The 72,089-nt window shown below is 41.4% G+C and overlaps 1 protein-coding gene and 1 non-coding gene across 2 annotated transcripts; both read left to right on the top strand.

Annotated features, from left to right (window-relative positions):
• The first annotated feature begins 19,927 nt into the window (after nt 1–19,927).
• Nucleotides 19,928–57,250, top strand: LOC148027728 (uncharacterized). The gene is made up of 3 exons (XM_087689424.1): nt 19,928–20,257; nt 20,368–22,836; nt 55,739–57,250. Exons 1-3 carry the CDS (start codon nt 20,156–20,158, stop codon nt 56,948–56,950), a joined length of 3,783 nt encoding a protein of 1,260 aa, XP_087545550.1. The 5' UTR covers nt 19,928–20,155; the 3' UTR covers nt 56,951–57,250.
• A 4,179-nt stretch (nt 57,251–61,429) lies between these two features.
• On the top strand, nt 61,430–61,502 carry TRNAV-UAC (transfer RNA valine (anticodon UAC)). The gene has a single exon. It is a non-coding gene; the product is annotated as a tRNA-Val (tRNA).
• Nucleotides 61,503–72,089: the final 10,587 nt, after the last annotated feature.

The raw sequence follows: 72,089 nt of genomic DNA, 5'->3' as shown, positions 1-72,089 counted from the left end.
AAGATTGTGTTTATGAGTCCAAGTCTCAATCTTGGAACCTAATTCACTTGTGTAACAAACAGTGTCCATTCCATCATGAGTCTACACTTCTCCTTCCATCCTCCATAGCTTCCGGTTATGTCATGATCTAGATCCCGCATTTCTAACACTTCGCCCACTGGACTAGCCACTACTACTTCCAATCAGGGATCACAGTAGTCACAGCCCTTGGCCTTGACAATGCCCCTTGCGGAACGTGTCCTTAGTAGTTTACCTGTGGAGGAGGCATCGCAACCAACTTCCTTGACAACTCCAGTGCTTCCAAAGTGCCTAAAGCCTAGGCTGGAGGAGTTAAACACAAGGGAATTGGTTGAAGAGCTAGACTCTCCGAAAAGGGAGGCAGTTGTACCCTCACAACCTAGCAAGGCTATTCAGCAGGCCTCGGCTATATCCCATGAGGACACACTAGAGAAAGAGAATGCTAAGGCCCAACCAAGCACACCAACGGTTGACTTAGTCCAAGGTCCTGAGTTGTTGAGAGATGCACCTTCACTAACCAAGAAAAAGAGGAGAAAACAGTGAAAACAACAACAGTTACAGGTGGTTGTGAACCCCAAGAACATTGACACCAAGAGCACTGGAGAGCTGAGGAATAAAGCATGGAGTCCATCCACCAATAACCCCATTGATGCCTCTCCTAATAGCAGTGAAACCTCAGATACATCCGTGTGCTCTGAAAAATCAAAGCAATTGTTACCATCAACGGCTGCTTGCAACACTCTATCCACCGACAATAGAACTCGCATTAACCAATCAAGAGTGGATACAACACTGTCACAACAGGGTGACAAATTCATACCAGACACATCCAAGGAGAACCATGACGCAATAACGAAGCCTCAGGAGAAACATGGAAACCCCAAGAGCATAAGAAATCCTAGCGTTGGCCAAACTTGCTCGTCTAGGCCTGAGCCCCCAACTATGCTGAAGCCCAGGCAAACTCCTAGAACCTTGCATGAGATAGCAACCGAGCAAGCCCTCATTGAACATAGAAGTGTCACAAAATGCTTAACCGAGTTGGATGCTAAGCTCAAAGTGTTCACACGTGTCTATGTCCTGGCAGACATGGGCGCATTCCCTAAGAGTAGCTTGAAGAATACTTGCCATTTCCCTTATCCTAGGAAGAGCAAGAACATCTTGACGAGCACTATAATAGGCTCCTGTATGAATGCATGCAACTCATCTTTGACGAGGAAGCCGACAAACTACGCTTAACTGTCACATTCAATGATGTGCTCTGCCAACCAAATCTCTTAGAGATAGAGCAACTAAAGTCAGAGGGCCGAAGTCAATTTGAACAACGTTGGTGTGAAAACCACGTTGCAATGGCCGAACTAGGAGCCCAGATCATGACAGTCTCAGAGGAGCGATTGGCCAAATGGCGGTCTCAAAGAGACCCAACCTATGTGGCACCAACTTCCTTTCAAGTGCTGACTACCATTCGGGGTATGGACTTAGCTGAAACTAGTCAAGAGAACTCTCTGTATGGTAAGGTTCTCACTGAGGAGGAGTTACATGTTGCCAGTAGACTCGGACAAGGTTCCATGCTACTCGATGTTGCAAAATATCTACCGGTATTGAGTAAGCTGCCACGAGTACTAGATGCATGTGCCACGCTCTAGTATAATCCAGAGTTCTACAATTGGCTTTTATCCTCGTGAAGTGACATGGATTCGTAGATATGTATATAAATAAACAATGACTTTTGTGGCCCTATATAGACAATGTCAACACACATAAGCAATGATAGTCAAGCGCAGGGAGAAGAGTTGGGTTCAACAGGCTAAGCTCCTCAGGTCCTCCTCTCACCACACATTTAGAAGTTTTGTGATCATTCCCACCTCCAGGTGAAGGGCATGCAACCCTCATCACCACCATAGGAAGCTCTGACCAACATCTCTGAGGGTGCAGACAGGGTACCGTCCCTTCCTATACACCTTTCCCCTTTTACGATCTATCCTTCCGAGTATGTGCCCTAACCCGCTCCCTGACAACCAGCCCACGCAACTTAGCATAAGCCAAGATCTGTTAATAGCTGGAGGCCAAACGAACATTATCATAGGGGCCATCCCTCTACTACAACCACTGCCTGCCTCACCTCTCCCTTCCTTGTCATATGTGCTTGATAACCCACTGTGTAATCCCTTCCATACAAATGGTTTTATCCTGTCTCAAGGCCTAATCCTTGGTTTGCATTTTGTAGGTCCCCCTACATAGCAGGCATGGAACGCCCAGTGTAGCTGGCTTGCAAAGACGCTCTCTACCGTCGAAGGGAGCATGCAGCACAAGCTCCTCGGCCGGAATGCTACATGCCTAGTCTCAAAAGGTATGCAAAGAAACGAGGCCCCAAGCGACACCGCCCCGAACGTAGGCCGAAGAATCCCCAGGCTAGGGGAATAGAAGCTCAAAGAAGCACACAAGGTGTGGCAACACCGATTGTGCGAGCCCCCAACAGACGCTCGGGCACTAGGTGCTCAAAGGCAGAAAGGGCAGCTCGAGACAAGGAAGAATTCGATGCATTGTTCAAAAGCATCTTGCAGACGGTTGCAGCCAGGGACTACACCATTCAGGTCCCTACCGACATCTTCCTTGCCCAACCTCATAGGAGCCCCTCACCAGCAGCAGAGTCTCAGTCACCTAACCACCCAGACTCACCCCGCCTCATGCAAATTGAGTAGCCCCTATGATATATAAGCAACTTAACAAAGGCCATCCTGCCATAACTTTTTGTCTTTAAATGGTTAAAGGGACAGGTTCCCCACTTGTACACACTTCCCTTACTTATCACTAATATATGCCACGTCTTTAACAAGCACCGGAATAGGCATCGCAATCAGCATCATAGGATTTTGAAAAATTAATATCTTGACATGATTGCATTTGTTCGTTGTACTTGATGCATGCGACTTGCATATACTCTTATGAAGTGACAAGTGGATGCAGGATGACACAGGTCTTCGTGCAAACGTGTTCAATGTCCAAGTCATCACAAGACCACCAACCTCACAAAGCACCGCGACAAAACCACGCTGCCGAATGCAAAGAATCACCCTTACGAGTGTCCACATCACATGATCCAAAGCATAGTCATGGGCTACGCTCTCTTTCTGGGTCAAGCTCTATAGTTGGCTCACGACAGTTGTTACCTCAATTATACCGACATCGCGTGTCGCAAAGAGGTTTGCAATATCTCAAGTGTATCTCCCCATCTCAACAACTGCTTCTCTAACAATGAGGCTAGGGCACAGTCATCACTGTAATATCCATTTCCTAAGCCTTCGAAGCTTGACATTTCCCAACCCATTTAAAGGCTGATAGACTCAACATATTGCAATGGTTATACTCAGGCAAAAAAAAAAAGAGAAGAGAAATCAGAAAAGGAAAAGAAAAAAGAAAAGAACGAAAAGATAAGAAGCACCCACGATCACAGCACAGCACCTAGGGGTCCTCAAATTAGGTGCGTCCAGTGATCTTGGTCGGCTGGCTCTGCCCCTAATCCCCTAGCCCCTTAACATCACCCACAATTGTTCAGGGCACATCAAGGGCAGGATATACCTAAAGAGCTCATCTCATCTATGGTTAGACCTATCACCCTGACCCATTCACACGATTCCTTCTTGCACTCTGCGTTAATACCATTGCAATCCATAATGGTAAGCACTGCACGAATAGCCATGAAAAGTACACTATCCTCATCATGCAGGTCCAATAGCTACCAGCTACCGATAGTGCAGTGTCCCTATGTTCAATTATGTTATATCGTGCAATCACAATGCAAAGGATGTCGCATACACCTTCATGTGTACTTCTTCTCAACATGGACAACTTTGCTTCATCGCCACATTGTTATGAGAAACCAGCCCGCGGTCTTCTAACTATGTAATATCTAAGTATGCACGAGCACTCATATAATATCTGCACCAAAATATATACACAGTTTGGGTCCTCAAGTGCAAGACAATACTCTCAGCTCGTCCTATCTCCCAAACTAATTAAACTATGTCTTGTGCACGATAGAGAAGACTAGCACTACCCCTAGGGAGAGACCACCTATGAGAGGTTTTCAATTGCAGGTATTGAAGACTCCAACGAAGGTGTCATTCGCTCTTCATCGACACTCAACTCTGAATTCCTATCCTTTATCATCCTGCAAGCCCGCCAAGAATCGTCATGTGCAAAATCCCAACAAACCACCACTTGTACTCCATCAGTGCAATCCCCATAAAGAATAGCCCTACCATCAACTCCAATAGCCCTACCACCAGCCACCTAAACCACCAACGTGCCCCCAACGACCTTCCTCCCCACCACTACCAACACTCCTCCATGGCAACCACATGCGTCCTTGCCACCCACGTCTTCGGTGCATGCTAAAGCCTGCTATCTACGATGGTGAGTGCCATGGGACTGGCACTCGTTTAGGAGGGGGGTTATGTTAACCCTCAAACGAACGAAGGTGGAAAATTCGGAAAAGCTAAAGCAGAAGACAAAGGCCAAGGCAAAGTGAAACGGAAGACAAAGACGCACAAGGAGAAAATTCCTAAATAAGGGAGAAAGGCGCACAAGAAAAAGCGCAAGTCAATACTTTTGTAAAAGAGCGCAAGCGCATCATGGTTTAATTCAAGGAGCGCCGGGCTCTCACCCGTGCAATTTGTAATGTAGAAGGGCAGTGGAAAGGAAGCTAGGAAGATAGAAAGACAATGGGAAAAAGGGCCTAGGCCACAACTGGCCATGTAAAAAAGGGGATAAGGGGATGACCGCCCAAAAGGGATTTAGGATTTTGTATATAAAGTTGAAAAGTGAATGAGAAGCTCATTCTTGTGTGTGGCCAAAAGTGGCTCTCCTCTTCTTCTTCTTCTTATTGTTCTTGCTTGCTTGAAGCTTGTGCTTGAGAGAGGGAGTGTGAGAGTGTGAGAGAGTGAGCGTGTGAGAGTGTGAGAGAGTGAGTGTGTGAGGGTAAGGGACCGGGGAGGAGAAGCTCTCCATCTTCTCCTCTCTTCTTCTCTTCTCTTCTCTTCTCTTCTCTTCTCTTCTCTTCTCTTGCTCACGGCAATGGAGCTTGGAGCGTGGAGCTTGAGGATGGAGCTTGCTTGAAGCTTGCACTTGGATCGTGGAGCTACCGGAGTGTGCAGGAGAGGAGGTAACTCGATCAACATGGAGGTAAGCTCACTACACCCGTAGATATGGATGGTGCGTCGGCTATGTGAGAGGTAGCCATTAGTGCTCGGCTTGGAACGCTTGAACAATAAGCAGTCCGTGGGTCTTGGCGGTTGAGCGAGAGCTCCACATCCATAAACCAGTCAAGCATAAGTGTGGCTTCCTCAATCCGTACCAAGAGAAAAGCCCAAACACGATGGGTAGCATGATCCACGAAGGTCATAAAGTACGATGCTCCACCAAGTGACTAGGAAGGCATAGGTCCATACATTGCACAATGGACAAGATCTAGAGGATCATGCCTCTCACGATCGCCATGAGCCAAAGGGGCTCTACAAGGACCTAATTACAATTAGGGCAAGCATCAAGATCTACATGTGACAAAGGAGGCAGCATGAAGTCTGAACGAGACAAGATCTCCACCTCTTTGTGGTGCATATGGCCTAGGTGATAATGCCATAACAATGCATGTGGTATCCGAATAACTACAACCATAGAATCTCCCACATGAGAGACATGCACTAGGTAACGAGAACCAAGTCTAGAATCTCTAACCAAAACCAAGCAACCATGGCATATCTTCCATGACCTATCCTAAAGAGAAACAGAGTAACCTACATAATGCAACTAACTAACACAAATCAAGCTCTTACTGAGCATGGGAACATGTAGAATCAATACATCTATCAACCTTCATGTAAGAAGAACCGATGTAATCCTCTACAAAACCTTGCCATCAACCCCAACATCTACCAATATACCCATTTACACTCTTTACCCCCATGACCATGAATATCAACCATTTCTTCTCCAAGTGACCATATCATGACCATCCTAAGCATTCAACATCTACAGTGTACACTACAACATGCTATCTTAGATGATGAGTGCCAAGGGATTGGCACTCATACAGAAGGGGGGGTGAATGTTAACCTTAAGAAGCAGTGAAGTATACAAAGTCAAAATGCCAAATATTATTTTTGAAAATAGATGCCATTTTTGGATTTCATTCTATTAATTTAAGCACCACTTGTTTATAAGGTGTATTCATAATCTAATCCCACCTATCACTTATGGATGAGAGAACATTATATATTTGTAAACATTTAGTGAGAACTTAGGTCACTACCATAAAATTTTAATATAATTTGTAGTAACATTTAGAATACTCGCAATGGATGAGAAGGTTATCAATAATATCCATTAATATTTACAAATCGTGTCCACAAAGCCAAAGTGCTTGTAAAAGGGAAGAGGACTCATCATAAGCTTAATGGAAAGAGAGCAATCTAAACACAACCCGTTAACCTCAAAGCTTCTATTATTCTTGCTTCTTGTCTATCCTCTTGTACGCCATTGCTTGAGAGCGAGGGAGAGTGAGAGTAAAAGTGAGAGCTTGAGCTTGCAAGGGACTCAGAGTCAAACTCATCTTCTCTTCTTCCCCTTCAACTTGCATAGCTTGGAGGGTGAGACTAGAGTGAGAGGTTGAGAGTGTGTTAAAGAGAGTAAAGGATTATTAAAGAAACTCTCCTCCTCCTCCTCCTCCTCCTCCTCCTCCTCCTTTGAATTTTGGAGCTATTGTAGATTGGATTAGATTTGAAGGAGTAGACCAATTGAATTGAAAAGCACTACATAGATCACAAGGTTACCATCAAATCTTCAAGGGCTATTGGACTACAATACGGCAAAGATAGTAAGTGAGTCTACTATACCTCTCAAGTTATTTTGTTTTCTTGCTTGCATTAGCATAAAGGTGTGAGAAGAGAACTAGATGGCTTGGTGTTTTGAGGATAAGCCAAGTGGAAGAAAGATAGTTGAGTGTAATCAAGTCTGAGCATTGTTGCCATAGAGTGGAGAGCGGGTTATACTCAGAGCTCCTAAAAATACTCTCTTCTCCTTTGTGGAACCGACACAAGTGGACACCAACATCCTACTGGACACCAACATCCTACTCTACAATCAGTGTCCAATGTGTAGAGCTCAACATACTCACAATAATGAAACACATACCAAATGCACTCAACAATAGAAATAATTCCAAATGTATATTGCTATATGAAATCAATACAATTGTCTTAGCATAGATGAAAGTGATGGTAACACAATACTCAAGGACAATCAGTGAGGGATCACAAAACCTTCATGAACTCAAGACAATCGATTAATACCAAGATGATGGCAATACTACTACCAAACATTGTGACTGAGGACAATAAAAGTAATAGCTTTGCTACTACTAGATAGCACTCAAGATGTTGGACTAGTCAGAGGGGCACACGAAAGATCTAATAGTTACACACAGGAGTCCTTGAACCTTCAAATCCTAATTTCCCTTGGATACTTGATTCCTTCCCCTCCTTCTTTGGTGTGTATATAACCTTCGATCTCCTCCCTCCCTTCCTTATATAGACTAGTGCCTATTGCAGCATTCTCTTTGCCCATGTGTTGTGCTAGATGGTCTTCAATGCTCCTACACCCATTGGCCCATTAATGCACCACTAGTAGCCCTAGCTTTAAAGGCCACTAACTATTTTTGCCTTTAATAGTGGCACGCATGGTGGACTCAGACCCACAAAATTACTCATTGATGTCGCCTTTATCCTTTGTGTTGGGCATATCATCCTGCTAGATCTAGTTGGAGGGTGAAGATGGGGTGACGAGGGTTGGAGGAGGGATCAAAGGTAGTAAGGGGTGAGGTACATTAGGGTTTGGTGGAGGCAAGATGTGGGTTGCTACCACTCCGGGAGGTCGGTGTCAAAGTAAGGGGAGTGGGTTATATTAGAGGTGGTACTACTATAGCCAAATATCTATGTGAGTCCAAAGGAGAGGCTGTAGAACATTGTGGAAGATGAGCTTCACTGCAAGCTTCTCCAAGTAGGTGGCTCCCGAGCCAATCAAAATGAGGTGGGCCTAGACTCCTTCAAGTTTGAGTTTATGCTTGGACTGGGCACTTAGGAGGGTATGGATGACATGCCATCACTTGAAGGAGAGGGCTTTGTAGGTGGGCCCAAAGTTGATTAATATTGGCTAACTTCATGATGTCTATGGAGGTAACAAAGGGGTCTTCAAAGAGTGAATCATTAGGGTTAGGATCTCTGTCTCCTTGATCCTTGCTTGGATCATCAAGATTTGGGAAATCTTTTCCCTGATTTGGGCATGGTTCCTTCTTGATGCTGGCTTTGGGTTGGAGATGGACACTCTGGCAACACTTTGGTGCAGGGCATGGGTCCACTGAATCCTAGCCCAAACAAAAAATACCAAACTTCTTCATATCCCAAGCTACTCTATCCCATTGTTCCTCTGGAATGTGTTGCCAAAGAAGGTTGGATTCCCTATGTTAGTCCCAGTTCAGGGGGTTTAGGTCTAACACCACCTTTTGCAATATCTGGATTCTCTACTTTGCTTTGGAGTTCTACAACTTCAATGCTTGGTAATGCACTACCATGATCTACCACTTTGGATTTGGTGCCAATTGAGAAGTCAATAAAAGTCCAAAGCCAAGGGGTTGTGAAGATGCATCCTCCTCTCTCATAGTACTAATGGGATCCTCCATGCCAATTTGCTTGCCTATACCAATGAGTAGGGGGTGCTTAGTTATTGTTGCTTGTTTCCTGGTAGGTTGGTCTGTGAGGATCCGGAGTCCAGTCCATGGCAGGGCCACAAGTTTGAATTTGGTAGTAGAGCCTGATGGAGAGTGGAAGTGAGAGGGAGTGGAGCTGGCAAGGGCACTTTCACCTTGCTACGATGGATTGGGTGGAGTTGTAGTGGACTAAGGGTGGGTAGGGGGAGTGGACTTGGAATTGGGGTCCAGCTCATCTAGTTTGTCGGGCAAAGATAGGAGCTTGGACCAAGAGTTGGTCATGGTGGCCAAGAGTTCTCATTTGAGCTTTTTCGATCCAGTTGAGTAAGGACATGCCACCATTGGGAGTATGAGCTAATGAGTGAGATTCATAAATAAATGCCACATGAGCAAGTTAGGGCAACTAGTGGGGAACAAAATCCAAAATTCGATTGCAAAGGAGTGGTAAGGGAATTTGGTTTGGTAGGGAATGGGCGCTGGAAGCCTTCAACATGATAGTGATGCAACCAAAATCTATTTAACAAGCTCTGGCAGCAACTTACTCTGTAAATCAGTCAAATAAGATTAAGTACCAGAATCATGAAAGACCTAAGAAGGACCGCTCCACTGGAATTTGAGTTTTCCCAAAAGCTTGCCCATCTAAGCCTTAAAGACCAGGATGAGTTGGCCCTTTTGAAAAAGTGGCTTCTTGGACAGTCTATCCACTTCCTGCTTTTGCCGAGCTTGGACTTCAAATAAAATGAAGGTGCTAAGGCCGATCTTCTTCCGATTGTGCAATGGCTTCCATCTTAAATGGAAGAGATTCCTCTAAATGAGCCAATCTTGTACCCCGAGCTATAAACTAGGTACTACATGCTCCAATGGTGTAATGGCTTTCAGATCAAATTCTAATTTGTATAGAGTCATGCTAGTAGTGGCCTTGAAGGAAGTTCAAAAGGCTTGTAGTGCTACAGGAAGCTTGGTATCACAATCTTTTTTGTTCTAATCTACTAGCTTGGTTAAAATTTTATACATGCTTATTGGTTGATTTTGCTAAACCGATGGCTTGTGAATAATAAGGAGAGGACTTTTTATATATAATGATAAAAAATGAGGTAAGGTCTTTGATGGCCTTATTTACAAAGTGCATACCTCTATCACTCACCAATTCAATAGGAGTTCCATACCTAGTGAAGATATCCCATAATAAACATTTAGTGATTGATTTGGTGGTGGTTTGGTAGAACCCATGCTTCTACCATTTCATGCAATAATCAGTTGTAGTCAAGATGTAGTTTTTTGTGTAAGTAGGCACTTGAGAGATGAGACCAATAAATTCTAGATCGCATTTCTAGAAGGGCTTCAAAGGTAGGATTGGTTGGAGCAACAAGTAGTCTCTAGCGCCAGGTTGACCTGGCAATGGTAGGAGTCACAATGTTGGATCCACTTACAAACATCGCCATGTATGGTCAACCGCTACAAACCAGCTTACTGGATTTTGGGAATTATTACTTCAGTAGTGAAGTGGCCCCATTGAAAATCCCTTGATGAGCTTCCTCCAGGACATCAAGCTACTCCATTGAAAATACTACTCTTTGTAGCACTCCAGAGAGGGTGTAGTAGTACAGATTGCCCATAATGGCCTCAAAAATCAAGACACTGGCTCCGAAGAGCTAATCATTTTTGTTGATTCTTCTAGAGATGGAGTGAAGGAACTTTAGTCTCCAGGAAGACCATCATTTCATCATACCATGCCAATAAAGGATTTGGTGGCATCCATTGCTGCTACAAATAATTGTGCATTCAAGAATACATATTCGACACCAGTTGGAAGTTCTCCTGAATAAAGATGAGATAGAAAGTCTGCATTGGCATGCTAGGTTCTAGGGCAATGTATTACTATGTGCTCAAACTCTTGTAGTAGAAGAATCCATCTGGCAAGTTGCCCAGTGATATTTTGTTGCTTGACCAAATAAACTAAAGTTAAATGATCCACATGAAGAACGAAAGCATACCCAAGCAAGTAATGCCATAAATTCTTGATGGAGGATGGAATAAATTATTCAAGGGGATAGCCAAGTGTGCCAAAAGTTACAGGTAGCAACCATGCCACTGAATTTGGCCCAAGAATCTGATTACACGAATGGCAAATCCGATACTGTGGCTTGCATGATTGCTGCCACCTTGGTGGTGTCGATAGCAATCCCATCTTAATAAATAATGTGGCCTAGTAAAATGCCTCCTCTAACAGCAAACATACATTTTAGAGGATTTAAACTTAAACTTACCTCATGGCAGTGTGTGAGGCAGGTAGAGCCAAAGCTGCATCAAATGGAGCATGGATTTTCCAAAGATACTAAAATTATCCAAAGATACTCTCATAAAATCAATCAAATAAGGCCCAAAGATCTCCTATATGTCTCTCTGAAAAGAGGCTGAAGCATTCTTGAGGCCAAACTACATCATCGTACAACAACATATACACCCCATGCTATGATGAAAGCTATTTTAGATTGAACTTATGGGGCAAGTAGAACTTGGTTGTATCGACTGAAACCATTGAGAAAAGAGTACATCTCGTGGCCAACCACTTCATCCAAGATAGTTTCCAAATAGGGAATGGAAAATCAATCCAAAATTGTGGTTGCGTTAAGCTTTCACATTAATGAGACACTAAGGCTATAAATCTACATTAGCCTTCAAGAATTCCTCTTCCTCATCATCACTTAAGTCTTCTACCATATTGACTGTTTCGGAAATAGCTAGTTTGCATTGTGGTGTTGGTGGGATAACATTAATCAAGAAAACAATCACTTTATGTTGATTCCTACGGATTGTAAGTTTGTCTTTGGTTGGCTCTCACTTGGCATAGCCAAGGTCTTCCCAACAATAGATGGTAATCTTCACTAGCATGCTTCATATTTAACACGACCAAAGAAACCAAGAATTGAATTGTAGCAATTTTCAAAAGGACATAGCATATGATACCAAGAGTTCTTACTCATTTATGATTGCCCATTCTTACTAGGGATGGGGCTAGTTCCCAATCCATCAATCTCAACTCTTGACAAGTTGCCAATGTGATGACATAGACATCGGATCCACTATCGAGCAAGACATCCTAGATGATTTGGGCCTTGTATAACAAGAATGACCAGAATAGTCAAATTAGACAGGGGGCCTACTGGCACTAGCTCTTGCTAGATTTTACGAAGTGTTGCCTTCAAAGCATTAGCAATCATAGCTGCTACTTCTAGTTTTGGTAATACTTGGTGCTTTGGCTGAATCATCTTTAATAGGTGATCCTTGAAAGTTGATACAAGATATTCATGGGTCTCCATCTGATTGGTACTTCAATTGTTTGAGGGTTTCTACTTGGATTCTTAACTCCATTGGGTTGCAGATCCTCTCTCGCAACTTACTTATTTTTCTCCTATTCTAGGGTTGTTGCTTCCTATGCAAAATCTTGTTGTGGTTTTGACTTCGCAGACTTCAAGCCTATGGCCAATTCGGGATTCAAGTGACTCCATCTTGGGTGTGGTTGTATCTTCACATCTTATTGCATTCCATGAGTTGGTGGGTTATGGGCATGAAACTATAGATTTTCCCATCGCTAAGTTACCATACCAATTTTTGGGTTTAACCTCTAGACTAGAGCTCGAGGCTGAATATTTCATCATTGCTGACTCTCTTGCTAACCATCCTACCACCTAATGGTGGACTTTCTCTTGTGCTATCCACGAAGTTCTTAAGTGTCATAATGCAGCTTCTTTGCATGTTTTGCCTACCCAAGTTATCACATGAACATCTAGTTCTGTCAATTCCTTAAATTTCATGGTGTTAGCTCCAGGGCTATGTGCCAAACCTTGTCCTTGCCATTTCTAAGCATCATATGCTTGAGCCTCCGGAAACTCCAATCTCCAATGTCCTTCCTACATGCAGAGAATGGCCAAAATTTTCCTCAACCTCTTCCTCCTCTACCATGTATACCATAGCCACCGCCAGGTTACTAGTACTAATTTATGTAAGAAATAGCTAGTGTAGAAGCTTGATTGGCTGGAATGGTGGTCCTATGGCTAGAGGGGGATAATCTAGTACTTTGTCCTCCTGTTGGATAGGCCATCTGGTACTTGCCATTGTACTAGCAATACTCGATGTTATAAGTAGCCATATTGCAAATACTACACCACCTTTGATTTAGGTGCTGAAAGTGTCCAGGATTATTGCATTGCATGCACTAGAGATTTTTGAAATCATTTTTCTTAGTGTTTTCCAATGTTTTCTTGCCCTTATTGTGCTTCTTCTTACTCTTGGTGGGATTTTTCTCCTCCTCTTTGGAGTCAAATTCCTCACTACTAGATTCTGCCTCTAGATCAGAGTCAAAATCAGAATCACTACTATCATCATTGTGATGCTTCTAAGTTGATTTATTGTATTTTTTTCCTTTTTTGACTTTTTTTTAAATAGAAATTGCTCTAATAAAGGGGTTTTCTTCTAGAATGGGTCTATGTTATTACTCGACAAGTCATCAGAAGCAAATGCTTTTTGGATAGGTTTATTGAAACCTTGAACATACAATGTATTCAACATCTCATCTTTTGGTTGAGAATTTGGGTAAATTCTACTATTGAGAGTAGTGAACTTGGTGATATATGCTTGGACTGATCAATCCCCTTACTTAAGGTTACAAAGCCTTTCAAGCTTCTACGCATCTGTTCTATTGAGTTGGAATCAAATATGGAATGTAGTGAGTGCATCATTCCATGTTGGCCAACCATGCTCTATTGCTAGCCAGCAGGCCATGGCCTTTTTCCACATTAAAGATTTGAATATGGCAACCTTATGAGGCTCATTGACTTGACCAAGGAAGTTGACCATGTATGCCATATTAGACTGATGGATAAAGGTATCTAGATCCTTGTTGAAACATCTAGAGAAGTTTGAAAATGAGATACTAGGTGGGTGGGCCATTGGAATCGAAAGTGAGGGTGGAGTTGGGAGAATTGAGAGGATAGTAATTGATTTAATAGAAGCCAAGAAACAACTCATTAGGTTTAGCGGAGTATTGGGAGCAATTGGGGGAAGGGTAGATTCACTACCAATCAAGGGAGGGGACTGCAAACAATACCTTCTCAATTGTGGAGAAGATCGTTGTGCTCATGATACATCATCGTTAAGAATAGAAGAAGCCTCGAGAGATGGTATCATTGGCACTTCTCAAACCTGCACCTTCATGCTTGGCCTAGAGTGGGAGGTGGACCTTGTGAATGTGTATGCATTCAGTTTAGTGTGCAAAGGAATGATGATCGTGATCGCCATGTGTAATTTGGCCCGAGCTACTATTGCCACAAAGTGGAGTGTGGTTATACTCAAAGCCAACATAGGTGGACATCGACATTCTACTCTACAGTCAGCATCTAGTGTGCGGAGCTTAACATAGTCGCAACCATGAGAATAGATGCCAAATGTACTCAACAACAAAAACAATCATGAATGTGTATTGTTATATGAAATCAATACAATTTTCTCAACAAAGACAAAAGTGATGGCAATACAATACTCGAGAACAATCAACAAGGGATCACAGAACCTTCATGAAATCAAGACAACTGATGAATACAAAGACGATCGTACTACTACCACCAAATATTATGATTGAGAACAATACAAGTGTAGCTCTCCTACTAGATAGCACTCAAGATTCCAATCAAAGGAGTGGTCGAAGGGACGCATAAAAGATCTAACAATTGAGCATGAAAGCCCTTGAACCTTCAAATCCTAATTTCCCTTGGATACTTGATCCTTTTCTATTTTTCTTTGATGTGTATGTAACCCTTTATCCTCCCTCCCTCCCTTATATAGCCTTTTGCCTACTGCAACATTCTCTCCACCCATGTGCTATCCTAGATGGTCTTCATTACTCCTACACCCATCAACTCATTAATGTGCTATTGGCGGCCCTATCTTTAAAGGCTGTTGATTGCTGCCACCCATAACATGGAGTTATGAGTGGGTCAATCTCTTGAAAGAATAAGAATCTCCATCCAATGTTGGGCCATTAAGCTTGCATGGAGGACAATGTGTAGGAACACTAGAGTAGAGGATTATAGGGCAAGCTGGGGCAAGAGGAAGTTATGGAGACTAGGCCTCCACAACCTTTGGTGTTAGAGATGCTAGGTAGAGAAGTAAGCAAAATGAAGGCCACAACTCATGACAAACCAAACTCCACCCATGTGTTGGCCACTATTGACTTGGAGGTAGCCAATAGTGTTGAGATACCTCTTCACCATGCTTTATCAAGCCAAAAACCATAAATTTAGAAAACAAACATAGGCACTTCATCAAGTGCCAAGACCTTAGCAATAGACTCCTGGTCTAGTCATCCCCAACCCCTCAACCACAAGTCACACTCCCTAGTGATTAGCCCATGGATATGGCATGCTAGATGGCAACTTATTTGTTGGTGGGGTTCTAGACATAGGCATGGGCTCTATTTTGACTTTGAGTTCACAACTAGTTGGGGCATAGAGGGAATATAATAAACTTAGGTCTACTTAGCGTGGGAAGAGGTAGCTCAGATTGCAGTTGGTGATGATAGAGTTCAAAGTGGGAGTGTATAGAGTAGGTGGTCTAGCCTTATATTGATTTTGCCATGTAGGTGCAAGATGAGTTTGCTCAAATAGACGTGGGAGTTCTCTTAACCCACCAACTTTTGTCTTATCATGTAATGGACAAAGAGGACTTGCTGATGGTTAATACGGCCTACTTGGAAGACCTTGAGGAGTCCCTTGTCTAGGAGCTCCAAATGTTGTGGGAGGAGCAAGTCTGGTGGTTCTACACATAATGACAAGTTTGTGCCACCAAACCAACTACCGTTTCCCTCCCTAACCAAGATCTTAATGCAAAAGTTGAGTCTAAGCATCAATGCATGGCCTATCTTTGACTAATCTATTGACATCTAGTCTTGGCAAAGGAGCAAGTCTAGTTCCTCCTAAGACTACATTAATAAATTTGACCCTTGCTCACTCAGCATTTAAAATTACACATATCTATCTGCATTGCTACCCCAACTATGTTGAAAATTAAGGATCTCCATATTCCTCTAGAGGACAAGTTAATAAACAAAAGACTTGCAAAAGAGGAGTTTAAACACAATGAGAATCCAAACCCATAAAAAATTGCAAATGGATGGTCTCTTTGCAGATCGGTTAGGATGCTCCTCAACCAACTTGGCCATGGAGTTTGTTAACTGATAATTCGCAAATGTTAATTGCATAATCGGTAGACAATGGGAATGAAAAATAATACTTGAAGGCCCATAAATTTTTGCAAACAATTTACCATGTCATAAGGAGAGCTGGGCTCCATCACGTGCAAATTGTATTCATGGTTAAAAGACACCAAAAATGCCAAGCATGTGCATCATTATTTGTAATTAACTAGCCTAAGTGCATACAAGAGAAATGACTAGTTAAAATGCCAAAAAAGGGGCTAGATAATCAAGGGGGACAGGGAAACCCAAACCCTACAAAAATGTATTCAAAGGATGAGTTTGAATAGAACAAGTAATTCATGTATGTGCGAACTTCTTATTCTTGCCTTCTTGTTTCTGCCATTGAGAGAGAGAGAGAGAGAGAGGGAGGACCAAGTGGTGAATTCTCCTTTCTTCTCTCTAGTGCTTTCTTGTGCTTATGCCCATGTTCATGTCTTGCATGTGAAGGCCAATAAAGGTTCAAGAACTAAGGGAGTGCATTGTGGACCATGGAGTTTACAATGTGCATCTTTCTCGTGCTTATGCCCATGTTCATGTCTTGCATGTGAATGCCATAAAAGGTTCGAGAATCGAGGGGGTGCATTGTGGATCATGGAGTTTGCAATGTGCATCTTTCGTGCTTGAACGAAAGTTGTGCATGCTCACTACAAATGGATCATAGTATTTGTGATGTGTGAGGGGCTAGGTGAGAGATGGCTATCGTGCTATGTGATTGAAGCTCATGAAACAATACAAGTGTATCTGATGTCCCATTGTTGAGCATGTGGCAGATAGCATTTTGGTTTTGTTGTTGAGACCAAGGGTACATTGGTCATGAAGTTGCTCATGAGTTGTGCATTGCGAAATAGGAGGGTTGCTTGTGCGCATCGACTTTGAAATGTACATGTAAATAGTTAGTTTGGTTCCTTGATTATCATTGATGCCTAGAGTTCATTTCGAGAATAAAAAAGTATTTTTAATGGAGTGTGGCACTCAAAATTATGATGAATAGGAATAGAAGAGCCAATTTGAATGTTATTGCTAGTATGTGGGGATTGGAAGATACGTTATTGATTATATATTGCAATTTTTTACATTGTGTTGAGGGCCATGGAGTTGGTCAAGCAGCATGCTAAGGCCCTTGAATAGCAAAATGTGGAGCTCAAGGAGTGACTTAAAGTCATGGAGAAAGATTTGCTGGACCACCATAAGGAGGCTGATGCAGAGTTTTAGTCCCTCCTCAAGTAGATTCCAAAGGTGGGCTAGAAGCACATGGATAAGAAGTAGGGTGCTGTAGTACCAAGATGGGTGAGGTACACATAGAAACTAGCCACATGTTATATGGAGGTGTATATTGCATCCAAAATGGAAGTTGAGTTGGTCATGCAATGCACATAGGTAGATACTGAGTGTTCTAGAGGCCAAAAGCACAACTTCCGAAGTCATAGGCCATGAGTCATGCTAGTTGTGTTGTTTTGAATCTATGCCACATTGGCTATCCAATGATGATGTACCTTGCAAACAATACTATTTTGAATATAACTACCATGTTGTAATGAGCAAGGTTTGTTATGTACTATGTGTTTTATCTTTTATACTTTGTTTTTGAAGTTTGTTCATGGATTCATCATCTACTATTCTTTTTTGTTTTGAGTGATAATTGACCAAGCGAAATGAAGTTGAATTTGTTTTGCACATTGTGTGGGATCTAAAAGTATGGATATTCATGTGTATACCTAATTATAACTTGGAAAATAGTAATGGAGTGTTGTTGCCCAAAATAGACCTCATATGGAGTCATCCTAGGCATAACAATTGTAGGGGATCAATTTTAGATATGGACTACAACAGCAACAACTCTACATGACAAGCTCTAAGGGGTTAGCAACCAGGTGGGAAACCTACGTGGGAAAAGGCTCATGATATTGTTTCCACAAACACAACCAAGATAAACTAATGGAGACTACAAACAGAAGTTTGGAAACCCTTGTGGCTAGCTTGCCAAGAGAGTCAAAATTAGGTGACCATAATAGACATGCTTGTTTGAATGGATGATTTACTAGTCTCAATGTTGCACACAAGCATGCATCCAAATGAGTATTGCCCACCCAAATAACTCACAAGGAGTGCAAGGATTATTGCACAAATTGAGAGTAGAGATCTATATCATAGGGAGCATAGAGATTCTAGGTAAAACATTACATGCTCATGCTACTAGAGACTAAAATAATAGGGAGCGCAAAGATTAAGATTATAGGGAGCCAAAATGCAAGTGAATGACAATGTGGAGCATTTGGAAACACAAACCACTTGCAAACATTAAACTTTCTAAGCAGGCACATGCATGCATGCGCACGCGCGCGCGCGCACACACACACACACAGTAGAGTAGTGTAGTTTATTATCGTCCACGGAAGGCCAAATTATGACCCATGGGACCTTTCCACATATACAATGATTCTCCTCCCTTGTAGTAGGAAAGGGTAGTTACGGTGAAAGAACGATCTATGCAACGTGGTTCTCTCGAAAGTGTAACATGTGGGTGATGAGAGCCTCTAACTTCAATATAGGAGTAGTGGTCAAAAACTAGTGAAGTGGCCCCTGTAAAGGGATATCAAAGTCAGCCTGTATGTGTGCATATGTTGGGCATGTCATAATCATGTGCTCCTCTAATTCTACACTCTGTAGTCCACACAGCTTGCATAACCTCGTCTCTCTTGCCTGTCCACTCTATGCAGATGTCTTGATCAATAAAGTGTGTAATTGAGTTCGAAGTTGTGCAATACTTCGTCTAAATACCACTGAGAGCGGATTGGCTATGTATGGCTGCATGAGAGAGAGAGAGAGAGAGAGAGAGAGAGAGAGAGAGAGAGAGAGAGAGAGAGAGAGAGAGAGAGAGAGAGAGAGAGAGAGAGAGAGAGAGAGAGAGAGAGAGAGAATGTGCATTGCATTGCTCTACAAAAATGGAGTCCTTGCCCATGCAAGGGAGACCAAGCTAGCAACATTGGCACTCTTAGGAGCTATATTAGGACATGGAGTTTTGGTTGAGAAACAGGGCCTAGGGTATTCCTAGAGGAAACATGGATTATTGATGAAAATAAAAAATCGGTCCATGTGACTTGGAATGGTTCCTAGTTTTCACCAAAAACCCCTTGAAAACCCCCATGGGAATATCTTAGTCTCCAAATCTCACATGCACATGTGATGCAATTTGGGTGACCTTTAAAAGGCCAAGATTAGAAGCTATCTTTATGAACTAATATAAAATGTTTAGGATATGGGTCCCAATTGGAGCCCAAAGTTATTATGTCAAGGACATGCATAGTGGGCCCAATATATCACATGTAACACATGTAGCCCCACAACTCTTAAAACTACGGGCTAGTTACGTGTCACATGACTAGACTCCTTACCTGACCCTAAATGGAATGCCAATAACCGGGTTATGCTACCCTAAGAAGAGAGTGGCTATTGCCAAGGGGGTTCTCGCAAACTGGATCGTGTGTGGGTTGAGTTCAACGGGTGCATGCATTCAATCCCTACATCCTCGCATCCATGGAGGCACAAATCTTGTTGCATTGAAAGAGAGTGGCTATGTGGGCACTAATGTTCTATGTGGTTGTCCGGAAATTTTGGTGAGACTCAATGAATATCTTACGATATTTTACTTGAATATTTTAAGCATTTGCGTTTACACATACATACATATATTGTGTATATGTATATATGCATGATATATATATGTAGATATACATATACACACACACACACATATATGTGTGTGTACATACATACATACATACATACATACATACATACATACATACATATATATATATATATATATGTATGAATATATCTATGTATGTATGTATATATATCCGTGTATATATGTGCGTTTAAAAGGCCGAAAACAAATGGCTTTATTGCAATGTATGGAAAGTGTAGGTAGGCCTATGTGACACAGAAGACGACGCTGAGACAGAAAGGATTCGCCATATCCAGACCTTCCTCTCCGTCGCTGCCACCTCTCCCGATGCCGCTGTCTTGCACGCCTCTGACGCCTTCATGGTCCCGTCCCTTCTGCTCTCTCGCGACGGTTTTGGTCCACGAGCCCGGTCATTGAGCTGGAGCAGTTTTCTCCCTGCATGGACTACTCCGCCACGTTGAGGGATTCTGCAGGATCGCCTCCGCAGCTTCGGAAGGGCAGCACGGCCGAGACTCCTTGCAGAGACCATGGCCGTGAGCAGGTTCAGTCTTTCTGCATGTTCCTAATGCTTTATCACGCATTTTCTCTCATCGTTTGTCCTTGAACAAATGCCTTACGGCATGTCCTTGTCCCGAACATTTTATTGTGCAGGAAGGAGTAGCGGGAGCCCTAGGTCCTAGTTCTGGGAAGCCCCCTGTGAAGATGAATAAGGTTCCCTTCACAAGCGATGCAGACAGGAAACTTGATGGTGCTCGATACCGACTGGGGGATATGGTTTGGGCCAAGGTTAAATCTCATCCTTGGTGGCCAGGTCAGATATATGATCCATCCCTTGCTTCATCACTCGCACGAAAGTCCAAGCGTGAAGCTTGTGTGCTTGTTGCATTCTTTGGAGACAGTACTTTTGGATGGTTTCCAGAGTCGGAGCTTATTCCATTCGAGTCCAATTTCGCCCAGAAGTCTAAACAGACTACTGCACACAGCTTTGTCGATGCAGTCGAAGATGCATTGGATGAAATCCGGAGAAGAGTTGAGCTAGCTTTGTCTTGTCCCTGCCACATTTTCTCAAAGATGGATGAAAGGAGGAAGAAAAGGAGAGGTTTACTTCTTGACAGACAAATTTGTGAGGCCAAAAAGGCATTTGCACCGGCAAAGACGCTTTCCTTTGTTAAAAATCTGGCATGCTCACCTTTTTCCTCGTCTCAGACTCTGCTTTGGAGTGCAATTGCAGGAACTCAGGCGTACATGTTTCGAGCTTCTGCTTTTGCTCCCCACAACAGTCAGTATGAAGAGTGTTTTAGGGTGCTTCTGCGAGGCGATGATTGCACCCAATCCAGTCTGGCAGGCTTGCAGGATTTGAATGATCTTGGGTCAACTGGGAATTTATCAGAAGACAAGCTTGGCATGGAAGGTTCAAAGGTATGGGCGTTTGATGGTCCTAAAGAGAAGAAAACTAAAGTTTACAGGCCTTGTTTAGAAAAGTCCTCAGCAAAGTTCCAGAAGGATCAGCTTAGTGTGGAAGCTTCTAAGGGATCAGCTGGTGAGGGTGTGGTGGAGATGGAGCCTAAGTCTCACAAGTCTGCTTCAGAAAAACATACAATGAAGAGTTTGCATTCAGAGGACTCGTGTTCTAAACCAGAGGTCTCAACCAAACATGTCTCATCCAAAGCGAAGGAAAAATTATCAAAACAGCGACAAATGTTAATTTCCCTTGTGCACGGGTCAGGTAAATTAAAAAAATCTGGCACAAAAAAGAAATTCGAGGACTCACTGCCTGGTCTTGAGGGTAAAGTTGGCATGAAGGAATCCAAGTCAAATCATAAGGAAAGCAAACAAGTTGCCAAGGGGCATCTCAGTTCTGACCCAGCCTTGAAGCATAAGGGAGTAATAGAATTAGTTGAGAAGAGTGCAGCTGATTTTGGGGATCATCAAGCAGTTCTGATGCAGCAGCAACAGGCTGAAATTTCTCAAAGTAAGGTGGTCGATTCTGGTCGATCCAAAGTGAAATTATCGCAAAAACGAAAGGGATGTGAAATGGTCGAAAGCAGGATGGCTGGACAACAACCTATGTCAACACAGAAAAAACAGAACTGTGAAGTTGATGAGGACGAATTAGCCGATTCACAGCAGTCCCAAGCTTTGTCAATACCAAAGCTTTCTCTAAAAGATAATGTAGATAGTGTAGAGTCTGGACAATCAGAACTTGCTGTGGCAACAGACCTTGCTATGGCAATTTCTGATGCTGACATTCCCAACTCACAGTCATCCAAGCCTAAAAATTTTGACAAGCAGCCAATGGCATCAAAGATAGTGGCAAAAAAGACAAAAATGATGAGTATGGATACAAGGCCTTTTATAAATGGTGAGTGGGGTGCTGATGAAAAATTAAAGGACATTTTGAGCAATCCAGATGTCTGCAGCATTAAAAAATCAGGTGGAAAGAAAAGGGATCGAAAATCATGGGAACAGTCTGAACAACATTCTGATATAGATGCTCAGAAGGTGAAGGATAAGCCTACAGGTCCACCTGTGAAACACCTGTCAAGCTCTAAGCCTTCGACACTGAAACTGGCAGGAACATCTTCCACAAATAGAAATGTTAAACAGGCTACTATTAAAGAACAACAGCAAAAACCACGAGCGGCAGCTTCAGTCGGGCCACCAATTGAAAGCCTGGCAGAAGACCCAAGTCAGATGCTAGAGGGCACTTCAGTAGCAATTTCTGATGGGAAAGACGAGGTTTTTGAGAAGTACATTGCAAATCAAGCTAGGTTCGTGTTGCAAGAGGAGTCTGCCCAAGAGGATATTGAGCTCACATTTGAGGATCCTGCAGTAACTAGGAACTTATCTAGCGAAGTTTGCATGCAAGAAACATCTCAGCAGCAGTTTGCTATCAAGGGCACCCATGAAAAACAGGTTGACAGTGTGGAGAGAGAATCTAGCAAGGCTCTGGAGCTATCATCCAAGCAACTGCCTGCTTTGGAGGGCAGTGATGAAAGACAGGTGAATAGGACGGAAACGGAATCTAGTAAGGGTCCAGAAGAAAAAGAGGGGAAATTGTCTCCTTCTGCTGAGCATAGCTTGGTATCTGCTGAAGACGACGGCATGGTAATAAAGGAGGTCAGTTTTTCTGCCCTTATGGATCACTCCATATCTGATGTTATATGTTGCTTGGAGGTGGGGTTTAGATTAAGCTTTGTCATAACGATTAGTTGCATGAAAGTAAAGGAGGTGAGCACTCTTGGTGTTGCTAAGGCTAGCTCTAGAAGGTGGGATGTCCTCAAACGCCACCTAGAAGATGGAATGGAATTAATCGGTCTCATCCAAATAAGCTTATCTTCTTAAGCTCTATACAAGTATACCAATCAAAGCATAAAATGAAGTGTGAAAATTTGAAAGGAGTTACATTGCAACAGTGACTATTTCAGAGTAGTTTCAAAAGTGAGTAAAGGACAAGGGTTTGAAGCCTTCACATCTCATCTCATTATATTCGAGTTACATCTTTTGTGAACATTGTCAACCTATAGAAGACAATATGGATCTAGTCTGACTAATTTCATCCCACCTTTTTGGGCTGGCAGCTGCCTGTATGCATTGTGAATTGGAGTAGGAGGTCTTGTGTCCTTTATGTTGTCCATGCTAAGGATTCATGGATGTCTTTTGTATGAGGCGAAGAATTTGACTTTTGGGATCTTCTTTTTCTTGCTTAGATCTTCTCTAGGAGACGTAACTTCTTTATCTCCATGCACCATAATCACAAGATATAGCATTTTGCTTACCGAGCATTTTTAGTTAAAAACTTCTTAGTTTTGGTTGTTGTTGTAGTGTTCTAGTAGTATTGAGCTGTACATGGTCTTTTGTTTGCTTGCTTGTAAATATCCAGTAACTAATTTTCAATCGCACAAAGATGCCTGTTCATATAAAAAACTATTTAATTTTAATATTTAGTCCACTGACAAATAAATGGATGACAATCCTGACTGTAGCGATAATGCAGCCTAAGCACTTGTACTTCGAGGAGAAAGTTAACTTTCATTTAAAGAGCCTAAAGGAACTACAGAGAAAGTGAACTTTCATTCAAAGAACTATTGGTGATAACAAAAACCAATAGGATTTAAAGTCTACCTCAGGAAATGTGCCCATTACTCGGAGGCCCAATAGTCAGAGTGGCAGCTGCAATTGAAGAAATTACTGCTGGTCTGAAGGGATTGTGCATCCACATTCGTATTGATCCACATACAAGTTTTCTAGATTCAGTTTGTGCCAGAATCATAGAGCAAATTGGATCCTGATTCTGCTAGACGTTGGTGACAGCCCAAAGCTTTGAAATTTCTAGAGAGATCAGGCTACATCTCAGTGCACTAAATGTTCAAAGCAATACAAATTAAAGAGAGACTGCAAAGGGCTGATGTCATCCACGGGTGCAACAAACTTGCATTTTCTGCTCAGTTGCATAGAGTGACCTGTTCTTTGCCACTTTTCAGCTGCATTCGGTGCAAGGACTGCCTCGACCAGCCTGTATTTTGTACAGGCCACTCCTTGCTGTGTGTTTGGACAGCTGGCTGCTGTAGCAGCCAGGCAATTACATACTCCTGCTGGGTGGAACCTTATAGGTATTGATGTCATCAATCAGCGTGTGCTGACATATGCGTTTTCAGCAAGCAGCATATTTCTCAGGCTACTTGTGCAATTTGCAATGTGTCACAGGCTGCATTTATTGCTGACCTTCGCACAAGATCAGTCACCATGGTCTGAAGATACCACCAATGGCACCGTTTATGGCGGTGCATGTGCTTCCTTCTTTGCCCAAGGAGGATCTCTTGGATGGTTCCAATTATTCTTTGTGGTCATGTAAGGTGGGGTGTATTCTCATTACTTTTGACCTTTGGGAGTTTGTTTCTCATCTTGTACCTTGTCCTGTGGAGGATCCCGCTATTGAATCAATGATGGATAGTGCTGCCTTATGGGATCAACTCAACTCTCGAGCTAGATTTTCTCTTTTTATGAGCTTATAGGATTTCTTTCTCTCCTCTATTGATCAAATAGTCCCTTGCTGTCATAATAGCAAGCTAATCGGGCAAATTGCCCCTTGATCTTCACCCAAGCCTTTGTACAAATTGGACCACAAACTAGCCAAATGCAGCCCCAAATCAAATGGGATGGGTTGGCATATGAAATCCTTGGCAATTCCTAGAATTCTAGTTGTTGATTTGGATATACAATGCCTCTATATGTTGGCACGACTCCCAAGGTGGTTGCTAAACCCTCATTTCTGCTGAGAATTAGGGTTTACATGAAAAATGTTATTGCTTCCCACTAAATCCGACCGATAAACTCTTCAAACGGCTTAGAAATGCTGAGATAACTTAGAGGATAGGTTGGGAAGGTGAGAGAATACTGAGAAGATAGAGAAATCAGAGTTTCCATGCAGGAAAACCCTCCAAACTGCCTGCTGCCTGCTTTGATATGCAATAAATGCAGTTGTTCGTTGCTTGGAGCCCAAATGATGCAGTCACAAGCTTTTTGATGCTCTTGCCACCCCCTGGGAAGCATAATCCTGCTGTTGCATGATCCCCACTAAAGGGTCCTGGTTGCTATGCATGCAGCAAATGACTGATTTATGCTCTAGAAACTGATCAACAACACCTTCTCTCTCTCTCCCCCCGGGAAAAAAAAGGGCTGAATGCACTGAATTGAGTCTCTCTTAGCGCCAAATAGCCTTCTCTCCCATTGCATGGGTATTTTTGCAAGTGGCAGCCTTCTAATCCCATTTTTCAGCAATTTTCAGCCAATCAATTAATTTCCAGGTCAATTAATTCTAGAAATTAATTTCAGCCCTTTTGAACCTGCTCAAAATTAGATGTGCCCATCCACAATTTAATTGGCTAGGCCTTTTGTAATTCCAAGTGGTCTTCAATCTTAATTGACCCTTGGACATGCACAAATTAATTAATTAGTGCCTAGTCTCTAGTGTCACCACTGACTCCTATTGGTCAATTAATTGTCCTAGAGCCAAATTGACACCAACTGACATCAACTTGCATAACTTGTTACAACTTCTGTCTTTGACACCCATTGCTTCCTGGGGGTCATTGGCCTATTACCATGTGCATCATATGTGCCTTACAACTTTGCACATTTGATTATTAAATTAATCAAATGTTACTAGCAAGAGCAAAGCATCTAAAAAAATTCATGTCCTCGTGACAGCTACCATCAATGGAAGTGAATCTAAAACAAGGCTCTAAACGAGTAGACACGGGCTTGCAGTCGTTGAATTGAAAGTGCTAAAGAAGCTGTCCAGTATACTTTGACAGTGTCATGACGATGCCCTCGTCAATGGTGGCAAATTGGATACCCAAGTAATAGTGAAGTAGACCAAGATTTGTCATGGCAAAGGTCTATTAAATGCTGCAATTTGAGTAGCATCGGTTCTAGTGACTTGCAAGCCATCAACATAAAGCACTAGAATAATAAAATCAGATCTTTGATGTCATATGTAAAGAGTAGCCTCAGTATGACTGTTTTGGAAGCCAAGATGCAATAGATGAGAAAGAATGCAGGCATGCCAAGCCCGTGGGGCCTGCTTTAAACCACACAGAGTCTTCTTTTGTCGACAAACTTTGTGCTCAGAACCTTGGACCTCAAATCTTGGAGGTTGTGAAACATAGACCTCTTTAGTGAGATAGCCATGGAGACATAGACTGCTGAAGTTCAGCCGAGGTTGCTCATGTGACAAGGTATTGGGATGTTATTGTGGCTGTAATGTACTTGTATATGGTCGAAATGAAGGTTGAGTAGAAGGATCAACCATGGAACCATTATGGAAAAGTAGCAATAGGCTGTCAAAGATGTTTAAATCATCAATCATAGGCTGTTTTTGACAGTCCAACAAATGATGAGAAGTATTTTCAGCAAAGCTAACATCTCGGCTGATAATAATCTTGTTGATAGAAGGTTAATAAAGCCGGTATCCTTTGGTTTCAGCACTATAGCCAATAAATATGCAGTGAACACTGAATAGCCTTATCATCCAACTTGTGTCTGTTGTGAGAAGGCTGTCAAAAGATGACGTTCCAGCGCGAGACAGTAGGGTTGGCGGGGAGGAACACGGAGTGAACTCGGCAAACATGGAGAAGAGAAGAGAAGAGAGAAGAAACTCTGATGAATGGAATGATGAAGGTCTGAATCATGGAGTGAATGTGATACAAGGGAACAAGGGTGCTAAAGCACAAGGAAGATGATGAAGACAGCCATGAACCACGAACCGCAATGTCCTCCTGAAGGGGAGTGAGGGTAGTTGAGAGGCTGGAGAGAAGAGGTGACGGACTGAATGAATTAGCTGTAAGGAATGAATGAGAGAGTGGCCTATAAATAGACATAGTCAGTCTAGGATGGCGCCCCTTTTTGGGGCTGCAAACCCTAAATGCAAAACGCAGAAATGAAAAAACACAAATTGGGGGTGAAGGGTTTCCGAACACCCCCTCTCAGGCCCAAAAAGGGAAACAAGAGAAAAGTGAGGTGGAGATGCAATGCTACATGTTGAAGAATGCTCATGCGGCAGGTGCCACTTGGACAGTGTCCCTCGTGGTTAAATTGTTTACTTGCCCAAGCGCCCTAGTACAAAGATGATGAAAACATGCAATGCATAGGAGGTATGTCGGACTTTGTGCCGAGAACCATAAGGATATGCCCGTACTCGATCTCGGGAGGTGGCCCCATGTTGACCAAGGGACGAAGGCAAGAAGAAGAGGAGGAAGAAGATGTAGAGGATCCCTAAGATCCAAGATTTCCACCGGAAAGGGAACCCGCAGTAAAGACCAGTAGACAGAGTAAACTGGAGAACCCGAAACTCAACCTTGGGAGAGAAGCCATTAGCTCTGTGCATCCATGCTGGAAGGAATATGAAGGCCTCGTCACCAAGTCGCGGCTGAACCTCGGAGGTCCCGATCTAGGTGGTACCTGAAGATCCTGGGTATTAGTAGAAGAGACGACTGGTCGAAGATAGCCACCCCAAGAAAGTAGAGGATGGGTGAAGAACTTTATGTGGAGTAGGTTCCACCTCTCAGGTGGGAGGTGGAGGGGCCCCCGCTAAAGTCAAAGAAGAAGTAGTTGCCCCCTCTAAGGGCAAAGAAATAACATCCCCCTTTGAATCCCCCTTTGAAGTAGATAGGGAATCCAAAAACTCATGGATCACGGACTCCGAAATGTTTGATGACGAAGGAAGTGCCACCGGTCGTGCCGAAGAGCTCCCAGACGTAGCCTCTCGAACCTGAGTAGTCGAGGGGAAGGGTGGGGCTCAGAATGAGCAAGAAGTGGACAACAATCGCCGTCTCTCAGAGGAGCGGACTGGGTAGCCGAAGAAGAGGAAGGAGTTGAGCAGCCATTGTCTCTCGAAGGAGCAGACTGACGAGGAGACGGTATCAAAACAATCACTGTCCCTCGATGGAGCGGACTGCAGAGCCGTAGGTTATGGAAGCCATTGTACTTGAAAATAAGTGGGAGAAGACTGCTGTTGGCATTGTGACAATCTCCAGGAGGTCGTAGCGCCAATCAATCCTCCACGTGCTCGAAAGGACTAAGTGCGGATCGGATGTATCTTATTGCCTTGAGCATAGTACTCTGATAGCCGATGCAGAACAATCTCTGTGGCCCAGAAAGGAGAGGTGGCACAAGGAGTGCCTAGTGGAAGACGCATAATCCGGGAGGGGGGGGGTGGGGAGCAAGGGTCGAAGTCGGCAAGCATCGGTGGTGTGTCCGGTGATGCCACAATAGGAGCACCCAGTAGTCTAGTCATCTATTGGTAAAGAAGCCATGGATACCAGTGTGCCTTGCTGAAGAAGGAAGAGGTCAACCACCATGAACTACGAACTGCAATGTTCGCCTCAAGGGGTGTGAGGGCAGTGTGAAGCATGAATCGCAATGTCCACGTCAAGGGGTGGGAGGGCAATGGAAGGGCTGGAAGTGAGCTGTCAGTGGGAGGAGAGAGAAAGACTAAAAACGCAGGCAAGACAGCTTGCAGGAGAGAGAAAGACTAAAAACGTAGGCAACAGGTGAGAAAGACTAAAAACGCAGGCATGACAGCCTGCAAGAGAGAGAAAGACTAAAAACGTAGACAGCAGGATTGTGATGACGTGGCAGGCTGTACGGCAACAGGTCTGCATAGGAACAGCAGTCGCCTAACTAAAATCAGCTCCAAACTGCGTGAAGAGGGCTGGAAATCAGGTGCCAACTGATGGAGACCGCAATGGACAGCTTCGACTGAGATATCCTCCGCGAACGGGGTGTGGGCAGCAAGCTGAAATACCTGAAATCTGCAAAAACGAGATTGTTTTTTGAATGGAGAGTGATCAGCAACAGTTGCTTTGTTGTAAACAGTTGCAAACTGTGGGTGGAAGGTTGGAAACAGGTGCCAGACTGTAGATGACAGCAAAGGACAGCTGAGACTGCGATGTCCTCCGCGAAAGGGGTGTGGGCAACAAGCTGAAAACACTTGAAACCTGCAAAAACGAGATTTTGATGCAGCGGAAGAAGAAGATAAGTGGATGCCAAACCTGCCACCGGTCTTTGCCTTCACTAGAGTGGAGGATCTTTGCCGCTGTTTGAGCAGATCCGGCTCTGATACCATGTCAAAAGATGACGTACTAGCGAGACAGTAGGGTTGGTGGGGAGGAACACGGAGTGAACTTGGCAAACATGCAGAAGAGAAGAGAAGAGAAAATAAACTCTGATGAATGGAATGATGAAGTTCTGAATCATGGAGTGAATGTGATACAAGGGAACAAGGGTGCCGTAGCACAAGGAAGATGATGAAGATGGCCATGAACCACGATTTGTGATGTTCTCTTGAAGGGGTGTGAGGGTAGTGGAGAGGCTGGAGAGAAGAGGTGACGAATTGAATGAATCAGTCGCAAGGAATGAATAAGAGAGTGGCCTATAAATAGGCATAGTCAGTCTAGGATGGCGCCCCTTTTTGGGTCAGTAAACCCTAAACGCAAACCCTAAATGCAAAACGCAGAAACGAAAAAACGCGGACTGCGGATGAAGGGTTTCTCAACAAAGGCACATGAGCATATGCCCATGGCTTGGAGCCAATCCATGCCTCATAAGGAGTGATGGTGCGCAAAGCTCATGTGGGACATTTGCTCAAACATAAGCTGCACAAAGAATAGTATCAAATCAAAAAGATTTTGATAGATTCTTACTCTTTATATGCATCTTGCTATCTCCACAAGCAATCTATTCTTCTGTTCCACTACTGCATTTTGTTGTTGAGAGTAAGGGATGGTACATTGATGATGAATATCTCGAGATGCAAGATACTTTGAAAACTGTTTCGATAGATATGCACTGCGCTTGTTGGTGTGAAGTGTCCTTATTGTGAGAAATGGCACCAGCTATGAACGAGAGAGAATCGAGACAGCCAGTGTATAAGTTGAAGCAAGACAGTAGAGTGTACTTGTTGAACTGTAAAGATAGAGTGAAAGTGCAACCAATGTTTAGGTCAAGGGTTAACCTAATCAACCTTCCACCAACTAACTAGAGCAAGGCTTATTTGCTTTAGAGCCTAGTGTGACTACTTCAATGTTCTCAAACACTAGGTGCACACACACTACATTGATACTTTAATAAGTGTCCACACCACACAAATTACATTGGCATTGCTCAGAATTGGCAAATTCTAACACCCCTCTACAATGCCAATGTCACCAAGTGGTGATACTTTTTGCAGTTGCTTTCCTTATTTACTTATATAAATATTTTATTTTTCTTTTCTTTAGTTGCTGTTGCTTTTTACCCCCAGAGTTCTCTTGGATTAAGCCGGGATCTTTGCATGGTCAGAAGAGGCAGCCATTGGGACAAATTAGACTAATGGTTTATTTGAGTCTTGGGACCGGTTCCATATTGAATGGGCACTGAAGAATAGAGTGCTAGTGGTTTGGGACTGTGTGCTTAGCCACTGGAGATGGTGCAAGACAATGAGCCTGGCCAAGACAGAAGATGCACATGTGAGAATGCCCATGGAATAAAAGTCATCGTAATTGAGCCACATTACACTTTTTGATGTGGTTGCAATGATAAAAGTTGCTCAAAACAACTTGTGGAATGCAGGGCTCATCATCCCTAAAATTTAGAGAGTTACTATTTTTGGACCCCAAAATCTGTTTACGTGATCATCTTCTTTTTTGTACGAGGATTAATTCTTTGGTTTGTGTCGAGGTTAAATTTTGCACCGATCATGGAGAATTTTAGACCGAAAGGTTTAAAATGGAAAAATTGTTACGTCTATGCCATGTGTCACAATTTGGGCACAAATTTCCAAAAGAGAGAGAGAACATTTAAAAAAAAACGTAATAGGCAGCAAAGGTAAATCTGAGCGTGAAGTTTTCAGGGGTTGAGGGTAGATTGTTGCAAGTACATCAGCTATGGAGAGTACTTCTTTGTCTTTGACTCATGTATGGATGTAGAGCTTGCTCCCCTTGGTCAACTCTCTCTCTATTCTTAGAGGAAATGCTTTGCATGATGGGCTGATTCCATCGAATGTACCGTTCTGTGTTTTTTTTGCTCTTCTGTTGAGGCAAGAGCCTCACTATCCAGGTTCAGGAGTAGTTGATTGCTTCTCCAATGTAGGAACTAAAGAAAGTGATGACCATGCCACACAGGAACAGGGTTTTCAGCTCTAATTTAGTGCTAGTGTGGGATAGTTTTACTGCTGAATGATGCCAGTGTCAAAGGGTTTGTAGTCCAACTGGTATTTGACAGATCTTGAATGGAATAAGGTTGAGAACAGGTAAGGAAACATGTGAAAAATAGTAAATACAGAGTTCTGCAGATTGCAATTCAACACTTGAATTATTGAGTTATGGTCACAGAAAGTGTTTTCCTACTTGGGATATTATTCTGGATATGTTGTATTGTTCTTATGTTGCTGAAATTTACTCAGAAAAGATGAAAGCCAACTGTTCACAGGATTTGTACTTTGGAACATTTCATTTTTTTTTGTAACTTTCCATCTTTTAATTGATAAAGAAATACCGAAAGGGGTGTCGGACTTCGGGGTCAATTTGGTGTTGAGCGAGGGAGAGAGGTCTCTGTTTGTGTGCGTATGTGAAAAGACCAAGTATTAATTGAAGGGACTGCCGCTTTATGTGAGTCATAGACCGGTACAGCCAACATGATGAAACACAAGGATGAGCAATCACCAAAGGATAATAAATTCAAGGACTTTCGAAAAGCCTCAAACTTCTCATGTGGTAACGCTTTAGTGAAAATGTTTGCAACATTATCCCTTGTGGGTATATACATCAAGCTAATCTCTCCTATGTAGCATCTCTCTTTGACATAATGATAATGCACCTCAATGTGTTTTGTGTGAGTAGGAAACACAGGATTTTGCGCCATTGCAATAGTACTTTGATAGTTAGAAAGAATGGGTGTAGAACCCTTTAATGATATATGCAGATTAGCCAACAATCTATGCGCCATATACATTCCATTGTTGCCGTGAAGGCTGTTGTGTACTTAGCCTCACAAGACGAGGTAGCCATTGTAAATTGCCTAGTGTTTCTTACTTAGCCATGAAATACATGAGTGGCCCAGAAACAAACAGTGTCCACTAGTAGATTGCCTAGTGTGTGAATTACGAGCCTAATTTGAATCATTGTAAGCTTGTAGATGCAAATCTTCCCCTAGAAATAATAATGCATGTGATTGAGTACCTCACAAATATTCAAAGATCCGCTCAACAAATTGGCAATGCGGTTTGTGGACTGTGCATAAACCTACTGACCTGAGATACTGCATACTGAATGTTAGGGTGTGTGTTGCAAAGATAAATAAGACAACCAATAGCCTAGTTGTAGATTGCAACATCAGACATCTCTTCATCATCATGCATAGACCACTTTAGACAAGGCTCCATAGGAGTGCACATAGGCTTGTAATCTTGTATGTTAAACCTATGTAAAGCTTGTCCATATATTATGAGTGTGACATGATGATGCCATATTGATTTTGGGTGAATTGGATCCCCAAATAGTATTGTAAACAACCCATATCTAACATAGCAAATGCATGTTTCAATTCAACCTTCAAATTTGCAATTTTATTCTCATTAGGTGGTTGCCACTAGTTTGGGTAACAAAAGCTGGCTCAGTCTCAATGGCTTTGTTCGGCAGTTGGTTGAGGTGTGGTGCTTAATGGCAATGGTTGCGAAGAAGATCACGAGTAATGGCGATGGTGATGAATGTGAATGGCTCTGATATCATTGTTGGCCTAGGTATGAAGTAATTGTGCAATTAATTAATAGAGAATGAAAGAATCAATTGCACAACAATACCTGATCACAAATGAGAAGGGATGTATTAATGAGTGAAAGAGAGGACAACGTTCAAGGTGATCACAATGAGAAATGCCACAATTATGTGCTAATAGCACAGGAAGTGCCTTTTTATAGTAAAATGAAGCCCTAAACGATTGAAGTTAAATGAAGCTCTAAAAGATTGAATTGTTATAGGAAACCCTAACCCTAGTGTCACTTAGTGCCTCATACACTAGGGGCAACACTAGGATCATGGATCAAAAGGGTGTTAATAATGCGTAGTCCATGAGATGATCTATAGTAATCCCCGTTCCTTTCAGAGGAGGATGATATTAGTGATACAATTATGAATTTCTTGGCCCTTTTCAAGGATTGCAATCTTATATGGGTCTTTCCTTCATGATGAAGCCACATCCACTGTCACTTGCATATCCTTTCATGACCATTCGTGTTGCTCTTTCATTGTGCACTCTCACATGGTATCAGAGGCTAAGTGAGGACACAATTTGGAGGTTTCTTGTAGCAGAGCAAATTTTCATTGTTGAGGAGCAGCCCAAATCTTCAAAATGCAGATTTTCAGCTTGTGTTTGCTGCATTCAATTCCTGTTCGGGTGGTCCAGTCCCTGTTTGTCAACCTTTCTGGTGGTTCAAGTGGTCTACCGTGTTCGACCTTTTGGCAGCCAAGCGACTTCCTCAGGAGCTAGATGACAGCATCCAAGCATCATGCGACCCCTATTTTCTTGTGTTTTTCCGAAAATGCAAATTTTCTACAGTAGGCAACAACTTTCAGTGATAGCCTTCTAGTGGTAGGCGACACCTTTTTCGTGACAGACGATGCATCTAGAGTCCATTTAGCCAACCACTTTCTTTCTCTTGCACAGTCTTCATCCAAATGCAGCTTTTTGGGTGATTGCAAAATCAAAGATGTCTGACTAGTTCGCGCGCTTTGATGACTTAGAGAAGGTTGCGATTATTGTCAGTGAGAGGAGTTCCTTGTTAGCCTATCCCTCTTCTATTCATCTATCACAGAAGGTTCCACCTTGATACCCTTGGTGCAGGTGCATGTTTTACCTTCATTACCCAAAGAAGACAAACTTGATGGTTCCAACTATTTGTTGTGGTTGTGTAAGGTGGAGTGCATACTCAACACCTTCGATCTTTGGGCTCTTGTTTCAGATTGTATCCCCCATCCTAAGGAGGATCCAGTAGACGAGACTTCCATAGATTGTGCAACCTTGTGGGATTGGCTCAACTCTTAAGCTCGATCCTTTCTCTTTATGAGTTTGTAGGATTCTGTCCTTGTGCATGTTCACAAGGTTGAAGACTGTGGTGAAAGTGTGGATGAAGCTTGTGTCTTTGAATCAACACAAGACATTTTCTCACAAGATTTTCCTTGAGAAGAAGCTGCGGATGCTCAGGATTGATGATTCCTTCTCTATGAAGGAGCACATGACAAAGATGGAGGACATGAGAGGTGAGCTTGCCTCTCTTGGTCAGATGATATCCTTTGAACACATGGCTATGATTCTTTCAACTCAACTGCCATCTCCTCGGTTCGATGACTTCTACACCAGCCTTGTTATATCAAGGATCCGCAAGCCACTCTTATGAGAGGAGCTTTCACCGCTTGTCTTGGAGCATGACGAGCGACTCAAAGAGGTTGGGGCCAGTGGTTCTTGCTTCATCAAGGCCTTTATTGCAGGTACAGGTGGAGGGAAGAAGAAGGCATAGGTCAATGACAGGAAGCAGAAGGAAAAGAAGGATGAAATAAGTCGAAGTGCTCATATTGTGGGAAGGGCACTCATCTTGAGGAGAAGTGTTGGCAAAAGTATCCCTATGTGAAGCCAAAGGAGAAGGATTCGAATGATACGAAGGTTGTCTTGGAGGAGAATATAACTATTACTTCTTCTGCTCAAGAGAAGCCTTGGCTTGTTGATAGCAAGGCCTCTTCTCATATGACCTACAGATAGGATTGGCTCAGGATCTGAGTGCCAAAGGGGGCACAATCACCATTGGTGACAACTCTACCATTCTCGTTTGAGGAGTGGAGACTATTTCTTTGTTGTGAGATAGAAAATCTTCTTCGACCAAAGTTCACTATGTATTGGATTTAGGTTTTAACCTATTCTCTGTTCATGGTCTTATACGGCCTAGTACATAGGATGTGGTGATGGTGGAGGATGCTTCTATAGGTGCTGTTCTTTGGACAGGATCCCAGAAGGGTGGGCTTTACACTCTCACAGTCTTAGCTGCAAAGTCTTTTCACAAGCTTGGGTTACTTAGGCATGCTCGTTATGGTCATCTAAATTTTGATGTTATACGACATGCTTCTCAAAAGAAGATGGTGGAGGGACTTCTTGATTTCCCCCATATTCACACTTTGTGCTCTAGTTGTTTAAGGGGCAAGCAACATAGATAGTTTCATCCCTAGCCTGCTACTAGGAGGGCTTCTACCTCGCTTAAGATGGCCTCCCTTGGGGAGATCAAGTATTTGATGCTAATTATAGATGACTTCAGTCATTATGTGTGGCTTTATTTTTGGAATACAAGAGTGAGGCGTACTCCTGTTTTTGCGAGTGGAAGGTGTTTGTGGAGACACAGACTACCTTGAAAGTTTGCGGCGCATGAGCAAATCATGGTGAAGAGTTTACTTCTAACCTCTTTTCTCAATTTTGTAGGGATCACAACATTCGGGTGGAGTATACCCATTGGAACACACCTTCGGAGAATGGTATGGTGAAGCATGCAAAAATCGGACCATGCTAGAGATGTCACGATCGATATTGGAGCATCGGGGTCTTTCTCATATCCTTTGGGGTGAGGTGGTGGCTATTGTGGTTCACATCGGCAACCACTCCTTGACTTCTATGTTACAAGACATGACTTCCTATGAGGCTTTCTTTGGTCAAAAGCCCATCGTATCCCACTTTCGTATCTTTGGATGTGATGCATTTGTCCATGTGGACAAGAAGAGGAGGTAGACAAAGCTTGACTCGAAGTCTAGGAAGCTCATCTTTGTGGGCTATAACACTACTACGAAGGGCTATTGCCTTCTACGATCCAACGACACGGAAGCTTGAGGTGAGTAGGGATGTGATGTTCAACGAGGCTTCGGTCTTCGAGGATCCTATTGATGGTTTTATTGTAGATGATTCTTCGTTCTTGACTGACCTCCCTAACCCTCAGTTCCCCTACTTCATCCCAGGTTGCCTTTTAGCACCAATTCTTTGTCTTTGGCTCCTCCCTCTCCTCCACTCTTTACTCCAGCTTCCCTGCCACCTTTGACGGATGTGACTACTGCTTCTTCGTGGCATACTTCCATTCCTTCAGCTTCCTCTTCGGAGTCTTCTAGCTGATCAATCGTCAGAGGGGGAGTCTTCTTCAGATGTGGAGCATTTACCTTCCCTTGGTGAGGGGGAATCCTTACCACAGATAGGTGCATTATAGGTAGTGGAGGCTCCTCTGTCTCCCTTGCAGCAAGATGAGCCTATTCGGATTCCTTGGAATAGTTCACTTTGTGTGAACTATGCTCTTATGTCACATATTCTTCATGCCAGTGAGCCTACTACAATTGAGGAGGCTCTTGTGTAGGATATTTGGTGTTAAGCCATGTAGAAGAAGCTCGATTCCATCGAGCATAATTAGACTTGGGAGTTGGTTCTGCGTCCCCTGAAGTAGAAGGTGATAGGTGTGAAGTGGATCAATAAGACAAAGTGCCTTGCAGGTGGTTCCTTGGACGAGCACAAAGCTAGGCATGTAGCCAAGGGCTTTGGTCAGAGGGTAGGTTTGGACTGTTTCGAGACTTTTGCACCTATAGCTCAGATGTCTACTATTGAGGTTATCTTGGCTCTTGCAGCCCACCACCATTGGCTTGTTTATTAGATGGACTTCAACTTTCAAGTTTGCCTTCTTGAATGGTGTCCTTGAGGAGGAGATTTATGTTTCATAGCCTCCAGGTTTTCTTGTGCAAAGGAAGGAGGACCATGTCTACAGATTACGGAATGTCCTCTATGTCCTGAAGCAGGCTTCTCTTGCTTGGTACAAGAGGATTGATCAATTCTTTTTGCAGCGTGGCTTCCATCGATTAGCTCATGAATAATCTTATCATTACAAGGAGCTCTGCTCAAGATGTTGATCGTACTCCGGAGATTTTGCGACAAGAGTTTGATATGACGGATCTTGGGGTCCTACCTTTCTTCCTTGGTTTGGAGATCTATCAAATGGCACAGGGCATTTTTAGTTCACAACACAGGTACATTTCTGAGCTTCTCTTATTCTGAGCCTATTTTTTGCCCCATGCATTAGGGTCCAAGCTTTTGGTAGCCAGAGCTCCCCTTCTAGATGCCACCCTTTATAGGTGTCTTGTTGGCTCTCTCATCTACCTTATTCACACTTGAACGGATGTTCCTTTTATTGTGGCATTGTTGTCTTTTGCAGTCTCCCACTTAGGAGCATTGGAGAGCGGCCTTGTGCGTTCATTATTTACACAGGACTCCATCGGACCAAGGTAACCGCGAAACATTTCACCCCTGAAATGTTTCACCCTTGAAACATTGTGTTTCACCTAGAAACATTTCACCTTTGGGCAAGTCCCAAGGGAAACACCAAGTGAAACGGTTGAATAATATATACGAGATAGCTTTCTTTATAAATAATCAGTTGCAACTTACATATTTATACGAGATGAATACTTTCATGTCAACAAACGATGTCTACCCTATATGTAGAGTGACTAAAAACTTTCAAAAGAGGAAGGAAAATTGAATTTTTTCCAATTTAAAAATGTAGTTTCAGTCAGCCATTTCACTCGGGCCATTTTGTGTTTCACTTAAATGTTTTAGGCGTTTCAGGTGTTTTGCATTTCAGTGCTAGCGAAATGTGTTTTTTGGTTACCATGCTCCATCCTACGCGATCATGGATGGAGAGGGGGTTACTCTCTCTGGTGAAAGTGATTTTGACTGGGAAGGTAATATGGACTCATGACGGTCCACAACAAGTTATGCCTTCTACCTTGGATTAAGAGTTATCCCGTGAAGCAACAAGAAGTAGCCTATTGTGGCCCTTTCTTCTATAGAGGTAGAGTATTGTGCATTATGTTCTACAGCTATGGAGGTGTTTTGGCTTTGCTGCATGTTGGTGGAGATTGGCTTTTCTCAGCCTTTACCTACAGAGCTGTGTGTGGACAATTGAAGTGCTTTAGCCCTGGCAAAGAACCCTGTGTTTCATGGTCGCATGAAGCACATTGAGGTTCAATATCACTGTTCGCAAGTGGATCGTGGATTTCGAGTTAGCGGTGGCCTATTGTCCCAAAGAGGGCAACACAATTGATCTCTTACGAAGCCTTTGCCCCATGCTTCTATGCTTCATCATATGAGGTTGTTGGGTCTTCAGACACTCCCAGGATTTGAGAGGAGGTGTTGGTGTTTTGGCTATTTATAGCTGCATCCTCCACTTGGCACACACACACACACACACACACACACACACACACACACATGCTCTCTCGTTTTCAGTCTTTCATTTGCAGGTGCACACTTTGACACTCCGACTTTCCATGCTTAGTGTTGCCATCGTCATCAGCTTGATCTAGTGCCCTCACTGATGCTTTGGGCTGTGTCCAGGTATTGATCAGTCCATCCCCATTGTATCGGCATTCTTCTTTAGTCAATGCAATATTCTTCCTTCATCTTTTGCTTCCTCTCTCTCTCTCTCTGTGCTTCTTTGTGTTCATGTTTCTCTTCAGTTACACAATCTCAAAGGTTCTTGTTTTGTTTTGGTAGGTTATGATGTTAAAAATACGTGCAATGATGGAAGTGTAGTAGTTTGCTGTAACTGATTGAACAATAGGCGAGATAATAGAAGGAAACAAAAGAACACTGCAAGGGGAGAACTTAGAGATATGCTCGAGAAATGGAATCCACATATCAAACACGAGACAAAGGTGTACAACAATGAGATATTGGTTGCATGGGCATTGGTACCGACTCCCTCTCTCCAACAATGCTTGCACTTGAATCTGCAAATGATGAATAAGTAGACTGTGGAGGAGGGAGCTTGATTAAATAGGCCAAAGCATGCAATTGGCCAGCATTTAATGGTGATTGACCAGCAATAAATGCCATAAATCTCATAATGACCAATAAAAAATACCTAAAGACCACTACACTGCCTAGCCTATTGAAACACATCCCAAACTCACGCATGAGTTGACTCTATCGCTAACACCCTCTCTTAGATCATGGGCGAGGATGACTCGATGGAGGAGTCTGTATCTTGCTTCTTCTTCTCGTTCTCCTTCTTCTTCCATGAAGTTGCTAGCAATCCTTGCACAAATGCCCCTTCTCACCATAGTGATAATGCTAGGCCTTCAACTTCTTCATGTCACATCTCTCTGAAGTTGCAAATGCCTTATTGGAGTCACCATGTTGATATGATGCTGCCCTTGTAATTGCAAAGATGCCATCTTTTTCTTCTCCTTCTCCTTCTTCTTGTTTCTCTTATCTTCTTCTTCTTCTTCTTCTGTTTCTTTTTCCTTGAAGTCGTTGACTCTTTGCAATCCTTGCACAAATGCCCCTTCTTACCACAATGATGACATTGGGCCTTTGACTTCTTCTTTTTGTCACCCCTCTTTGAAGCTGCAAATGCCTTATTGGAGTTACCATACTGGGATGGAAGCCTCTCTTGAAACTCCAAATATGTCTCATGCCCAAGTAGCATTGAGGACGTATAAAACTCACTGGCATCAATGATGTCTAGGCTTGCAATATAATCCCCACACTCTTTGACATAGGAGAGTCGTGAGGTATGACTACATCACCTGTACTAGAAAGCATTGGAAGGAGGGGTTGCAGTACTCTATGATAATTCCCTTAAATTCTAGTTTGAATTCCTAGTTGCATGCCAATGTTACCATACATGCTAGTGCAGCTTTTAGGCTGCAATATTGTAACCAGCCTTCCTCCTTGGATAGGATGGTAAAACCTTGATTACAACTTAATTACAATAGCAAACAGTTAATGCAAATCTGAAAATACAAATTTACCTACTGATCTCGGACAATGCATACCTGATTGGCCCCAAAATTGGCGCCCCTTTCGGTATTTCTTTAGCTTTATTGAAAAGAAGTTCATTTACAATGGGATTCTCCCAATCCCTTTCGGTATTTCAACCCCCCTTGCTGTCCAAGGTGACCAGCAAGTCTTCAATCTATTTTGCCCCTTGATTCGGGCACTTAATTGGCGTTCACCCACTTCATGGATGATAGAAATGCCCCAAATTCAATGGCTGGCTAGTCCTCCACTTGAATTTAGCTGAAATTCACCTTCAGCCCTAAAAAATCCAAGTCTTGGAGCTTTCAATTTTTGGCATGCTTCCCGAGGTTGTTGCTAAACCCTAATTTACAAACCCTAATTTTTGCTGTAAATTAGGGTTTACAGCAGAGAAATTTGCAATTTCTCAGCCTCCAAGGATCCAAATGTTGAGATCTTCGGAGCAAGGCTGCAAAATGGTTGGGAGATGAGAGAGAAAGCTGTATAGAGAGAATATTCAGAGTTTTGTCGCGAAGAATGACTGAAAATTAGTCAAATGCAGCTGCTGCCCTGCCACAACAGCTTGTAGATGCAAAGAACTGAAGAAAATCAGTCATTTACTGTTGTTGCTCCATCTCAACAGCCTGTAGATGTTGTCACCTGCTGTTGATTGGTCTTCTCTTGCCCTTGGCTGCCTCAAAAGGTCCTCCAATGGCTGCAAATCAGACCAACAGCCTCCCCTTTCTCTCTCTTGCAGACTGAATTTTTAAAAATGCCTCTCTCCAGCCTCTAAAGACGTTTTTCAGTCTTGCATGGGATTTTTGACAAGTGGTGGCCTTCCCAAATGGTTTTTCCAGCATTTTTCATAATTAAATATTAAATTTCAGCCTTTAAATACTGAAAATTAATCTAATAATTATTTTGGTGCCCTGAAAAATAATCTGATTGGCCAATAATTAAATTGGCTAGGCAACTTCCATTCTTGAGTGTCTCTGCGCCATCTTTGACCATAAGATTGATGTTACGTGCCATTAAACGCCACTTCTCTAGTGTCACCAACTGACACTTATGGCCAAATGGATGACCTAGGCCAACAACTGGCACTAGATACCACCAAGTACTTGTGCGGCATAACTTAAAGCGACTTTTGCCTTTGACATCTCGTGATTTCCTGGAGTCCTTGGCTTGTAAATTTAATCTAACCCCATTTATACCTCATGTGTGCAACATTTACTTAACCATGTGATTAAAAATTAATCCACATGTTAAGTGAGGTTTCAAAAATACATGTCCTCATGACAAATACCCCATGATAAGCTCCCTACATAGAAGGTTGAAAACCAGGTGTATTTTGCATGCAAACATTGGTACATGTAGTGGTGTCTAGGGCCTAAAACATTGATCCACCCTCAAAATAATGTGTTTATATAAAGGTAATTAAGGAATTATTTGTTGTTTACAAGGAACATGTTGCACATTATTTCTAATGGGCGAACATGTTATTGAACTAGGGTTTCCTGCACATTTAGCATTACAAGTGCAGGTTTATGTAATACTTTTGATTAAAAAGTCGCTCATAAGCTTAGTTGGCTATCTAGAATGCAAAGCAACTTTCTTTCCTTTAACATTAGGAATTGACTATATAAATTCAAAAAATTGCTGCAAGTTCATAACAACACTTGCCAATAGTGCCCTAAACACTAGATCTGCTTCTTGATCCTTGAGCAACTTGTACTTGTGGGATTGCATGCATATCTACTACATGCACATTATCAAATTCGTATCACTGGTGTAATGGTCACTATGCCAAGAGCTAGGGATACAAGAATTCAAGTTTATTTTGTTTAAAAGTCTCGCTTAAGCTTAATTAAATCATTAGACTTATTTCTCACTTTGGTGATATGGATTTTTAGACCAACAATGTTTCAAAATTCAGGATATGTTCTACTGCAGATTGCTCTTTTGTTTGGAAAAATTATACTGCAATTCTTTGCAGCTTATTTGATGAATACTCTTCAATTGCTTGGCATTTTGTGATTGGGAATTTGGATTTGCAGATTTGGCATTGTCATTGGCAGCCTCAACATTTATGGGATCATCATCATCCCTAGGGGGTGCTTTGTCATCAATTGGATGAAGTTGGAGCACTATTTAGCCATGGGGGGATGAGGTAGATGCAAGGGTGTTGTTGAAAAGTGGAGGGACATGCCCTTGGAAATGCAGCCTTTGCCCTTATGCTTGCACTAGTAGGGCTAATAAAGTGAGAGGTCACTTGTGCCTGAAGATGGCAAAAATGTTTGCTTTTGCACAATTATATTTGTTGAGAAAACACAAGAATTACTTGATCATGTGGCTACTATCATGGGAAGTAAACATGATGGGACATTGAATATTACAATTGATCCAACATGGTAGGCTTCACATCCAATGGGGCAAGTAATTCTATCTAGAAGGGCATCAAGATTTGTGTCTTTGGAGCCTCCTTATGCATCATCAATTGCATCATGTTGTGGCTCAATGCAACATATAGTGCATGGTTCATGGAAACTATAAAAAATGAAGGAAATCGATGCTACGATGGTACAATTTTTAAAAAATCATGACTATATCATATTTAAAATATCCAAGTCACTATACTTTTTATATATAGTGACCAAGATTGCACATTATGGATCTATATGTAAGCTCGATTCAGTAGAGACCATTAGGATCTCATTACTTGAGAAGCCATAGGGATATGCCAAATATTTGCAATCAATGAAAGAGAAATGAGATTACAATGAATATCGATGAATGGAGTCATACTTGTCATATATTCATACATGGCATTGTCGCATATTCTCATGAAGATGTATATTGGCTCTCTTGGCTCTCACAATGTTTCAAACATTGAAAAGAGAAATAAATAAAATTTAAAAGACACTTGAAAGTGAGAGATATGAAGAATTCAAAATGCATTTAAATCAAAGTAGATCAACCATATATCAATTACTAAAAGAGTTTAAAATTATGGGACTTAGGTATTTTAATCACCAAATCAACCATATTGCATACACATAAAAATTATAAATAAGGCTATTAACTTTTTAAGACTTAGATTGTAGTATTTATCATTTTGAAATTTGATTCAAAAATAATCTATGATCCATAAGATTGAAGATATAATAATAAACTATAATTAGCAATAATCAAGATTCCAAACATAATAAGATTGAAGATATAATAATCAAGCTATGATCCATAATATTGAAGATATAATAATAAGCTATGATTCATAAGATTGAAGATATAATAATAAACTATAATTAGGAATAATCAAGATTCCAAACATAATAATCAACAACAATCCATAAGTAATAATCAACCATAGTTCAAAAGATGTATATGTAGAATCACAAAAGGTGCATTAAAGATGCAAGTTACAAGAGCTACTAGCTGATGCTTAGTCAATACTCAAGGCTCAAGAGCCTAAGTGCTTTGATTCATGGAAAATGATTCCCTTGGTTACTCATCTTGTTAAACAATATTGTCATTGTTGCAATCATTACTCACATTTATCTCACCACATATAAGAATTAGTTTTTGGAGTTAATATATGACCTATAGAAATTTTTTCTCTTGAAGTGAATATAATTGAAATGACTACATAATTGCTCTAAACAATAAGAGCTATTTTTTTGGCTAAGAATACAAATAGTTAAACTCTGTGGCTTTTGAGTTTTTGCGTTTTGCCGTAAAGATCCAATCTTTGTTCCATCCTTTAATGCATCCTATGTACCAAATATTCCATACGGATGCCCATAGAAAGAGAGTTGATTTTTTTATCTTATGCTGCATCTTATTGATAGAAAAGAGCCTTGTAAGGAGTGTGTTTTGAGCCTTGGCTACCACACTGTCTCCTTCTTACATTTTGCCTCAGAAGTCAAGGTTAACCACATATATTGCAACATGTATAGAAGAGTCATATTGATTTCATCTACTCATGTATAACTCTTGAATTTTCTTATATTTGTTAGATTTGGCTTGAAGGTTTGCAACTTCTCAATCATGCGGTCTACGCTTTCATACATCTTCCCAATGCATGGATCCATACCATTTGCAAACCTCAACACATGCATGGTAGGATCAACCATTTGATTGGTGTGATTCATGCCACTCCAAAACTCCCTATTAGAGACACATGCATTACATAACACAAGTGTAGTAGTGGCAGTTCCAATCTAATTTTCGCATTCTGTCATACGCAAATAAATCTCTAATTGCATCTTTACATAGTAAAATCAATCATGCATAATAAAGTTATATGCAAGCCATGTTTCCAAAGATTTAAGAATATATTTCACTTTTCTTGTAAAACTCACCATGCAAGTACTAATGATTGCATATAAATGTCATAATCTTGTTACCTTTTGCAACAATATATGCAATCTAAGGCAAATCCTAAATATCCTTTAGCAAGTTATTCAAGAAATGTGCCATGCATGGATTGAAGGTAATATATGGATACATTGCCATTAAGATATTTCTTGCTAGCTTGTTTGTAGTTTCACCATCAAGCACAAATTGCACTATATTTTCAATCTATTGTCTTGCCCCACGTGGATGCCAATATATTTGCACTCTTCTAAGTCTCTTAAGCATCATGAGAGCCAATGAAGTATACATCCCCATGAGAATATGCAACAATGCTATGTATCTATGATATGTATCACTCCATCCATCCGTGATCAATTTAACTCCCATGAACCATTAATGCATCAATTTTGCATTTTTTCCTAACAAAATGTACTTTTATCTCTTGCTAGGAGTGGTTGCCATTGATGGCCAATGAGGAGGCTCCATAGACTTTGATCTTGGTGGTTTGTTGCATGAAGTACCATGCCCTATTGGACTTGGAGCCCATGCTGCTTGTTCCATTGCTATGTTTGTTGTTTTCCTTTATGTGTACTTCCCATAGTAATGGCCACATGTTGGTCTTGGGAACCCATGATGCTTGTTCCATTGTTATGTTTGGTGTTATCCTACATGTGTACTTCCCATAGTAGTGGGTACATTGTGAAGGAATTCTTGTCTTTTCTGAGTTGATACATTAGTGTAAAAAAAGACCTCTTTTTCCTCCTCATGCAATAGTTGGGTTTTACTTTATTAGCCCCATTAGTGCAAGTAGAAGGCCAAAGCCTACATTTCTAAGGGCAAGTTCCTCCACCTTTCAATGGAACCCTTGCATCTATCTCATCCCACCATGATCAAGTAGAGCTTTGACTTCATTCAATTGTTGATGAAATGCATGCTAAGGATAACGAAGATCCCATAGACATTGAGGCTGGCATGAAAATGTCAGGCTTGCAAATCCAAATTCCTAGTCATGTAAATTGCAAAAAATTAATACATATTCATGAAAGAAATTGTAGAAAATTGCAGCCCAAATTTCACTTGTATGTGTTTGCTGAAAATGCCCTTTATTTGGGGGCAATAGTAGACCCAAGTGCCCCAATATGGGGATATTCCAGTCTGCATTCTTTTGTTGAAAATGCTCCAAATTTGGGACAATATCAGCCCCCAAATTTTGGGTTTTGTATTTTACATTCCTTGTTTGAAAATGCCCCAAACCTAGGGGCAATTTAATATTACCAATGCTTCAAAATTAGGGATTTTCAGTGGGAATTTGTTGCTGAAAATACCCCAAATTTAGGGATAATTTTCACATTCCAAATGCCCTAAATCTGGGGACATTGTAGCCTGTAGGCAATAAAGTTCTGAAATACCTCAAATGGAGGGGTGATTCAAGCTAAGTTGTAAATGCTTTAAATGCTTTGAATTGCCCCAAGGTGCCCCAAATTTGGGAAAAATGGCAATTTTGGAACAATTGGAGAAACTCAAAATAACTTAATGTTTAGGGGTAATCAGACACTTTGCAGCAATTGCACAATTTAGGGCAATTGGAGCGATTGGATGTAATTGGGAAATTTGGGAGATTGGGGCAATTTGAGGCGATTTGGGCTCCAAATTGCTCTAAATGCCCCAACATATAGCTCCAATTTCTCAACATCTATGGGATCTTCATCATCCTCAAGAAGTACTTCAACAATTGGATGAAGTTGAATCAGTACTTGGTGATGGTGGGATGAGATAGATGGGGGTGGCATTGAGAGGTGAAGAGCCTTATCCTTGGAAATGTAGACTTTTCCCTTGTGCTTGCACTAGTGGGGCTTATAAAATGGAAACCACTTGGTGCATTAGGAGGGTAAAGAGATGTGTTTTTGAACTAATATATCAATGAAGAAAAGACAAGAATTGCTTGAAAGTGTGGCCACTACTATGGGAAGTACGCATGCTAGGCGGACGCCAAACATAGTAGTGGATTGAACATCATGGGCTCCAAGACCAACAGGACATTATGCTTCATGCAAAAGACAACCAAGACTGGGGTTGATGGAGCATTAATGGCAGAAATTCATGCCATGAGACAGTGTACATTGTGTTTGAATCATGACTATATTGCATTCAAATCAGCCAAGTCACCTTATTTTTTAATATGGTGACAAACATTGTAGAGTAAGAGTCTACATTTAAGTACCCTTTATTAGAGACCATCATAAGCATGTTGCTTTAGAAGGAGAAAGTGGACACAGAGATTGCGACAACAAATATTCACAATCAATGGGGTGATAAATGTAGTTACATTGATCGTGGATGGATGGAGTGAAACATGCCATAGGTCTGCACATGGTGTTGTTGCATACTATTGCGGGCATGTAATATGTATACTTCTTTGGTTCAAAGAATTGGATTGGGGTTGCCACTACTACTATTGTGCTATGTGAAACCAGCCTTTCTTCGTTGAAAGGGTGGTATTGACGTGATTTAACATTTCTTATAGCAAACGTCAAAATTCAAATAAACTGAAATGCAAAGGTTACCTCTTAATTGTGAGCAATGGACATCCTATTGGCCCCAAAATTGGCACAACTTGCAGTATTTCTTTAAGTTGTATTGCTGAAGGTCGAAGTACACTAAGATTCAGTGTGATCTTCTTCAATCTTCAATATATATTGTTGTAAAAAACAAGTAGCAAGCTTTCAAACCAATTTGCTCCTTGGAAGACAATTTTTACCTTAAACTTAATGTTGATTTGTTGGCGTCTTGCAATTCTTTGAAATCCCCAAATTTTTGTTGCTAAATTTCAAGTATTAGGCCTAAATTTTTGAGCACACTTTCCAAGGTGGCTAGTAAATCCTAATTTTTACTTTAAATTAGGGTTTATAGTAGAAATTCTTCAATTGCACTCTCTTGAGATTGAATTTGGTTGAGATATCTTGAGATAAGCTAAGGATTGGTTGAGAAAATAGACAAGAATCTAGAGAGAGAAATTTCAAGGTTTGTGAATATGGCTAATTGACAACAACCCACCATTAACAAGAGTCCCATATGCAATTGCTTGCCTATGTGGGCCCCAAAATTAGTGTCACTTTTTTGTAGACAATCTATAGGGGTTGTCACGTGCTTCCAATGGTCTTTTGATCAGGTTTAGGGGCATTTCTTTGAGAGCCTCCAATGGTTGGGCTGATTGTTGCCAATGGTTGAAAAATTGCAGCAGCACAACTCTCTCTCCTTCTCTTCTAATGTCCACAGTGTTGGAATGAGACTCAAATAGTATCTAGTAGGTCTTTTCCCTTTTGCATGGGAGGATTTTGGCAAATAATAGCCTTACCCAATTAATTTAATTTTAAAAATTAATTTAATTATTAATTCTTGCTTGGAAAAATAATTTTACTAGCTAGAAATTCACCCCTCAACTTACATTAATTAATTAGTTAATGCGTAGTTCCTAATGTCACCATTTATATTAATGGCTAATAAAATTTTCTAGGCCAAAATTTGACACCACGTAGTACCTATTAAGTTACAACTTTGGCCTTTTGGCACTTATTGACTTCTTAGGATCCTTGACTCGTCATTGTGAAATAACTAACTTACACACCACATGTGCACTTCACATTTGCACATTTGATTAACATTAAATCAAATGCTAAGCAAAGCGTTAAAATCCCACATCCTTGTCACAGTTATGTAACACCTATCTTTGATAGGGAGTTTTGATGGTATGGATCCATGCATTGGAATGATATATGAAAGCATGGATCACATGATTAGAAAATCAGAGACTTTGGAGCCACATGTTGACAAATCCGAGCAAATTCAAGAGCCATGTATTACAAGATGGAATGAGAACGGGTCTCCTATATATGTTGCAGTATATGTGTTTGACCTTGAGTTCCTAGACAAATGCTAGAAGGGGACCTTGAGGTAGCCGAGGCTCGAAACACACAAATTGGGGGGACAATCTACATATCCCAAATGTCTCGAATTTGGGGACATTGTAGCTTGCATTTCAATCCTCGCCGAAAATCTTTAACTTTGGGACAATGACTAATTTGAAATGTCTCAAATTAAGGGCTGCTTCAAGACTAAATTGTAAATGCTTTAAATGTCTCAAATCGCCTCAAGTTGCCTCAAGTTGCCCCAAAATTGGGGGAAAGGGCAATTTTGGGGCAATTTAGAGAAATGTAACATTTGGGAACAATCAAACAATTTGTGGCAATTCAAGGCAATTCATCCCCTAGTTTATTTCAAATATAAACAAAATTTCCCAAGTGCCCTTTCATTGCATATATTTCTCAAAATTATCCCAAATTTTATAGAAATGGAACAAGGTAAATGTGTGTTTAGCAAGTGCCTTGGATTTTGGAATGCAAGGCTGAAATTGGATTGTTGATGGTGCACCAAATGTGCATTTTGCACTCCGCACGAAATCATGACCAGCTTGGCAGCTTGTGACTTGTGGCTCATGCACTAAATGTGAGCAAGAGCAAGATGCCAAGAGGTGAACAAGTACGCAAACAAGTTGTAGATGGCATTTGCTTGACAATGTGGGACAGTTGCAACAATAGTTGAGACAACCAGCATGAGACAAACATTGCTGACGAGATGGAATGAGCCGAAAGTCGCCAATGGGCAAATCAAGCTAAGTTGGGGCTTTTGTAGGATATGATTGGTTTAGAGTTGAAATGCCAAACAAGTGGAACATTAGGTGATACCAAGCAACGGGTTGAAACAAGACATTGACCATTGGGAAAGTTCCAATAGCATTGCAATTTGCACATGGCCGTTGGAATGCATTAGGGTGTTCCTAAGGCCTGACATGTCAAAAGATGACGTACTAGCGAGACAATAGGGTTTGCGGGGAGAAACACGGAGTGAACTCAGCAAACATGGAGAAGAGAAGAGAAGAGAGAAGAAACTCTGATGAATGGAATAATGAAGACCTGAATCATGGAGTGAATGTGATACAAGGGAACAAGGGTGTTGTAGCACAAGGAAGATGATGAAGACAAACACGAATCATGAACCGCAATGTCCTCGTGAAAGGGTATGAGGGCAGTTGAGAGGTTGGAGAGAAGAGGTGACGGACTGGATGAATCAACTGTAAGGAATGAATGAGAAAGTGGCCTAAAAATAGGCACAGTCAGTCTAGGGTGGCGCCTCTTTTTGGGGTTGCAAATCCTAAACCCAAAATGCAGAAATGCAAATTGCGGGTGAAGGGTTTCTCAACACCCCCTCTCAGGCCAAAAAAGGGAAAGAAGAGGAGAGTGAGGTGGAGATGGAATGCTACATGCTGAAGAATGCTCATGTAGCAGGTGCCACTTGGATAGTGTCCCTCGTGGGGAAATGGTTCACTTGCCCAAGCACCCTAGTACAAAGATGATGAAAACACGCAATGCATAGGAGGAATGTCGGACTTTGTGTGGTGGCGAGAACCCTAAGGATATGCCCGTACTTGATCTCGGGAGTTGGCTCCATGATGCTGATTAAGTGACCAAGGCAAGAAGAGGAGGAAGAAGATGTAGAGGATCTCTAAGATCCAAGATTTCCACCTGAAAGGTAACCTGCAGTAAAGAACAATAGATAGAGTGAACTGGAGAACCTGAAACTCAACCTCGGGAGAGAAGCCACTAGCTACGTGCATCCATGCAGCAAGAAGGAATCTGAAGGCCTCGTCACCAAGTTAGGGTTAAATCTCTAAGGCCTTGATCTACGTAGATCCTCAAGATCTTGGATATCAATAGGTGAGATGACCACTGGAAGGAAGCCACCCCATCCAACTTCCAAGGGTAGAAGAAGAAGGTAAAAGGCCTCCGCCAGGGTATGCGAAGGATTAAGCGGGGGATGGGCACCCCCTTTGAAACTGGAGGAGTAGGAGCCTCCTTTGAAGTTGCAGTAGATGTAGATGCCTCCTCGAAGGGCAAAGAAAGGTCATCCTCTTTTGAATCCCTCTCTGAGGTAGATAGGGAATCTAAAAACTCATGGATCACAGACTTTGAAATGTCTGAGGATGAAGGAAGTGTTGCCGGTCATGCCAAAGAAGGTATCTGGGGTGGTAAAGAACTTCCAGAGGTGGCCTCTTGAACGTGAGTAGGTGAGGGTGAAGGGTGGGGCCCAGACTGAGCAATGAGTGGGCAACAGTTGTTGCTTCTCAATGGAGCGGATCGAGAAGTTGAAGAAGAGGAAGGAGTCGAGCAGTCAGTGTCTCTTGAAGGAGTTGATTGACGAGGAGACGGTAGCAAACAATCACTGTCTCTTGATGGAGCAGACTACAGAACTGCGGGCCGTGGTAGCCACTGTACTCGAAAATAGGTGGGAGAAGACTGTTGCTGGCATTGCGACGATCTCCAGGAGGTCGTAGCGCCAATCGATTCTCCATGTGCTTGAAAAGACTTAGTGCGCATTGGATGGGTCTTATTGCCTCGAGCATAGTACTCTGATAGATGATGTAGAACAATCTCTGTGGCCTAGAAAGGAGAGGTGGCACAAGGAGTGCCTGGTGGAATACGCATATACTCTGGGGTGGGGAGCAAAGGTCAAAGTCGGCAAGCATTAGTGGTGTGTTTGGTGATGCCGGAGTAGGAGCACCCAGTAGTTTGGTCATCTGTTGGTAAAGAAGCCAATGGTACCAATGTGCCTTGCTAAAGAAGAAAGAGGTCAGCCACGAACCATGAATTGCAATGTCTGCCTTAAGGGTTGGGAGGGCGTAGAGAGGAGAGAGAAAGACTAAAAACGCAGGTTACAGGAGAGAGAAAACTAAAAACGCAGGAAAAAACAGCAGCAGCAGTCAGTATGCTGAAATCAGCTCCAAATGTTTGTGGTAGGTTGGAAACATGCGCTAGATTGTAGATGACAGCAATGGCCAACTCGGACCGCGATGTCCTCAGCGTTCGAGGTGTGGGCAGCAAGGTGAAATACCTGAAATCTGCAAAAACGAGATTGTTTTCTGAATGGAGGGTGATCAGCAACAGTCGCTCTGCTGTAAATAGCTGCAAACTGCGGGTGGAAAGTTGGAAACAGGCACCAAACAGTAGATTGTCCAGCAAGGGACAATTGAGACTGCGATGTCCTTTGCGAAAGGGGTGTGGTCAGCAAGCTGAAAACACCTAAAACCTGCAAAAACGAGATTTTGATGTAGCGGAAGAAGAAGAGAAGTGGATGCCAAACCTGCCACCGGTCTTTGCTGTCACTAGAGTGGAGGATCTTTGCCGCTGTTTGAGCAGATCCAACTCTGATACCATGTCGAAAGATAACGTACCAGTGAGATAGTAGGGTTTGCGGGGAGGAACATAGAGTGAACTCGGCAAACATGGAGAAGAGAAGAGAAGAGAGAAGAAACTCTGATGAATGGAATAATTAAGATCCTGAATCATGGAGTGAATGTGATATAAGGGAACAAGGGTGCCGTAGCACAAGTAAGATGACGAAGATATCCACGAACCACGAACCGCAATGTCCTCGTGAAGGGGTATGAGGCCAGTGGAGAGGCTGGAGAGAAGTGGTGATGGACTGAATGAATCAGCCGTAAGGAATGAATGAGAGTGGCCTATAAATAGGCACAATCAGTCTAGGGTGGTGCTCCATTTTGGGATTGCAAACCCTAAACGCAAAACGCAAAAACACAAAAATGTAAACTGCGGGTGAAGGGTTTCTCAACATGACATGGGTGTTCACTATTTCTATGTGTGAGCCGTAGCACAAGACAAAAAATTAACTCTCTTTGTATCAAGGGTTTCACATCATCTTTTGGTACTTAAGAGTGCACAAGAGGATGTGAAAGAAATTGAGCTGCTTTATGGTGGGGGAATTATGGGTAGAATTTATATTCTCAAATTGATGGCTGGCTCCTCTTGTTAAGAGTTGTTGTGGAATTCTTTTAATTGTATTCACCTAAGGAAAAGAAATCATCATGGGTCAATGAAGATGATTGACTTGGTTTATGCTAGCTCCAACCTTTGTGTGGTAAATCAGCTAATGATCAGGATGTTGTGCATGATGAGTAGGTAGGTGAGCCATCTTCTTTGAATGAGCATTGAGCACCCTCGGTCATGAGTATCGACTCGCTAGTAGCTAGTTGTGTGTTCAATGCACATTCTGTGGCTTTTAATTTACATATTTTGGATAATGGTTGATTTTCTCTTATTGTTGAATAGTATATTTCAACCTTTGGATTTTGGGTGACTAATATGTCTCCATTTTTCATGGATAATGGTTTATTTTGTAATTTGAATACCAAAGTCTAAGTGGCTGATTTATGTGTATATGGATGATTTTGGAATCAAGTTACTAAAGTCTAAAACACAGTTGTCACGTCCAGTGGCATGCGATTAGTACCGTCTGATACTAATCAGACTAATAAATCTTGGATATACATCCAATGCTACATCTGATGAAAGTAAAATTGTACATATAATTTTAAGCCCTATACTTAATGTTGGGACTTAAAATAATACACTTCCAATGTTTAGAGTCTTTACACATGGAGAGCTTGAGGATTTAGAGGATGGAGAGCTTGAGAGTGGGAGGTAGGGTGAAGGAGAGCTTGAGGGAGTAATGGATGTGTCATATTGGATAGGATGGATTAGACTAGTCCATCCATCCAACAAACATGGATAACTAGGGTTCTAAAGTTTCAGTAATTGACAAATGGGTTTTTACATTTATTTTCAATTTTTTATTGCTTCCAGGTTTTAGGTGTCTTTTCCTTTGTCTTCATACATACATATGTATGTACATATGTGCCCTCTCCCTATTCTCATTTTTGACTTAGGGCGTTGGCTCTCATTCCCATTTGTTGACCCGAGGCATTGCCCTGTTCCGGGGGGTCCAGGCTCTTTGGTGTTTCACTTCAAGTGTAACCCCTCCACTAGGATTGCATTCCATCCGTGTATAGAACCATCCAGTCCAATCTGTCTAGTCTAGTTGGATTTGTTTGATCTCTCCAGGACCGTCCAATCTGGATTGGACAAAATAGGACCTTGCCAATTTGAACAAAAGTGGACTGTTTGAAAATCTTCCTTTTCCTATATTTCTCTTACCACCTCCTTTTCCTCAATCTCTTCCTCTTCTTTTACCTCTCTCCTACCACCTCCTCTTTCTATATCTCTACCTCTACCTCTCTTACCACCTCCTCTTCCTCTACCTCTCTCTTACCACCTTCCTCTTGAGTTTTGCCTTACATACCTATCTTTTTTAGTACTTAGTTTGTTAGAGTGTTTGCATTCAGTCTCAACTCTTGCCGTGTTCATTGTTGAAGCAACAAAGTTAAAGTTAGTATTGAATAGATAATGACTTGTGACACTTTATTTCTTGGGTCATGACTTTTATGTTGATGCAAGTAATATTTATTAGATTAACCCTCAATTTCTTATGTAAATTTTAATGACCGTATGAAATACTCTATTTTATTTGACAATTTTTGGTGTACATTCTGTACCATAGTAAGTTAAAGGACTGGATGGATCGTACCTGACTATCTGCCCTGACTATAGTAAGTCAAAGGACTGCATGGATCGTACCTGACTATCTGCCCTCCACATAGTCAAAAGGGGCAAAATACTTTAGAAGGGATGGACAATGAAGAGTTTGCAAGATTGTTAGTTATCAGTAATGATACCGAATTGCTCTTAAATCTTCCAACTTTTTTGGATTGTAGATAACCTTGGACTGTATAGGTGCAGTTTTTACGTTTTTGAAATATGCTTTATCATTTGAGCGTGCTGGAGCTGCTTCAGTAAAATGATTGTGCCTGATCAAAGTACTGCACTAGTCCTGATATGCCCGTGTATCATCATGTTTCTGTGAAGAAGTTTTGAATGAGTTTGCCGGGACCTCTTAACTGAATACTGCATTCTAAGTATTGACCTGTTGATGCCATAGAAAGGAGTGCCCTTCAAATAGCTTTTGATGACCTTAAGCTGATTCATCAACCAGAATGAATAGAGTTCATTTTCAGCTTGGCTGGAGTTGTGGTCATAAGCACATGGCAAGCTCACCCATTCTGGGGAAGGAAGGAAAAACCAATCCTCTAGATGTTTGTCTTGGTGTAATGGAAATCAAAAGAAGACCATAAGGAAGGGGTTTGGATCCTTATAAACAAGGAGGAAGAGAAACATTGACAAAGACTTGGGCTTAGCCACCACCAAAAAATCCCGTGTGATAAAATTGAAGAGACACGTGGGAAGTGTAGGGCTGATCTTAGAGACTTTTCTATTGCCAAAGGATTCCATACGATGAGATTGAAGAGACCTGTGGGGACCATAGGGGCTGATCTCCATTAGGTGATTGATGCCTTGGGAATACAGTAGAGGGGACCATGATAGGTCTGGTTTTGGCCACCCACAAAAGAGAGTTCAAGAAGCTTATCATTAGGGATGGGACCCTGGAATGTGGGAAGGAGAAAAGGTTATGCCATCTGTCGAGGGTTCATTCACGATGGTTGTGTTGACAGGTGTGCTGCCTATTCCTGAATTTTGTCTTTATGGCTCCTCAGTCATCTGCCTTACACACAAGGTCTCTGGCTCTAATAACAAATTCAGCACTCAGGCCAAGTTTTCAAGAACTTCCTTAGAAGGAGCTGATTCATAGCGAATGAGGGGAAGAGATGAAATTGGACCCCAAAAATGGTGCTGGAGCACAACATTTTCTTGTTTAGGGATGGGGGAAATTCGAAAATCAATGCAGAAGGGTGCGTCTGTGATGAACTGCAGAAGATGTGGATAACTGCAAAGTCAGCCTCAAAGAGGCGCCATCAAAGTGCTGGCACAAACTGTCGGGTGCCTTCTTATATGCCAAAACTGAAGAAATGAGGTGGTTTTAATGGGGCAGCAAATGCTGACTGCATTCAAGCCTCGATATATAAAATCCCATCATACATTGCTCAAGTGATTTAAGATTCTTTTTGAAGAGAATACTATTTTTAATGATAGTCTATGCATTTATACTTTTCTGTCTGATAATTTAAACCCCTTTTACAATGTTCATATAAAGTGTTGGTCAGTCAACTTGCGTGATAACAGGCATAGGAAGAGACAGGCCCATGCCAAAAAAAGGGCTATGATACTTGTAAGCACTAGATTGCATGCAGCGTTATAATCATAAATTATTGGGTTTTTGTGGTGCTTTGCCTGGTTAAAGGGTGTGCAGGATTCTGTTGACCACTTTACTGGAAGAAAGTTTCCTTTTCTCAGTTCAGAATACAATGGAATATTAATTGTGGCTCTCTCACAATAGTTCTGTACTTCCTGAAGCAATTGTACAGTTCGCTGATCTCCCAATTTCACCTCTGCAGGAAAACCCCAAAACATCTCAAGAACCTGGAGACAATAGCAGATGTTCACATCAGGAACAACCTGAAGAATCTGCCGAAAACCCTGTAGCTTATCCCGCTGTTTCACAGCCACTGGAGAAATTAGAAGTGCCTGTAGATAAAGATGAAACTGATGTCTCAGAACATGACAAGCCTGAAGCAGCTGCGGAAAGAGGATCTGACCTAGAAGGTGAAGGTGATAACATCAGGACTGACCCGAATGGTGCCAAACAAGCACTTCAGACCAAGAGCTTGAAGAAGCAGACTTTTATCACCAAAAAGGTATCAACTAGTTCAGTCTCTTTGAGACCTGCAATTGAGCCGAAAGCTCCAGGACATGGAGCAAAAGAGATACTAAATCGCTTTGGTCAACGTATGTCAAGACCAGTCCCTGAAGAAGGGCTTTCAAATCTTGGCCGCAGGTCTAAGAAGCCAGTCCAGGAAACTGCTCTCATGATGCGGTTCCCCCAAAGCTTTAATGTACCATCGGAATCACAGCTCAAGGCAATTTTTGCTCGATTTGGTCAGCTAAGCCTTGCTGGCACTAGGGTGTATCCTAAGCGTAGTTTGGCTCAAGTTGTTTTCCGGCATCCAGAGGATGCTGGGGCTGCACTGAAGTATGCAAAGAAAAGTTCTGTGTTTGGGGATGCATCTGTCAGTTTTTGGCTGAGAGAGATTCCTCACACAAAGGAGAAGGATGTAAAATTGAAAGTAAACATTCCTGCAGGAAATGATGAGAGGCCAGCTATAGATAAACAAGATGTAAATGCTACCTGTGAAGAAGGAACTTCATTGTTCAGGGGTAATACATGCATCTCTGATACTGATGTAATTGCTGAGAGTAAGGATCTACCTCTCAAATCATGCCTGAAGAGATCAGATGATCTTGTGTTTGGTTCTACAAGAAATGGTGCACGTGTGACATTCCAGCTGAATACTGGGGCAGAGAATGTGCAAATATTTTCAAGCTCCGAAGTAACAAGAGATGGTGTGAACATCGATCTTAAGGCTGGTTCGGCGACTGAGAACAGTTCTTGTGTAAGCTCAAGTCCAGCTTCAGCTCCATGTGCACATTCTCCTTTTGCAGTTCCAAATGCACCCCTTGGTTCACCTGCTACTGACATAAGTGAACAGATGATGTCTTTGCTGTTGCAAGTCAATGCCCTTGTGGGTTCATCGGGCTTTGTATTATAACCTTTTGACTAGTGCGAGGTTTCCCACATAGCTTTCCAACAGTCTGTACATTTTCTGGTTCAGATTCTATATTCTTGAATAGGCACTCATGTATGGAAGGGCCCTTCCATTTTGCACAAAAAGTATGCAGATGCTTGGTTCGATTCCATTTTATCTGGTAGCTGTTTGTTCGATAGAAATATAATGGCATATGTGCAATATCACATCACTTTGTTGAGCTGGCAAGAGAATGCGTAAATTGATCCAAGCTTAAATTTTTTTGTCGTAAGTGCAGATTGTAATCTCCTATGGGTAGTTTCTTCGCTATGATTATTACTTTACGGGTGTTCAATTGCACATTCCATGTCATTGCATCCATACTCTGTATAACGATCGTTGAGAATGTTGACAGTCTTGTCCAGGATGGAAACAAGATGTCAGATTTTTTGTTCCATAATGAAAGGAAAGAGGGCCTTGTCATTGTGAGGAAGTTTTCTGTAGCAATTGTGATGGAGAGAGAAGAAAGTACTCTTGACTTAGCAAAGACGCTCTCATTGTAGGTGGGTGTATGTTTCATTTCCCAACATTCTCGTGATTGTAGAGGAGAAAGATATGCATTCCTGATATAATTTTAACTCGCATTCTCTATATGATTATTTGTTTTTTGAGGATGGATTAGTCAATTATGTCGAACTTTGGGGCTCAGGATGTTTCCTCAAAGTGAGTGAAATGATTGCTTGGGCTGGGCAACAGATTGTCTTAATTGATTTATGTTATGAGTTTGGGATGTTTATAGACATGACATAGCATCCCATTATAGAGCAATAACTTTCTGTTGCATGTCAATTTTGGAGATTCACTTGAAAGTGAAATAACGCTTAATAGCATAACTGGTCAAGTGGTCAGCATTGTGTGAAAACAAAATATGTATTTTTGTGTTGATTGTATTTCATGCAGACTATCTAAGATGCTCTATACATGCATTTTGATTGTCATAAACCAAACATTATAAATATACTTCAACGAATGTCGCTGAGGCTTTTGATATTCTTAGTTGTGCCTATTTGTGGTTTTGTAATGGGTTATTCAATTATGTAGAACTTTCTGCCCTAGCATGTCTCCTTGAGAAGTGAATTGATAGAGAAGACACCACATGTCACTATAGAACAAGAGCTTCCAATCACGTCAAGTTTGAAGTTGTAAATTGAGACAAGGCTTAGTAGCATGGTGTCAATTGAGCCAATTAGCAGTATGTGAATTTAACAAAATACATGTAATTTTAAAAGTGGTTTGAAATAGTTCTTTCAAGTCTTGATCTTTTGTGAATGTACCTTAGGCTTTCACCTATGTGGTACCTTAGATGTCAACCTTGGGATCAACAAAAAGAGGGGGTTGGGGGGGGTTTTGGAAAGGAAATTACTAATAAGGGAAAGTACCAGATTAAGGAAGCCTCTATTATGAATATGAACATACAAAAGTAACCACAAAGTGAGCAACTAAGTAGACCTTACAAAGACCAAGGCGATAAGATGATTATTAGTGTACTTGCCTCAATGTGTATGCACGTGTATACATTGCGTGTGTACGTATATGTATACAGTTGTGTGTGAATGTGTGTTTGCATGTATGAGTGCATGTTTGTGAGCATTTTTTAAGTGTGCATCCATTCTCATCTCTCTCTCTCTCTCCAATTCTCTCTTATATGTTTGTGCATGTGCATGTGTATATATGCATTCATGTGCGTATGTGTTTACACGTGTGCATGCGTACATATATGATTGCACGTATGTTATTCATGTGTTTTGTTAGTGTATGTGCATTTGTGAGTGGTTTTAGAGTAGTAGTATGTTGCATCAACATGTTCAACCATTAAAATTATTATCTCATCTTATATTTGCAACTTAAAAAGAACTTTAACTCTCGTTTTATGGTGTATGCCAATTTTTGGGTGTTTTTAGAGTATGTACACATTGTGTGCACATGTTCACACACACACACACACACACACACACACACACACACACACACATATATATATATATATATATATATATATATATATAGAGAGAGAGAGAGAGAGAGAGAGAGAGAGAGAGAGAGAGAGAGAGAGAGAGCTTATACAAAATGCAAATGTTGGGGGCTCATGAGGAGGAATATAAACACATGCAACGTCCATGATGGGATCCAAAATGATGATGGGAAATTAAGGATGACCCAAAGCGCAATCATGCACCACTTGAAAGAGCCAAAACACAAGGGATGCAAGTTGATGTCAACACAAAACATTAACAATAAGAGTATACACATGGAAGCATTACAATGACCCCAGGTATCAAAATAGATCTTGGAGAGTCAAGTAAAAACATATAACATCAATTAGAGCCATATCATATGTGGCTTAGTGTGCCAATGAAAGGCTATCACAAGGTAATAAAGTGATCCCTTTTCCTTAAGAAACTTGTGATTTTTTTTTCAAGTTGCAATAAAAAAATTCCATTCTACAGATTAAATATTGTAAATTTAACCAAACTTTTATCAAAGAAAATAAATCTTCTATCAATCACACATGATATACTTACATTTTTTACAGTGCACTAGTCAAGAGGGTTGACATGTTTGAAAAGGCACATGCTCTTAAGGGTTAGACCATGTGTAAAGTTACAAATAATGTGAATAAAGCTCTTTGGAGCATATATATTAGGCAACATTACATATTTTGAACTAAGAAAGCAATCCAAAATACTCGTCTTTTTTGTTATAAAAATATATATATAGGGAAGTTGAGATTATTAAATAAAGACATCAACCTTACAAAATTCCTTTCAAATACGATAAATTTTTCAAGCCTCTAATGCACATATCTAGTTTCATTGAAATATTATCTAATTGTGCATTTGAGGATCATTGCTTTTCAAATGTTACTTGAAAAAACACACCATTAATGGGGTGGGCAAAATCCTTAATGTACACGAGTGCCTAGGAACCTATATAGACTTTTTATAGATTTATCCTTTCCCTCAACCATATTAGGGTTATTATATGTGTGGATTGGACATATGATGTTTTCAAATGAACGAATACACTCAATTTTTTCAATGTACTCACTACGGAAATGATGGCATGCACACTTTATGGATTCGATATATGTGGCTTTACTAGGTCCAAAAAGTCATAACCAAGGCTTTAATAATTATTGATAACCATGTTTCAATCCTAATATCTTATGTTTTACATGCTTTAAAATCAAAAAGCATGGCAAAGCTTGTGTAAAATCCTACCCTATAATGAATCATGAGCATATTGAGTGCATGGTGGATATGTGTGGTGCTGAATTGAATATGTTGTCCTTGTTATAAGGAAATGTTAGTCTCTAGGGCAATGATGCTAAAAGCTCAATGAAAGTTGAAAATTGAGAATATGTCGCTTAGAACATGTTAAAAAACACACAAACCAATTGAAATTGAAGATGAATTGAAAATCCATAGACCTTAGCCTTATTAGGCCTAAAGGGTTACAACAAGAATACTTGAGTTTCAAAACTTGTTTCTTTCATGCGAGTTGAATTACACACATCTAGTTGAATGATTGCTTATCAAATATATATGAGGATGGTTTGCACATGATTTTATGCAAGATTCATATTTGACTTTGTAATGCAACTCATCCTTGTAAGTGCAAATCGACTCATTGAAAGTGCAAAATGACTAGCGCTTGCTAAATCAATAGCACTTGACAGTTGACAATGTCAGTGACACATAGATTAAGGATTAATGTTTGTGTTAAGTACTACAATTGTTAAAAGCGAACCTATAAGCATGAATAAAATTTTAAGTGAAAGTATTTTTCTGTCTCCATCTTCTCTTTATTTTTTCTTCACTCCTCCATCTCTAGTTAGAATGATGGAGGTATGGTGTTAGTTGATACTATGTTGCATGCACTATGAGGCATAGACAAATACTACAACTACAACCTTCTAATCAACGTTGTTATAGTTGCACCATTGCAAGGGAAAATAGAATTAGATTATCTCACTTCACAACATAGAATCACGGCTTACCCTAGTTATTGTATCAAATGTCATTTTAAAAGGTAACTTGCAGCTTGATATCACTAATGCCATGATGACACTTGAGTATAATGTTATACATGACTATAACCTAACACCCCATTGTCTACTCCACAAAAAAATGAATGATTAATATGAGAAGGATGAAGTGCCAATGTTATAATGTTGGAGATACTAATATGTACCTTCATCGTTAGTAGGATGTTTATCCTGATTGTCAAGGTTTTGCATTGTATCTACACATCATGTAAGCAAAAAAGGATGCTTTTACATGCATTTGATGCAAGTCACCTCACACATACGTTTACATCAGGATGTAAAGATCAGCATGTAGTAGCGTTTGATTAAGAGGCCATGTCTTTGCTACAGGGGTCGTGATGGCGCAATTTTGATATCATGTTAAATAAATAAAATTTAAGACGTAAAGCAACACAGGTTGCATGGTGTAGTGGTTATCACGTCTGCTTTACACGCAGAAGGTCGTGAGTTCGAAACTCACTGCGGCCAAGCTTGCCAAGCTTTTGCTTGTTCCTCCTTGATCTACTCTCGCTAGCACGTGAAGGAAGATGCGAAACGCGTGAAATCACTTCAAAACTTTCGGTTATTGGGTTTTGAATTTGAAGACTGCAAATGAGGTTTAAAACCTTTTGGTGTAATGGGTTTGTGTCTAAAGGAAGAGATATAATGGCTTTGTGTTTAAAGGAAGAGCTAGAGGTAGAGAGAGAGAGAGATTCTAATTATTGTAATGACCATTATATATCATGAGGATGTGTGCAACCTAATCTCTCAACCCTTGATATGAGCTAGTATGAGGAGAAGATACTTGCAAAGCACATTGACTTTCTTTTGACATGGCCCTCTTCAACTTGCCTATGTAGGAGAACACTCGCATTCTTTTCAAGTGGCACCACATATATGCTTAATGTGGTAGCGAGACATGTTTATCTCCACATATATGTCTAATTTGCTAGAGAACATGTCATTATTGCTACACACTAGTTATATTTTGTGATAGTAAAGCACATGTTGGCTATTGTCAATTTGATCAACAATCCTTCTCATGTCATTATTGTTGCACACTAATTATATTTTGGGATAGTAAAACACATGTTGGCTATTGTCAATTTGATCAACAATCCTTCTCATGTATGTGAGCAATTACTTAGAGTTGAAACATATAGATTAAGACAACACGCAATCTATTAAACATACAACCCTTGTTTTTGAGTTTCAGAAAGAATTGTCAAGGAGTTGTACCAACTCTCATATTGATATTGTTTGGTGCTCATGTAACTTCATGAACTATAGATTCATGAACAAGCATTCTTGTTTCCCATTGACTTTGCTATTATACATGCTTTTTCCATGTATTAATCCATTTATAATGACATTGAACAAGAAGCCTCGACACCAAACAAGAAATCATTAATTCCAAAAAATGAGGAGGGAGGATGTAGTTTTACATAATTGCATAAAAGCAAGCGTCAGCGCAAAATGAGCTTTATAAGCTAGTACTTTCACTCAAAGCATATGTATTAGAATGTGTATTGTTTTGAACATTCAAGGACATGATCCTCAACTTTATAAAACTTGGAGACAATGGTGCTAACTCTCTACTATACATGCTATATGGCATTCATGTAGGTTTATGAACTACATATTCATGCAAATTAATTGTTTTGTCCCATTTATTTTCCCAATAAATTTGACCATTCATGGTTTGTTTGTAGTAATGCCATTCGCAACAACATCAAGCAAGAAATATTAATATTACTACTACTCACTAGTTCAAATAAATTCAAGTCAGTCTTTCCCTATCCTTCTACATTTTCTTTGATTTTTAATGGTGCTACATATCTAATCTCAAGCTCCTATATAAGACTAACCATATAAGGTTAGTTGTTCATGTATAAAATTGGTTGTTTTTAATCATCGTCATGGGAACTTAAACTTTGAATTCCTACAATCATATTCACAAGTTATGATACTTACTTGAGCTTCATTAAATGTATTAGTTGTTGCGATTTTTGTTTATTGACATACTCATTGTGACCATGTTTGTAAGTTACAAAACTTGGTTGAGCTCCATTAACCATAAGGGTTGTTGCAATAGGAATGCCTCTTGCTCAACTTTATTGGAAATAGTAGCAAAGTACTATCAATGATTGGTTGCTTATGAATGAAGATGTGGGGAGAAAGTAATTCAATGAATGCAGAGTGTGCAAAGCTACATGAGTGTTGTACAATGTGTATGATAGAGAGCTAAAATGATTCTCTTTAAAATTTATAAAGATGGTGGCCGTTTGAAGGGGATGCAATGGCAGTGGAGAAGGAGGAGGAAGATGCGGGAGAGAAGAGCACACACAATGTAGGTGCTGTCCAACTGAACTGACAGCCTTATTGCACTATCATATTATATATGAATAAAGAATGGGCAGTCACAGTATACACAGGTAGGCCCAGAGGCCTTTTACCCCAACAACTTCCCACTAAAAGGCCAATGTGGCTAGGGAGTGAAAACAAAGAAAAGAAAAGAAAAAGACAAGGTGAGGAATCGTAAGATCTCACCCAATGCCCAATCGAAAAGCGAGCTGTGCAAGAAGTGTTAGGAACCTCTGCAGAAGAAGAGTCAAGCATCCCCGAGTCCATGACATCCAGGAGATGAGCGATCCCGCAGCTCCATACAACGGAGCAATCCAAGAATACTTCTCATGAAGCAAGCACAACTCATCAGTGCACGGCTGTAAAGCATCAGAGTCGCGCATAGCATCAGCGTGGCGCATATAAGACAACGGAGAACAGTCAAACTCTCCAGAGTCAATCACTGAAAGAGGGCCAACATCCCGGACACTCGTCCAATAGGGTCTCAATACTACATGTGGCCTCAGCGAAGCGGAAGACTGACATACAGCTGGCTTTCTAGCATGCAAAACTACAAGAAAACGGCTCTCATGAGCCTGCAAGGGGTCTAGTAACTGACCACCAACAACTTAACCCTGACATCTATGCATAGCTATGTCATCTGGGCCAATAAGTGTCTCATTTTCAGCATAAATAGCTTGCTGTAATGGCACTGTAGCTGCTGTAAAATCAGCCATAAAGAGTACTGAATGCTCATCAAGAGGGCTAAGAGGTGTCTGCGTCTCATAGAAGACACCATGACAGCTGCGCATGACCTGCTGGGCATCCAAATCCCATAATCTGTAGGCCTTAAAGTCACCATCTCCATAACCAAGGAGGATATATCTACGTGACATAGGCTCATGTGGCATACATACAAATGCTTGGCAGCCAAACATCCTCAAGTAATCATAGGAGGGTTGTATGCCACTCCATGCCTCATGGGGTGTAATACCATTCCTGTTAACCAAATAGACTGCTGTCATAAGGGCCTCAGTCCAAAAGCCATAAGACAATCCAGCTGTGGTAAGCATAGAAGCAACCTTTGCCTGTAAGGTCAAACACATGCCATGAGCGATCCCATAATATCGTGGGCACAAGAAATCAATGCCATACTGCTGATAAGAGGTCCGAAAGCTGGGAGAGAGAGCATGACTCTCATAATCGATCTGCAAGCACCTAGGCCTGCTACTAGCAGAATCCATAAACCTGTCAAGCATAACTGCAACATCCTCAATTTGCACCAAGGGAAAAGCCCAAACACGATGGGTAGCATGATTAACAAAGGTCACAAAGTACGACGCTCCACCAAGTGACTGGGAAGGCATAGGTCCATATACTGCACAATCGACAAGATCTAGAGGAGCATGCCTCCTACGATCACCATAAGCCAAGGGGGATTTGCAAGGACCAAGAGTACAATCAAGGCAAGCATCAAGATCTGTAAGTGACATAGGAGGCAGCAATGAGTCTGAACGAGACAAGATCTCCATCTCTCTGTGGTGCATATGGCCTAGGCGATAATGCCATAACAATGCATGTGATATCTGGATAACTGCAACCATAGAATCTTCCACATGAGAGACATGCACTGGGTAATGAGAACCAACTCGAGAACCTCTGGCCAAAACCAAGCAACCATGACAGATCTTCCATGACCTATCCTGAAGAGAAATAGAGTAACTTGAATCATGTAATTGACTGATAGAAATTAGGCTCTTACTGAGCATGGAAACATGTAGAACATCCCTGAGCATAAGAGAAGTCCCATTAGGTAAAGCTAGATGTATGTTCCCTGTACCAACAATAGCATAAGTCTGCTCAAGGCCCAGATCAATACATCCATCAACCTCCTTGTAAGAAAAGAACCATGCTCTATGAGGGGTAACATGACAAGATGCCATAGAGTCGAAAAGCCAATCAAAGGCATAGGCCTTCCTGTAGCGCCGAGGCTTGGCCTTAGCGGCATTGCTTGTGGTGCAGTTGCTTCTCCCGACTTTGATTGTGGAGGTGAGGTTGGCATACTTATGTTGGAGAGATCATCGATCTCATCCTCTATGATGGGCTCAACATCTTTTAGATGCTCTTGGGCTTCCTTCACCCATTGCTTCACCTTTTCTATGGCCTATAACTGTCGCTTCGGATGTGGGTATTCCCCTACCTTAGCACTTCCCTTTGCGGCTGTCCTAGGGGCTGAAGTCTCTGCCTCTGCGTCAGAGACCTTCTTTCCAGCAGGTAGAGTTATAGCACTCTCCGTTTTTAGTGCGATTTTAGCTTCCGACCTCTTCCTCCTCCGTCTACGGCTCTTCTTTCCTATCGAGGCTGCATCGAGATTGCTAGGTCTTGGCAGAGAGATGCCGGCCTGCTTCGTTTGGGCATGGGTCATGACCCGCAATCGGATAGGCATGGCCTCCCCATCGAGGTTCTCGACACCAAACAGCCCCAATGGGACAGATAGCACATTGGCTGAGCTAGAAGACGGCTTTCGCTTTGGGCAATCAATGAAGAGATGGGTGATTCCGCACTCAGCACACCTTTGGTCAACCTTGTCTCTGTTGTTTTACTGCTCCCTTTTAGGGCAGCGTGATGAGACATGACCTGGGTGACCACAAGTCCAATAGGTGATTGGATCCTGCGTCTGCCTTCCTAGGCCTTTACCTCGTCCTCTTCCTAACGCCATCACCGGTACGGGGCAATAATCCATGAGAACAGCATTGCCCTCATCGTCATGCGAGACGTAAGGGCATATGTAAGCTTCTTCCTCGTTCGGTTCTTCCACATAGTGGACAGGAGCGTCACTCGGTGGATGGGTTATGTAAGGACCAAGCAGTCTAGGAATGCATTATTAGAAAGCTGGGATATCACTACCATGAAGACACCACTTGGATCGGTTAGGATGTGTATGCTTCCATAGGGAGCAACCAATTCAGTGTCACATATGATGAATGCTATGCATAAAGTTTTGAGGGAGTATATTCCTCAATTGACCTTACCATTTCTTGATGATGTGATATCTATGAGAAGAATGAAGAGTCGAATGAGCATGGATGTAGAAGATTTGTGGCTGATTGTGACAAGATTTTGAGCCATCTTGAAGAAGTGCATTTAACTCTGTCAGGAGAAAAGTCAGCTTTTGAGTGGAGAAAGTATTAGTTGTTGGGCACATGTGTAGACCATATGGGAGAAAACCCTCACCAGTAAAGATTGATGCCATAAGCAGGATGCCGAATATATCCAAGGTGAGAAGATTTTTGGTTGCATGTGTCTTTTACTTGATATGGATTCCGCATTTTTCTCATGTGGCTAAAAGTTTATATCAGCTCTTGAGAAAAGGTCAAAAGTTTTGGTGGGGTAAACAACATACAAGTTTGGTGGGGTAAACAACATACAAAGGTGGTTCACAAGTTAGAGAGCTTATTGATTTCAACCCCAACACTAAAGAGAGAAATTTATGATAATGGGCAGCCTATTATTCTCACTGTGGATACAAGCCAAATTGGCTTTGGTTGGGCAATGGGTCAGGATGATGCTGATGGGCATAGGTATGCCATTCGGATTGGAGAAAAGATCCTCAATGAATGGCAACGACAGTATTCTCAAGTCAAAAGAGAGCTTTGGGGTGTAATGACAACCCTTAAGTGTGATAAGGAGTATTTTATGGGAGCTCATGTAGTGGTAGAGACTGGTTGTCTACCTCTATTGGGCATGATAGTAAATTGCTCAACTCTTGATATTGCCATGTTATGGTGGATTACATATATAAAGTCACTTAACCCTAATTTTTAGCATTTTGCAAGTAGATAAAACCCTATGGTTGGTGTGCTTTCACGAGCAAGGTTTGAATATGAAGAGGAGCTGATGGAAGATGAAGAGGACAATATGATAGATGCTGAAAATGACTTTATGATAGTAGGGAATGAGTATGCAGGTGTTGTTACTATAGGTACAATTTTTGTAACATGAATTTCAGTAGTAAGAAAAGAACTTAAAGCCATGGAGAAGAGATGGGTAGTAGAGAGAAAGCATCATTAGTGTTATGCTTCTATGAGAACACAATTTTTGGAAGAGTTGTATGAGAATGATTCCAATATCTCAGCCTCATAACAAAGAAGGCTGAGTGGTCTGAAGTTGAATTCAAAAGGATTAAAAGAAAAGCTTGTGGGTTTTTCTTGAAAGAGAGATATTTATGGAAGCATGCAAAGAAAAAGAGAGAAGCCCTAGTATGTGTATTAGGAGATAAGGCTTCCCAACAACAGGTGATGCATGAGCTTCATGAAAGTTTATGGGTTGGAAATAGAGGAGTTTGGGGCACATTTATCAAGATCAAAGAGAAGTATTGGTGGAAAAACATGTATAAAGATGTGGAGCATTATGTGGAATCATGTAGTGTCTGTCACATGTATTCCATGGTGAAGCATAGAGATGGGTTGCAACCAACCTATTCATTGTCTATGCATTACAAATGGGTAGTCGATTTGGTTACCATTCCTATAGATTTATGGAATAAAAGATATCTTCTGCTTGCACGAGAAGACTTGACAAATCAAGTGGAAGATCGAGCTCTTAGTACAAAGACTACTCAAGCAATTTGTAGATTCTTATTGGAGGAAGTCTTTTGCAGGTATGGTTGTGTTGGTAAAGTGGTTCCACCTAGAGGAGAATTGGATGCAGATGAGAAAAGTGACTCCTTTTCACGATTGGATATCAAGCTGGCTTTAACCTCACCCTACAATCTAGAAGCAAATGGCAAAAGTGAGAGAGGTCATCACCCTATCATTAAGGCATTAGCAAAGTCATACAAGAGCAAGATTAAAGCATGGACAAGAATGTTAGCCTTTGCTTTATGGGCTGATAGGACCACTCATAATGCAGTTACAATGTATATGCCTGCTGAATTAACGTATGGACATCAGCTAATCATGCCTATTGAGGAGACTGTTGCTACTTGGAGTGTTCTACCATGGGAAGAGGGTTTGAATATAGAAGATTTGTTGGTCCTACACATTGGACTATTAAAAAGAAGGCCTGTAGACATTGAAACAGCCATGAAAAAGCTAAAGATTGCAAGGATCAAGAACAAGAAGAGGTTTGACAAGCGACATAGACTTCGAGCATGAGATATATAAGAAGGGGACTGGGTGTTGGTTTATCACAGTAGCTTGGAAAATCAGCATAGTGCCAGTGTCAGAAGATGGAAAAGCAGTGGTTTGGTCCATATGTGGTAAGGTTTGTTTTTTATAATGCTACCTATGTATTAAATGAGATGGATGGGACAACTCCGTAATACCCCCCTCTTTTTTTGTGTCCCATATGACCCCCCTAAGTAAAATTAAAATTATTTCAAATCATTTTACTTCCCCCCTATCAACATCGTCAACTGGCGGGAGGGAGGGGAAGTAGAAGATGACGATGAGGAGGAGGGGCACATGTGTGCCACCTCCCACCCCCATCCCTACTATCCCTTCCCCAATCCCTCCACCTGGGTGGCCAAAACTGGCCGCCGCCATGCTATTGCCAGATGGAGGGTGGGGAGAAGGCCACCCTCACCCCATACCACCCCTCCTTCTCCCTATAAAGACCCCCCCGGGATGAAGGGATAACCTTCCCCCCCCTATCGAGCTGCGTAGAGAGAGAGAGAGAGAGAGAGAGAGAGAGAGAGAGAGAGAGAGAGAGAGAGAGAGAGAGAGAGAGAGAGAGAGAGAGAGAGAGAGAGAGAGGAAACTTCTAGAAGTTTCCAAGCCCCTCCTCCTTGAGAGGGGTTCCCACGCACTAACTTTCGGAAGGAGCAAGCCCTCTACCAAGGACACACGGGCAAAGAGCGGATTCAAGTTACATTGGTGGTAGATGTCTTCATCCTTAGTAGGAAAGGTATCCCAAGATGGCCCCCACGTGAAAATTTCCTCACGCCGATGGAAAATCCACAAACACCAACGAAGTTACCGATCAAGGTACAAACAACAACTTGGGTTCGAGTGTAGATAATACATCCTTGAATAATTAGGTGCTATTGATATTTTTTTCCTATGTAGCAAAAGGAAATAGATTCGACTTACAAAAGATCATACATCCTTGCATTGAAATGGTCTATTGAAATGATCATGTTTTATTGCATAGAATTGAATAAATTGGTGCATGAAATTAGAGTTATTTTGACAGAAGAGCTACCTGTAATTCATAGGTCATTTTCACTCATAAAATCACACAACTAGCAATGCTTACATAAAGCCGCACATGAAGAGTAGATATACATATAAAGTAACTCACAGAAAGAGTTAAAAAACTTCGTCTTTGACTCATAAAGTTGCACTCCTAGGTATATGTGCCAATACCTTTTGGTTGTAAGATGCATCTTTAGATGATTTCTAAAATTGATTTATTGTAAGGGATGGCATCTCAAGGTGTGTTTAGAAGAGATAGCTTGCATCTCCATATTAAGCATGAAGGAACATGCATTACATGGAAAAGCATTTGCTCTCAAGTGTGTTAAAAGTTGCATCCTAATTTTTCTTGATATCGTGGATATAATTTTGATTGTACTGTGCATAGGACGTGGTCTTCATCATAATTTGCACTAAAGCTAGCTTGTAGAAGGGAAATTCGCTAGGAAATTCTTTCGATGGTAATAAACTAGGAATTCAACCATAAGGTAGGTCGAGAAATGTTACAAAGCCCATTTAGTTTTATCGAACTAACATTAGCGAGAAGAACCTTGTCATCAACCATTACTAGATTCAAGAATCCCTTTAGACAAACTTTTTAGGCATGACACCACTTGAATTGTCGCATCAAATGTCAAAGGAAGAACCCTCTCCACTATTCAAATAACATACCTAAAGCTTGCAATTGGATAAGAGCTCATTAAAATGAACTAGCTTACCCCTTACCCTCACAAGAGGATCAAGTGAAAGATTTCCATCATGGAACCCTAGAGGGAAGAAACTCCTAATGGGAGCTGGAGTGGCATTGAAATTCGTAATAGAATCTCAAGAGGGTGGAGCCACCCTCAAACGGTCCTTGAGGATCTTAGATTGGATTATCTAATATATTGTCGGAAACCCAACCCATGAGCTATAGAACCTAGGAAAAACTTACCATTCAGAAACTAATGGGTGTTGTTAATTGGATGTAAGACCAATTGCATCAATTCTTGTTCTTATTGCATAAGAATGAGGGATGAAACAAGGGTATTCCCTACCCCCATAGTGGGTCATTATAGTTGACACCAAAGTAAGAAAAATCCGAAGTTTGAATGCTAAGCATTCAGAAAGGAACCCCACCTTAGCAAGTGTTCTAAGCACTCGCTCACATTATTGTTCGTGCTTGTAATTTTAGGAGCACTGTTTGTGGATGGGACTTGTATGTCAAGTGAAATGTTAATATAAAGTTTACTTTCAAGGAATTTTTTATGAACTGTGTTTACATCAGTGCATAAAATTACACAAAGGAACATGTGGCTAGCGGGTTAATTAAGGAAGTTTCTTGTATGTGTTACCACTAATGTGCCCTTAGGTAAGTAGAAAACTAAAGCTCTCAAGGGAAGCAGATGGGCAAAACCCTCGATAGGTTCGTCCTATGGCAGGGTGGCCCTAGAGTACTAGGAGGCTTCTCAACATTCAAACCACAATAACATATTGACCTTAGTTAATGTAGGGTAGAACACTGGCTCATATCGTTTTAGGGGACCGGAATGGGACTTTACCCTATGGGTAGAGAGGTTGAGCGATGCATCCCTCTCATTTCCCATTCTCTTTGAACCAAGTGCGATACGAGTCCGCTTCGGTTCAGATACTCTGTGCAAAGGAGATTGTCTGAATATGCACACTAGAAGCTGTAGAATGACTTGACCATTAGAAACCCAATAAGATTTAAGTTGGATCCTAACATGGTTGGCCGATACGTTTCATTGCGGAGTAGACATGGAAGTTACTAACCAACAAATCCTGTGACATTCTATAGGATTTCCAAGCAACATCTTTTAGATCAGACTCCCGATGGACTACTAAAACATGTCAAGGACCGAACACATTACAAGCTTTAAGGATTCTAGTGACTGAAAAATGTATCAAGCTATTTAAACATAGGGAGTCTTCAACATATGAGTTGAAGGAGTTGGATACTAAGCATGAACATGAGAATGTGGAAGAAGAAGAGGTAAAAGAGGAAGACATTGACATGGCAGATGATACTTCTTCAAACATTGCAGATCCATAAGACTTTGGCACATGTTGGAGGATGTGCAGGTTAAGAGGGGTGGGATGTCGTGTTGCTATAGGGACAAGGTGTAAAAAAATCTAGAGTGCATCACTCTTCGGCTTTCTTATCGATCTAGAGAGCTAATGCCATGTTAGTCATTAATGTTAGTGTCTCTAGTGTGGATGGTTCAAAAATACTAGATTTCTGGACAAGTTTAGTCAATTTTTTATATTTTAGATATTATCTCTTGTAAATATCCAAAAGTTATGGACAACTTCTAGAATAGGATGACATGTTTAAAAAAAAAAAGCAAGTGCATTTCAACTATTTTTGGGGGATTTTATACAAAAAAAGTATTGGCAAAATTGGGTGATCACAGTTTTTAGGCAGTGAAAAACACTTTGAACTGGGAGAAGGAGCGATCTAGGAGAAATCTAGCTAGATGTTTTGGTATTTTACCCCCCTTTCAGAGCCAACGGAAGCATAATATTGGCGGTCTGA

This window comes from Lygodium microphyllum, chromosome 12 (genome assembly GCF_053477565.2).
Source record: "Lygodium microphyllum isolate KBCC chromosome 12, Lygodium_microphyllum_v1.1.10, whole genome shotgun sequence".
NCBI classification, from domain to species: Eukaryota; Viridiplantae; Streptophyta; class Polypodiopsida; order Schizaeales; family Lygodiaceae; genus Lygodium; species Lygodium microphyllum.
The sequence above is the reverse complement of the archived record's forward strand: the minus strand, read 5'-3'. Positions and strand labels throughout refer to the sequence as shown.

Coding starts and splice junctions, on each gene's coding strand:
- LOC148027728 (XM_087689424.1), top strand. CDS start 20,156: ATGGACTACTCCGCCACGTTGAGGGATTCTGCAGGATCGCCTCCGCAG. Junction 20,258..20,367: donor GAGACCATGGCCGTGAGCAG/GTTCAGTCTTTC, acceptor TTTATTGTGCAG/GAAGGAGTAGCGGGAGCCCT. Junction 22,837..55,738: donor ACGGCATGGTAATAAAGGAG/GTCAGTTTTTCT, acceptor TCACCTCTGCAG/GAAAACCCCAAAACATCTCA.